The sequence below is a fragment of the Astyanax mexicanus genome, chromosome 3 (assembly GCF_023375975.1).
Source record: "Astyanax mexicanus isolate ESR-SI-001 chromosome 3, AstMex3_surface, whole genome shotgun sequence".
Classification (NCBI taxonomy): Eukaryota; Metazoa; Chordata; class Actinopteri; order Characiformes; family Acestrorhamphidae; genus Astyanax; species Astyanax mexicanus.
In genome coordinates, this window is record NC_064410.1 from 20483574 (window position 1) to 20555662 (window position 72089).

General features: G+C 36.9%; 1 protein-coding gene across 1 annotated transcript; it reads left to right on the top strand.

Moving 5' to 3' along the window:
• Positions 1-23457: 23457 nt before the first annotated feature.
• Positions 23458-28053, top strand: edn2 (endothelin 2). Its single transcript, XM_007233589.4, has 5 exons — positions 23458-23611; positions 24338-24494; positions 24858-24971; positions 25535-25618; positions 26360-28053. Exons 1-5 carry the CDS (start codon positions 23548-23550, stop codon positions 26448-26450), a joined length of 510 nt encoding a protein of 169 aa, XP_007233651.2. The 5' UTR covers positions 23458-23547; the 3' UTR covers positions 26451-28053.
• Positions 28054-72089: the final 44036 nt, after the last annotated feature.

Genomic DNA, 72089 nt, shown 5'->3' on the forward strand with positions numbered 1-72089 from the left:
TTCAAATTTAAATTTGAATCAATCTCCAGACCTGAACACCACTGAAAATCTCTGGAATGTAATGAACAGGAAGATAGATAATCACAAGCCATCAAATTCGCCAAATGTTTGCACCATGCATGCCATAAGGTTGCCCAAAAGCAGTATGAAAGACTGGTGGAGAGCATGGAAATCAGGGTTAAGTCCCTTAAAAATACCCTTTAAAATTTTAAGAAAATGTAATAAAAAGATTTAAAAACTTAAAGAGAATGAACCAAATTAACCAGGCAGCAGTGTAGACATGGGAAAATACATCAACAAAATATTTGGTACTGTATAATATGGATAAAGTGGGAAATTTACATGACTATACTGTGGACACAAAATGCATGCTATACTGAAATTGCCCTAATAGGTTAATGAATAATTAAATTAATTCAGTATAATGTAATAATTTAGGTTATTTTTAGAATCACACTAAGAGGTGTGCCGGGATGTTTACTCATATGACACAGCACCATATAATTTATAATACTGCAGAATAAAAAAATTAAATGCTTGTCCTTTTGATAAGTTATTCATCAACCAGACTTTATTATCTTAGTGTCTATAACAGGCAGTCTTCTTCTTACTGCTGAAATATGCTATCACCTGGCACCTTATTTTAGCTTAATATTGTACTCATAGTGTAATGATGAAGGTGAGGCAGGCTGAAATCAGTGTCTTTATTAATGCTAAACCAATCTTTACCCATCTTCACAGCAGGCAGATACAACACTGGCAAATCCATTATCACACATACACACAACAAAGCAAAGAACAGAACACAAGGAAGCCAAACATGGAACACAAAGAGGAACACAGCTCAGAATTCAGGTAAGGAACATGGAGACGTTGCCAACACACTGATCAAAACAAAGCTCTAACTTGAACCCGGTAGTTAAATGGTACACATGGCGCCGAGCGGTCCAGCGGTCTAAGGCGCTGCCACTATGAGCAGGAGGTCGCAGGTTCGAACCCCCGCTCATGCAGCTTTGCCATCAAGCTGCCGGCGTCAGAGGGAGCAAAAATTAGCCCTGCTCCCTCTGGGTGGGTAGATGGCGCTCTCTCCCCACATCACTCCTAGGGTAATGTCTGCAGCACAGGGCGTCTGTGAGCTGATGTAACGGAACCGAGCCGCTGTGCTTTCCTCCAAGCGCGCTGGCTGCTCGGCAATGCTGCATCAGCAGCAGCTCGAAAAGCTGCGGTGGCTGGCTTCACATGTATCGGAGGAAGCATGTGTTAGTCTTCGCACTCCCGGTGTGTTGTGGCATTACTAGTGATAGGGGGAGTCCTAATGAGTGGGTTGGGTAATTGGCCATGTAAATTGGGGAGAAAAATGGGAAAAATTAGAAATAAAATTATAATAATAAATGGTACACATGTTCCAGAATGTAGATGGAGATGGAAAATTAATGGTAAAGGGAATCGGTACTAGGGTATTGGATGAGGTTCCTACCATGAGGTAATGATAGGTAATGATTAATGGGCATAATTTGTCAAACATTCTTAGGTAGAACATTTATCTTAAAGGGGACAAATTAGACAAAACTCACTTTTTGCATGCTTTTGTTTTTCCACTTGGGTCTAAACTGCCTCTATAAACATTCCAAACACAAAAAAAATCCATCCTTCCGTTTTCTGTGAATCAGCTAAAAAAGCTTGGTGTCATAAAACCACAGAACCCACCAGTCAACCCCTACCAGAGCCCCACTCACTAGACCTGTTGAAGGTTTCCAACATTTCAGTCTGCTGGTTTTAACAACACCATGCATCGTCTGAAGGAGGGATCTGTACCTACTTTCTGTGGCATAAGTCAGCAGATAAGTGAGATGTAAGTACTTTTAAATAATGGGTTTTGTGCTTTTATTGCGGTTAAGCATGAACTAGCTAGTTAGTTTTTTCTATAGTGTGGTAGATACTCAGCATATACATGCCATGGCCAGCAACAGCTTATTTGCATAAAAGTGACAGAACCTTTAAAAGGCTCATTCTGAAAGAGACTGAAACTGGCAAGAATAAAGCTGATGAGGATAATTTTGTGCAAAGAACTTTATGAACATATTTTGTAGAGCCCATAGACCTATTCTAACCTGTGTAAAAAGAGGTACATTTGTTGTCTGCTACAACATAGAAGGCTGTTCCAAATTAAAGGTAATTAATACAGCTGAGAAATGCAGCTGACATTTGGAACTATTTTCAGGATGTGATACAAATGAGGTATGCTTCTCTGCTCCAGTTAATTCTCTGCTCACTTATAATGCAAAGGATGAGACGAAAATGGCAGAAAACAAAGCATCCTGTTCAATTTAGTTTTTTATTAATTTTTCAAAGACAAGAAATTGAACCTAGAATGCCTAATTTTTGACTGCTCCAACAGGCTACTAAGAAACAGTTCTATCAAGAACCCCCTTACCTCAAATGCAGCCTAGGCTTTGGAACACTGTTACTGTTCCAGCAACTGGCGTCCAGCTGAAGTCCAATTTTTATGAACACACACATATTTTTATAATTAAGCTTGTCTCAGATCAACTTTATTATTTATTACATAAAATATAAGACAAAGGGTTAGTCAGACAAAGCAAAGCCAATACCGGTAAACAGCAGCAACAAAGAGATAACATACCAGGGGTGATAAACAGCCCATATGTCAAACAGAGGGCTTGCAAAAATCAAGGTCGGTAATACAAAAGCAAGGTCAAAACGAGAGAGTCAATAGGAACACGCGTTGTATGAGGATAAACCGTCAATACTAAGCAATGCCTGAGAGCAAATGAGCCCCTTTCATAGGGCTAAACCATGTGGCTAGTACTCAGGTGATCTACTTCCTGAAAATGTCATGTGCTGTGTCATGTGATCGAGATTGGGCGTAATGTTGCTGTGTGGTGAATCCTGGGCAATGTATGAGTTTGGGAGAGGTAGTAGTGCTTTTAGCGCCAGGCGTGACAGCATATTAATGTTGTCTTTAACACCAAAACATTGGTGAGTAAATTTTTTATCTTAGCCTGTTCATATTTCTGCATTCTTGTATGTGTTAAAATCATGGTGACCAACCACAGCTGAGCATATATACATATAACAAGCAACACACTATCTATAAAAATGTGGAAGTTGAAGAAAAGATATGGCTAAAGTAGAACTAAAAGTTTGAAAGGCAGAATGACGATGAAATGTGAGTTCTTTACAGAAACGTATGTAGCCTGTTTTTAAGTTTGTCTAGGTACGTCCTAGTCTCTTGTTAATGTCAGACTTGGTGACAATTCATGTTAAAGAATCAGAGTTGCATAAAGTGACTTAATAATTCTAGTCTGTAGATATTTAGTGAGACAGTGTCTGAGGCTTATAATAAGACAATATTGAACCAAGTCTGCAAGAACTGCCAAATACAGACATTAGTTGGGTGACAGGTACATGCAGTTTTTGATAAAGAGGTCTGGAAAGGGTGAAACTAGTCTTGCAGGTCACACTTTACTCACTGTTAGATAATCTGGTACATTTGTTTCTTAATGTGGCAAAAAAAACACCAATTACAAACCACTGTTTTTTTAAGAATATGCCAATTATTCGTTCACTAATTTACTGCTCTGCAAAATTTTATCAAATTGCACAATTTAAAATACTTTAAAGGCAAAAAGTAATATTTGTGATTAATTTAGATTAATTTGTCACAAAGCAAGATTTTTTCACTGTTAATAATTCATTTTCTTACCTATTTATAAACACAAATGTAATATAAATTAATCTCCACCTTTCACAACATTTTCTTTTGTTGAGAAAAAAAAATACAAAATGTTACTAGTTTGGGCAAAGTGGAAAAACACTGTATTTAATGTCTTTAATTTTAAGGTTTAATGTTTAAGGTTTTTCCCAGCAACTGAAATAAAAAGTTAACCCTACCGTAAGCCCTGATGTTAGTGTGGAGGGCTTGCTGTAACAGGTGATGTGTAGTGTAGCACTGTAAAATTCCTGTGTGTAAATGAGGCAGAAATGTGCGATGGCTGCATATCATTCCATTATGATACCAATGGTGTCTGGTGACACTGTACAAAAGAATTAATTTACTTTCTTATCTTGTTTTATGCTGTATATGTGCTGGTATTACACTCCAACACTTATGAATTAATATTCATTCATTTAGTTTAATATTTTGCAAAGTTTATGGATGGCTCAATGTCGTTTTGGCATATTATAGGGATCTCCAAGCTCAGTGGATGGGTCTCTTCTTACCTCTCTTCTCAGTTGAATTTCCTTTGCAAATGTATCTATTTATCTTCTAGATGAACACTACACTGTTTATTAATAAATGTACTTTTTTTCCCCCATTTTCTCTCAATTTAGCAATTTAGCAAATTTAGCAATTTTCCCACCCATTCACCTGCTACTTAGCTGTATATCCCTCATGCTCTCTCAGGGCTCTGGCAGCTGATGGCAAGCTGCATCACTGGGATTTTAACCAGCGCTCATAGTGCCAGTGCTTTAACTTTTAACACTGTTATTCATATTGAAAATCATCGTCCGGTGAAAAACAAATATTCCCATATTTGTTGATTTCTTAATGAATGGAAAAATAGAAATTGTCTAATAAATATAAACTCTTTTTACATTGACTTCCATTGAAAGTCTCCTGTAAAGTTGTTGTTTTGGAGATACATGTTTTTCGTTGGATACACTCTTACGATATGATGTACGATATGAGTACTTTTTTGTACTCAAAGTTACACTTTTCAGTTTTCTTAAAGGTACAATATTGGTCTTTACAGGGTCAGATTTGTTCCCTCTGAGATACAAAGTTATTCCTAACATCAACAAGTACAAATTTGTACCATTTAATCAGCCAAAAGGTACATTCAGTACCTCAATATAAGGTAAAGCCCCAGCGACAAGCTTCACAATTCAAAATTAGCTTAAATTAGGCTAATTATTGTGTTAAATTGGATTTTTTTGAGAAAATTTGAATGAACTTAAAATTAAAAATATGTGTACCAAAAAAAAAATATTTGCGCTGAAGCTCAGAGATCAACTGAACAAAAAAACATGGTAACTTAACCAAGAGTAAATTAATAACCCTTATATTACAGTACAATCATGTTAATTATGGTCAGATTAATGTTATTTTTAAAGTTTATTTTTAACTTTAAATTAACCTTTAAACTGAACCCAATGTGAAAAAGGGAAAAACAGCGTTCACGGTAGTTCAGAAACACACGCCTAGACAAAATAAATCCAGCTCAGCCGACACTAGGAAAGACAAACAACAGATTTTTTAGCACCCAACAAAAGAGGTGTGTGAATGAGTAAAGATGAGCTTTGTTGAATTGGGAATTACCTCGGCACTCCCAGTGAGTCAGAATTCCCTCCATACTTTCTTTCCAGCTGAAAATTCTTTTGTGCCATCTGTTTACATTGAGAACGAATGGGTTGTATGAAGCCGAAACAGTGTTTAAACTACAGCTCTGAAATCATCAGCACTTATAAACATGCGAACCACTTCTGTAGCTGTGCTGCAGCTCAACAGTTCCTACAGTGCAAGATAAAAGTGAGTGTTTTTAGCTGACTGGTGAATTAGAAATATATTTATTGCACTATAAATGCATGCACTAGTGCGTCTAAAAATTTGATTGAAAAGTTAGTTTTCAAAGTAGCTCTGAAAATGAACTATTTTAAGCGTATATTTTTTTTAATGGTTAATGATTATGAAAACACAAAAATCAGTATCTCAGAAAATTAGAATATTATATAAGACCAATTGGTATGTTTGGCATTGTGGATAGTGTGGGCAGTGTGCCAAGTCCTGCTGGAAAATGAAATCTGTATCTCCATTACAAATTGCCAGCAGAGGGAGGCATGAAGTTTTGCAGATTGGGACTAATAAGCTTGTTTTTTTTTCCTGCATAATTTTGTTAAATGTTTGCAAGTCGGAGGCTTTTAGTGAAACCATGTGATATATGAGTTTTTTGGAAAGGACACGTGTGGGGATGTGGGGAGGAATACATGTGTGGGGTATGGTGTTTTGGGTAGGATACACAGTCTATAACAAAATACATGACAAAAGAACATTAAATTCTCACTTTATCAGATTTTTTGTAACATTTTATTAATAGAATTTCAATATTTTAATAAGGAAATAAGCAGAAATTGGAGAGAGATAGAGAGAGAGACAGAAAGACAGAGATACAGAATGAGAGAAAGCGAAATGAAGCGGAAAAGATAGGGAATAAATAGCTTGAGAGTGAAAGGGAAAGCAAAAAAACATGGAGAGAGAAATTCAATATACTGACTAGGAAATTAGCAGAAATTGGGGAGAAATAAAAAAGAGAGGAAGAGAGAGAGAGAAATACAGTCTTGAAGAGAGAAGAGGCAAACAAAGTAGTTTAGATACAGGTACAAAGGGAGAAATGCTGAGAGAGAGAATTAAGAGAGAGACAGAAATAAATATTCAGATAGATAGATAGATAGATAGATAGATAGATAGATAGATAGATAGATAGATAGATAAATGTGCAGCACTAGAGATAAAACATATACTGCTTTACAAATGAGCACAAAAAACTACCTAAAAACACATATATCACCAATTTCCAATCATCACTTTTCTTTTCAGGACACGTGAGAAATGAGACTTTTGAAAAAAACATCTGTATGTTATGCGGAGGATGTAGGGCAGAATACATGTAGGGTAGAATGCACGGATGACAAATTGACATTTTATTTTCTTTTTTATTGGCATTTTTTGAAAAATGTATTATTAATACAAATTGAAATTAAATAAACAAAATAGACACCCTAACAGCTGGTATATATTTCCTCAAGCACTCTCTGATATAGTAAAGAATAAATAGTGGATTTAGTGATGGAGAGCTTGTAAGGCACTGCTGCAGCAAAACAGACCCAAACTATACCAATTTTACCTCCATGCACCAAACATGTTTTATTCAGCTTTGGATTCACCTGTCCATTGGATTTTGTTCCAGAAAATCCCAATGAAATTGCTATTTTTAAGTAGTTTTGAGATATTTGTAAAATTTGTAAATCCCTTGCAAGTGTCATGTGGGCCAGACATGAGGTAGACACATGCAGATACTTAACATAAAACATAAAGTTTATTAAGCAAGTGATTTATCTTACATGAGTTACGGGGGCTGGGTATGGTTAACATAAAGAAGGCAGCATAAATAAACAACATACCAGAGTGAGCAGGCAAAAGAGTAGCCTATATACACAAATAAGAATCTGCAATGGTAACGGTGGGTCCATAAAAAGGAAAAAAGATCAAAAGAAATGCTTAGTAGTAGAGCTAGCAAGCTAGATTCAACACTCTGCTAGGAGCAAATAAAAGAGAGGGGTATTTATACTGACAGAGACCAGGTGTGGGCAATCAAAAGCTCGGAGAGCGTGAACGCCATAGCATCACGTGATCAGTAGAGTCCGGAAGGTCCTGTGTGAGTGCATGCTGGAAGTTTGAGTTTTTAATGTGAGAAACAGAATCCAGAGCAAGCAGAATGACAATGTCAGGACTGACAGCAAGACTGTTCTGCATCTAGAACATTTAAGATTAAAACAATTAAGATAAAAAAAGAGAAAAACAATTAAGATCATACCAAACTATAGCGCTGGGTCAATGATAACGAGGTAGTAGGTTCTTTACCTGTGCTTGGCAAGCTGCCACTGTTGGGCCCCTGAGCAAGGCCCTTAACCCTCCCTGCCTATTGCTCTAGGCACATGTGTTTACTATATATCACTGAATGTGCACCAAATATGTTCACTATGGCTATCTTGGGTTAATATTAGTTATATTACCACCTCTCAACTGTCACGCCCTTGCTCTGTTGCCCTGTGTTTCTCCGTTTCCCAGTGTATTCCCCAGTAATTTTTCGTCACATGTGCCTAGTTTGTAGCTCCGCCCCCTCGTTACCTGTTTCCCCAGGTGTGTGCTTTCTGTGTGTATATATTGTGTCTTCTTGTGTCTGTGTTTCTTCGTCAGTCTTTGCACCTTCCTCTGTTGTTTTGTCGTTCCACGTTTATCTTGTTTATAGCTTTAGTTTTTCTTGCTCCTTGTTATCTCTGTTAATTTCTTGTTTATTTTTCCTTGCCCAGTTTAGTTTTATTCTGTCCTTTTTTCAGTTCTGCGTTTGTTTCTTTTGAACATCTCTGAACATCTCTCAAATGTCTCTCTGTATAAATTTGCTTAAAAAAAAAACAACTGATTTAATGGAATGTCCTAATTTTTTCACATGACTGTACATTTACGACAAGCTATAATACATTATTCATTAAAAGCTAACGAAGGTGTTGTGTGACCTTGATCCCCAGGATCCAAGATGTCCTGATTTCACTGTAGGTACATTTTTTCCATCAGTGCTTTTGGGCGGATGTTATTTTTATTTATCTGATTTCCAGAGTGCGAAAGAGGGCAGGATGCACTCATTACCACAGCAATACAACCAAGCGCTGCCACAGCAACCACCACAAACAGGTGTTGCCTGATACTTTGAGTCAGACTTTATGCTTTGTGATTAAATTCTTTTTTTTGCTTGGGTGCAATAAACAAGAGGAAGTCAGGGGGGGTTATCATTCCTCCACTCATTGCGTCACGCTGTCCTCCGCAGATTAGCTCCCGCCGCCTGCTGTTTACATACTTCTTTACTACTCAGCCACAAAGAATGAACAGGAAAAGGAAAAGTGTCAACCTGAGGAGATACGCGAATACCGTATGTGTTTGCCTACATGTCCCATCATCTAGGCTAATCATGCCGCGTTACAATAGACGTCTAATGAATGAGCTCATATTGCATTCCAGCTGCAGTACACAACATGTGAACGTTGCATGTGGACCAATAGAAACGGTCCAAAACGAGAGAGAATTAATATAGTTAAAATAGCAATTTAGCATCATTCAGTCTTATTTGTACAAAATCTACTGGGGAAAAACTAGACAGAATTTATGTGAATTGAGTCTTATATGCTTATATGCAAAATAGCTAACATTTCTTAGTAAGATTTCTTAAAATAAACCATCAGAAAGTCTCAAAAGGAGTGAAATATGACTTAAATCAAGCAACAAATATTTTTGGGCTTAAATTTAGACACAAGAATTAGAATAATTTAAACCAGTGACTTGTGGTGGTCTTTGAGTTCACATCATTTAAAATAAGGAGACAATTCTAAGTAAGGTTGATCATCATTTCTAAAATAAGCAAAACATCTTATCAGAGAGAAAAAAAACAAGATTTACTACCTTGAAATTCGTTCATTTTCACTTTGTTATTTTGCAGTAGTGCTCCATTCTAGAGAAATAGTGTACAGGACATTTTACAATAGTTTAGAGATCACGTTATATTACATTACATTTGGCAGATGCTTTTGTCCACAGCGACTTACAATAATGATGTAAATAGAGTAATAGAAGTTTAATGTAAAAAAAAAAAATGACAGGGATAAAGGAGATGGATTTTGGTGATGCATGTGCAGGATGACATAAAGCAATAGTCAAAACAGCATACAAACTTAGGTCCAGGAGTGGTTTCGGATAATAGATAATGTCTGTATTTTTCTCTAGCTATTGTTACCCACCACTTCTCTATAATGAACCATTTCAGATAAATCCTCTCATTCATCATATCTCAGTCTCAATCCCAAAATAAACAGAAACTAAAGAGAAATGTGAATGCATTCAGATTACGCATCACAAAGCCATTTTTCTCCATACTTGGTAAACTTATGCGGTCGTCCCTCAGGCTTCATTAACCAGTTTGTCATCAAACGACATCGTTTTCCTGTTTTGCTCAGAAGACATTAACCCGACATCGAAACGTGTCAAAGTCCAGCACATTCCTGAGAGACATTCCTCAGAGCCATTCCACTGACCTGACACACAGAGAGAGAGAGAGAGAGAGAAGAGGAATAGTCTGAAATTTGAAAGACTGAGAACATACAGGGATGCAAAGAAAGAAATGTAAAAAAAGAAAATAATAGGATGTGATGTAAAAAGAGGTAGAGATAGAGAGAAAGAGACACAAAGAGAGACAGATAAAAGAGAGAGAGAGAGAGATACAAAGAGAGAAATTAGTTTATTTCAGGTCATGGTTAAGTATTTCTATTTTTCTGTTCATCAAGAAATTTTGGCACAGTGTAAGAGACAGTTTATCTGTTCAAATTACTTAGTAAACTAAAACAACTCGTTCCTGTGTTATCTGTGCAAATAACACATCAGAGATAGGTAGGTGTGTATGATTAGAACATTTATAATTGTTGTGCTATGACCCAATGGTCTTTTAAATTAGGTATCTGGAACTCAAGCCATAACTTGGTAAAAAAAAAAGGGGGAATTCAGTAAACAGTGTAAATTAGCTAATTAATAAATATTTATTCTGATTACACAAGCTAGTTAGCTATCTAAAAATGAACTAAAAATCAACAAAAATGGAGATACTTGTTTTTCGTTGGACAGCGAAGATAAGAGGAAGAGATGTAAAAAGAGATAAAGAGAGAGGGATACAAAAACATAAACATAAAAACAGATAATAAGAGGAAGGGATGTAAAAAGAGAGATAGAGAGAGAGAAGAAATTGGCAAAGAAGAAAGATACATAGAGAGAATGATACAGTCTGAGACAGAAGGACATGCTTACAGAAAGAGAGAGTGATAAAGACTAAAAGTCTATTTTTTATTCTTTATATAAGAGTATTTGTGTTGCATATCATGTTCAGTTAATGCTTATATGTATTAGCATATTTACACTTTATATCTTTGTTTAAATTTATACTATACTATTTTCTTATTTGCTTTAATGTCAGTGTTTAGTGGAGATATGTGTTTTTGGGAATATAAATGGAAATATAAATGCTCATACAATATCTTTGTTTCTACACCCATTATCCATTGTTTTTTTTTTTTTTTTTCCAATTTTTTCCCAATTTAGCTGGGACAATTGTCGCACACATTTAGCTGCTAATCACCTGTATATAGCACATCACTAGTGATGCCACAACACACCAGGCAAGCTGCCTAAACGGAATTCAAACACTCATGAACATACACTCTCCCATACTAGTGTCACTGCAGTGCTGAGAATGACTTACCACCCAAACAATAGCTTGTCTGTGGGGTCCTGACCATTAAAGAACAGGGTAAAAGATAATAAAAGACAATGAAGAGTGCAGGGAAATACAGTCTGTAATTATACAACTAAAAAAGTGATCAGTGGAGCTTTAATAATATTACTTTAATAATTAATGTTGGTCCAGTTAAAGCTACTCATCTTCACAAAGAAGAAAAAAGAGACGAAGACTGAGAAAAGGAATATAAGAGCGATAGAAATAAAAAAAAAGAGAGAGTGTGAGAGAGAGAAGTAAAGAGAGATAAAGAGACAGACAGAGAGATAAACAGAGAGACAGACAGGCAGAAACCAGCACAGGCAGTGTAATGTGGGAGTGCTGATGATTAACTGCTAATAGTTTCGGTAGCTTCGCCCGTGTCTGCCAATCATCGGCCTGATCACCCTCAGCTCTGAGCTCTTCTAAATCTTCTAAACTTCTAAATCTGCTCCCTGTGAGCAGAAGCTCTTTAACAGCAGGGTCCTTATCACGGGTCCATTCCACCCTATCATATCTACAGCCACTGCTTCTGCGCTCTACAGACAAATATTAGCTTAAGCTATTTTGCTTTGCCCCTTTTTTTTTAATGCTTTTCCTTTTAACAGGACGAATACTTTCAGAGGTGCCATTATTTAATGGGCCGTGACCATCGCTCTGGCATTTCCTGCCCCCTGCAAAGACTTACTGTTCCTCAGACTGTTTCTGTAATCACTTTCGTTTACAGAAAAAAAGAGAAAAATGCTGTTTTTGTGCTTCAGTGACTGTGATGGGGGTTTATGACATGTGTATGGCATGTGCGGCATCGGATTAGGAATTCTCACCCTAGATAACCTGACTATTTACATATTGATGCAATTATTCAATATAACTATAAACTCAATCTGCTTAGTCATTGTTTCTTCTGAAATCTGGGGTATTGAGAAGGATTCAAGTAATTAACCCTTGTGTGGTGTTCATGTTTTTGTTTCTTGTTTACTTTGTTACTTGTATTTAATTCAGCAAAATTAAGCAATTTTACATTAAAATGCTTTACACATGCTTGCTTCACCTAAATTACAAGCAATGTAAACAGCTTACATGGTTAATATTTGCCCTTTACCTTTCTTATGTTACATTTCTTTTTTTTAAGTAGTTTTTTAATAAAATGTAAAAGAAAATGAATTAAACTCAAGATATGAGTAGAAAATTTGTTTAGTTTCAAATTTACAAATGAAGCAATGTTTATTAGCCCTTGGCCAAACATACTGTATGTAATATAAATGTGTAGGGGGGAAAATGTGTTTTGATATAAGTTTTTCACAAAAAAATGAGCAAATGCCAATGAGTTTGAGTTAGAAAAAATATTTTTTTTAGTATCATTTGATGAAAAATCAAATGAACACCACACAAGGGTTAAGGATTCAAAGAGATTGTATTGTCATTTCACATCACAAAGAGCAATTGTAAAATAGATAAATATAAGATAATTAGACAGAATAAATCAATAAAATAAAATAAAATAGTACAATAATAATAAAATACATAAAATAAATACACAAATATAAGAAGTAGGGAAGTAGCAAAAGTGCAAATTGCTATAGCAGCATGGAGGATTATGAATAGATATCAGAAACGTGATAAAGTGTCTCAGTGTAAGTAAAGTGACAGTGTAGTTTAAAAGAGTTGCTATTGTCTCAAATGTCCAGGGAAGATTTTTTCACTTTTTCAGGATTTGATTGCATTCAGGAACAAGAGCTGGTAATACCTTACAATTAGGGTGCATCCATTAGCAGTTCTGAACACAGTAATAAACATTGTTAAATGGCTACATTTCCGAGCGCTGCATGTTAATCTACACAGATTCAACTCCTGAAAACTGTTTATTTGGGAGAGTAAGCTTTCTAGAAAAAAGGAAAACACTACGATCAGACCATGAAGTCTTTAGAAATAATCTTTACTGTTCACAAAAATGATTTTATTTTTAGAAAACTCCTGTTTAGCACTTGTAGTACAAATATATATGTATATTGTACATATGTATAATATGTATATTGGAAAACGAATGTAATTGTAGCCAGGTGGTGAATTGAGTATACACCTTTAAAATGTGTGTCTGTAACTTTAAGAAACACAGTCAGAAGTGTTGTCACCCTGAGAGAGGAAAGGGAGGAGCTAAGAGCATGGTAGAGAAGGAGGCTCAAGCTGCAGTGAATGGTGGTGCTCCATTTTAGGATCCATCCAGAGCCATCCTAATGAAATAAGAGGTAAAAATCAGGAAATACTGAATAATATAAGGTTTAGTTGGCCTATAACGGTAGTAGAGGCCTATATTGCCTTTCTAAACATGTATTTTGGATGAATCACAACCAGATGCGGGCAGATGGCATTGTTTCTGTGGGGTAGTGTGCTCTTCGTGTTCAAACCTTGTATTTTTCTGGGGTACAGAAGCTGTTTGTCCAAGTTCTCTTAAAGAAATGCTCAAATCTTGTTGAGTAAAGCTGAGTAAATCGAGGTGAGCTTAAAAACAAATATAAAAAGAGCTCTGTTAATGGTATTAATGTGGTATTAATGTTATTTATCTATTTTCTGTAATTAGTGCCACTACCAAATACTGTGCTGTGTTCTAAGTTAGGGTTTTACAGTGTATTAATTTTTATTTTTATTGTTTTAAATACAACTACATCAGAATAAAATACCCGGAAAAAACGTATTTTGTCATTTGGTGTGCGTCCTTTCCCCGGTGACATAATGAAACACCTTTGTATTGAGTCATCCTTTGAATTCATACATGTACTTAACCCCTGTGTTTTCTTGCGGGTTAAAAGTGACCCACTACCATGTTTATCTGTAGAAAAAATACTTTAAACTATCTTTTTCCAACTTGAAATTGTATGACTTTTCTCAAAGGCACCACATTATTAGAAAGAGTGATACTTTGTTTTTGTTTGTTTCCATGTGGGCTGTACACCACTAGGGTACAAAAATGGTTTTATGGGTCATTTTTAAACCAATAAATTATAAAAACATTTAAACACCAGAAAAAAGTATCCACAGATAAGGCCACAGATAAACTCTCTCTAATACACACACACACACACACTTTCATAATCAATGTCATTCGCATTGCACTTTGCTCTGTTAATTATTTATTTTTTTAATTATTTAATGACCATTAGCAACATCTACAGCACTGCTCTGTTTACAGATTTATCTTACCTTGTATAGTACGTTTTTTATAGCCTTATATATATTTTTTTCTATTCTTCTGTGTTTTAATTTATGTTTGAATATGTTTCTTATTGTATTGTGTTGTTGCTGCTGGATGCCTAAATTTCCTGCGGGATAAATAAAGTATCTATCTATCTATCTATCTACACACACACATACAAACTCTCTCTAATACACACAGCATCAAACATAAATCATAAGATTGACTAAGAAGAGCCAACAGTGTATTCAGCTGCCCATGTCCAGCTTATGCTAATGCTGCTTCAGCAGTGCTGGCTGGGTTAGCAGAAGGCTACAAGCCTATAATATGCACCTGTGAATAGCAAAAAAAATAGTAAGCACTTAGCACTATTAGCAGCTAATGCTAATACTGATGCAGAACTAAACTGAACTAAACTCCTGTTTAACACTGCGCTTCAGCGGAGTGGCTGACAGAAGTAATATCAATATATTTTGATAGTTATATTTTAATGGTTAAATGGCATGTATGCAGGCTACACAATCAATAAGCCTTTTTCCCAAAGGGTGATTCCCCAGGTCGTTCTCTAATGGAGGATTAACCGTGCATGTCAGTGCATTTCCAATCTGGCACAATGTGTCTTCCTCCACATCCAGCTGTTTTACATACAGCACATTATTCACTGTCCACTTCTTATCAGATCTGCCCTGATGAATACCGTTCATTACGTCTTGCCTACGAGGCCGGATACCGTCACTGCCTCCACTGATGGAGGAATCAGCTGATTTGCATTACTTCTGCGGAACTCAGCTGCAAGTGAACTGATTTCTACAGATACAGAATGGGTTAGGAAAACAGTGTGAATCCCCTAACTGTATCATGGAGAACACTGAACCATTCCAAGGAATAACGAAAGAGTAGTCTGTACCTTCTAGAAGAGGTGTTTCCTTCCTTAAAGAGCTTGAATTTACACCTTAAAAATGCATGTTTAAAATGAGTACTATAGCATTATTGTGATAACGTGATATCTACTATTGTATTATTGTAATAATATAATATCTACTATTGCAATCATATATATATTTTTTTAAGATTTTCAGTAAATAGCAGTTACATTACATTACATTACATTACATTTGGCAGACGCTTTTGTCCAAAGCGACTTACAATAGTCAAGTACAATGGAAAATAAGTTTAAAGGTAAAACATCTTTGGATAGGGATAAAAGGGGAATAATAGGATAGAGGAGTGAAGGAGAGGAAGAAGGAAATGAGGTTAGAAGTAGTTAGTGTGTTAGAGGTGTTAAGAGAGTAAGTGCTCTTTGAAGAGCTCTGTCTTCAGGAGTTTCTTAAAGATAGCGAGAGATTCTCCTGATCTGGTAGTGGAAGGTAGTTTGTTCCACCATTGGGGAACTCTGTATGAGAACAGTCTGGATTGCTTTGTGTGAATGTTTTTGCAAAGCGAGGCGACGTTCACTGGAGGAGCGCAGCGGGCGGGAGGTAGCGTAAGCCTTCAGGAGCGAGTGCAGGTAGGAAGGAGCCTGTTCTGTCATCACCTTGTAGGCGATAGTAAGAGCTTTGAACTGGTAGCCAATGGAGCTCAATGAGCAGCGGAGTGACATGTGCCCGTTTTGGCTGGCAGTTATCATGTCTTGCCTCAGATGCTCAACAGGTTTAGTTCTTTAGGACTTTGACAGGTCCATTCTAACACATGAATATTCTTTGATCAAAACCATTCCACTGTTGTTTAAGGTCATTGTCTTACTGGAAGGTAAATCTCTTCCCCAGTCTCAAATCTTTTGCTGCCTCCACGAGGTTTTCTTCCAGTATTGTCCTTTATTTAACTCCACCACCCCCCCACCAACTCTGACCAACTTCCTTGTCCCTGCTAAAGAAAAGGCTAAATACTTTTGCACATCACACTTTTTAGATTTTTGTTGGATAAAATTTGTAAAAACATGTATCATTTGTATCATACCTTCCAATTATTTGCATGTATGCATGTAAAGTGCATGTATGTCACACATCTGTTTATAATAGTATTATTCAAAAGTTATCCAACTCTAATATGTTTTACTTGATGCTGATTTGTTTGAGTACCATGTACAATGGAAGCATAATTCAGAGTGGGTGAATTAATATAGATGTCCTTGAATACATAGAAATGTTAAATAGTATAAATAGTGTAAATTCTTTCTAAGAATTAACTTGAATGGAATTGGTCTTTTTTAAATAATTGAAAAACTTAAATGCATTAGCTGTTTTTTAACATATTTTTTGACATATTATTTAAATTAATTTAACCTTTTCAGACCTGAATTATGTTTCAGTGATGGAAAAATATAAGAATGCTTTTTTTCTGCATGTAATGCACACACAAGAAGACGTTACCATCCTAATACAAAAACTTATAATAAAAAAAATGCAATTAACCAAAACTTTGTATTCCTAAACATAATAAAATATGTTTTAAATCTCAAAGAATTAGTAAAAATAATCTTTGTTACAAACCCTTATTTGTTTTGTAGTGCTGACTGAGGTTTTTTTTTTAGTGTCCAGTGCAGTGGGCGGGGCTAAGCTACAGTTTTATTGGCTGGTTTATAAATTAGTGTTCTGTGCAACGAAACATTTGAAAAAAGAGAACATGATGCCCATTGTAATTGATGCAGGATCTGAACATTTTTTAAGTTATATTATTTAGTTACATAATAAATGTCTATCATTTAAAACCTCAATACAACGCATTTAAATTTGTGATTGGAAGGCAACAAGATGTGAAAATTCTTCTCATCTTATGTTATTTCTTTTCCCTCTTCATTGTATAGCTTATACCTACCATGAATGGAATTATACTTTTCAAAATAATTTAATAATTGGCTGTTTTTTGCCATATTATGTAGAACTTTTACTTAAAAACAATACAAATGAATTTCATACAAATTAACATTTTTAAAGTTACATTATTTGTTACATAATAAATGGGTTGAAATGCCATATCTTACTGTTGTAGTAAGTTTACCATGTTATGGTAAATATATATGTTCCCAGTAGAGACCATCTAAACATTTGTACAGCTAAAACATTTCGTAAAGTATGTTCGTATTAGCTCTTGATAACTGAAGTGTAGCGTATCTCAAGTGTGAATATACTGGTTTATTTTTTTTTTTTTTCAAAAATGGAGGGATAATGGAGGTGATTTCCATAGCTTCTGCAGAAGTCTGGAACTGGAAGTGAACTCATATGTAGAGATATGTGTTAGAGAAACAGCGTTATTCCCCTAACTGCTTTATTTTAACACTATAACACTTTCACTTCAGTTTCACTGGCATAATTTCAATTAATATATCAGCACTTAACAGCAATTCATCTGACTGTCTATGTTTATGACTTAAGCAATGAAAGTATTTAGAAATGCATATTCTGTATAAACCTGACTGCCGACAATAAAGCATCATATAATTGGTGTTTCTGAGTTCACTGATAAGCTGCCCACATTGTGACTCCATCATATCTATATGGCATGGCACCAGCCTTTAAATATTTACACTATTGTAGTTGGCCCTGATTACAGGGATGTCTGTGATCACCTATATTTTTTATGGCATGCATAATAAAACATTTATGCTTCTACTCTGCCCTGGATTTACATAAATGTAAGTTACCAATGGTTGATAAGAGTAACATTAAGACTGCCCTACATTAAGACTTAAGTTGTTATAATGCTGTGTTTGTAGGGTTTGGACTGCCTGTCTTCTGAGCTATTCTTCTGTGGCCAAGATGGTTCATACTAAGTGCTGGTCCTATAGTAACTGGATGGGTCAACACACCTAAGTGAGCCTTCTATAAGCATGGTTCTTTAATTGGCCTTTAATTGAATAAATGTAGATTCACACATGGAAGTAGTTGAAAAAAAAAATATAGCTTTTTTGCAGCATTCGTGAGGCTATTTGACATCTATATTTCATGTCAAGTGACAAAAACATTTCTTTCATTTTTTTCACCAAAAACTAGGAGGGTGAAAACTAGCACATGCCTCCACTGATACTGTACATGCAAGATTAGACACCATCTCTTTTTTTAACTGCAGCTGATGCATTTTTCCAATTCACTCAGAGGAAAGCACAGCAACTCAGCTCTAATACATGAGCTAACAGACGCCTGATCAACATTAAAATACGAGTGATGTCAGAAAGTGCCATCCACCCAATCAAAAAGAGCAAGGCCCTTTGTGCTCTCTCTGACTCTGGCTGCTGATGGCAAGCAGCATGATCAAACCGGAGGATTCGAACTGACAATCATTTGATCATAGTAGTAGCACCTTAGACCAGAGCTGGACTAATATAGCCCTCTTACAAAAAAACATTTAATCATTTTAACATGTAAGTCAAAAGGATGAGCTGTCGTAATTAGTCCTGTCGTGATAATTGCTTTTAAACTTATTTTATCATACAATATATGGATATGACCTCAATAAATGTTGTTGACCTCAATATTTCTCATTGTGTATTTCTTAGAAAGGTGAACCAAATAATGTGAACGAGCCACTATGTTGATATTGTTGAACAATTTACATCCAGTGTCAGTCTCTGAATATTTTGGACAAGCTTTATTAACTAAAAAAGATGTACAAATGGAGGTCAAAACAAGCAGGTACATACCAGTAAATGGCACCCAGAGAGGATAAACACACCATACACGAGCAATGGCGTAACGGAAAGGCAAACACAGGCAAGGAATAACGCTTTGTTATGTGTGGGGGTGTGTGGAGTAAAGGTGTATATACACTGAGGTGAACAGGTGAAATCAATATTCAGGTGATGGACTTGCTGGTAGTGCCGTGCACAGTGCCATATGATCGCTTGAAGGAGTAATGTCAATGTAAGGTTAATTCTGGTTATCAGAGTTCGAATTGTTTTTTTTTTTTTGCAGTAATTTTTGGAACAATATATCATCCACACAAAAACAGTTATCGCAACATATTTGGTCAGAATGAAGGCAATAAATACATGCCAGGTATTACAACAAACATGCTTTATCTCTACTTTTTTCTTCTTTTCTTCCTGATTCACAGTAAAATCACTTTATATGGTCTCGGAAGTCCCCTATCTCATCGCTGCTGCTCGACTAGACATTGCCATAGACGTAGAATGTACCAACCCCGGTGACACTCTGTTTTTTTTTTGTTCCACACCAGGTAAGAGCTTAGACTCATCCTTGCCTAATGTCTAGACTCAATTCTCTCAGCAGTCTAGATCCAATCAGACAGACACCTCTACTTGTTTCTTTTGCACATACTGTACGTTTGTGCAGCTATAACCACCCATAATGCTGATTTAAAAATGTTCTCATAAATAATTATAAGTTAAATCACGAATATGAACTAAACATGATATCAGTAACTACAGAAATAATAAACATTGTATATGCTTTTGATACAGTACCAGTTTGAACATGCCTTCTCATTTAAAATGTTTATTTTTTTCATATTGTAAATCATCCAGACTATGATGGTGGTAACAAACCTCTGGGGTATCTGGGGTTTTCTTAACTTGCGGTTTCTGATGCTGGTAACTCTGATGAGCCTATCCTGTGCAATAGAGGTAACTCTTGCTTATCCTTTCCTGTGGTGATCCTGATGAAAGCCAGTTTCATCATAGCATTTTTGATGGTCCTTTTGACTGCACTTGAGGATACTTTCTTAAAATAAATTCTTGAAATGTTTTAGATAAACTGATTTTTTTTAAGTATTTTTTTTCTTTACTTAGTTGAGCAGTTCTTGCTGTAATATGGATTAGATGATTATTCAAACAGCTCTACCTCCTCACAGCACAACTGATGCTCTCAAACACATTAGAAACACAAGTCATTCAAGTAATTAACTCTTGAGAAGTTTACCACAGCTGTTAAATGAAAGCAAGTGGTGCTACTTTGAAGAATCTAAAATATAAAACCTTTTCTGGTTTGTTTAACACTTTTTTGTTTAATAAATAATTCCATATGTTCTTTAATGTAGTATTCATCTACAATGTAGAACATTTTAAAATAATGAAGAAACACTGAATTTAAGGTTTGTCCAAACTTTTGACTGGTGGATTATATATTCAGCAATAAAATATCTGTCTGTACATTTTTGTACCTTTTTTACACACACAACAAATTCATCTTATTATCTGCTTATTATTGGCCATAAGGAATAAATGTCCTCTGGAGAAGGGGCTAATTGAGAATAGTATAGGATCAAATGGAAAATTACATGGACACAGCAAGTACACAACTAACAACAAAGAAACTAAGATTGAAACCCACAATTCGGTCTTCTGGAGCCACGTAGCACACATACCCTCATCAAATTCTTTTGTTCTACTAACCAAAACAAACAGAGTTCTATGGATTGAAAGTAAGTAAAGGAAATGTGCATTTCCTATGGGATTTTTGAGTTATAGGAAATATGCCCTTTAACAAACTGATGACAGAAGAGAGGTTAATGGAGTATATGGCATTAGGTAATGGTTTCCAACTTGTGTGCTGCAGTCGCCAGTAGGCCAAAGGGGTGATGCTAAAAAGTCTGGGTTAAAATGTTTAAATCTTTGCAGTTTTACCCTGGATTTTTTCAACATAATATCGAAAGGCCATCTGTGATTATTAAAAATTTGATTCAATTAAATAGTCTGATGCTGTTTCAGTTTCTTCCACACTTTACAATAAGGATACATTAGTTATCATAGCTTACACCAGAATGTCTCAACTAATCATTAATGGACTAAGCAATAATACATGAGAGGTTCGTGCTATAACATGTAATATTGGCACTGCTGTGCTGATCTACGACTATAGCACAGCAGTGCCAATATTACACATTATAGCACGAACCTCTCATGTATTGTTGCTTAATCCATTAATGAGTGTATTATTTTGATTATACCACAGTTCTATTGTCACTGTTTATTAAAAGATTTCGAGTTAAAGAGGACAAGAAAAATACGATCTGTTTGGTTATAAAAACTCTGCGAGTCAAAACAGTTGTGGCTTGTATCGTTGCTAGGTTGCTAAGACCTGTATGTGGTGGAGTAATACATGAAGAGCTTCGGTTACAGTGCATTACCGGCTAATAATGGCACTCATAGAACGCCTCTCAGCCAATCACATTGCAGGTTCAGAAATAACTGTGGTATAATACCAGTTAAGACACTCATACTCATTGCTATCAGCATGAATGAGCAGGTTACTTTCCTCTGCTGAGAAACACAGAACTGCTGTGCCATTAAAATATTGATCTGCCAAAGTCAGACTGCACCTGGCTCTTAAAGGGAATGATAACTGACACACTGATTAGCTTATATCATTTTACCACCGACACACCCATGATTAATTAAGACAATTAATACATTCCTTTTGTGTGTTTTAAGCTTCACAAGAAGTACTTTTCCTGTTGTTACGATAACAAGGACACACTAACACACCCTAATTCAGGCTTCATGGTTGACAGCTTGCCTATAGGTCACTAAAATATGGTCATTAACACCATTTTTTATTAACTAGTGTCATCATTTATTATTATTATTTTTAAAACATTAGAAATTGTAATTCAGAAATTATTAATAATTAATAATGTCAATTAATAATTAACCATTTGACAATGTTTATTACTGTCATGTGACCCTTGTCATTAAGTGTTACTGACCTGATTCTAGTCTGATTATAGTCTACATTTAATGTTGTGCTGCAAACTTTTAGTGGTGAAGGACAATTGAGAATAAAATGGAGGAAATGAACTTTACTCTACACAGTGCAGCTCACTGCTCAAACTGTTAAACACTTAACAATATAATGCTTCACAGAAGCAGTGCCTTAGTAAAAGAGAGAGAGAGAGAGGGAGAAGCAGAAGAGCAGGTATGGGTAAAAGAGTGAGAGTTAGTTTTGAGATTTAATTCGAATTGTAAAATACATAAAAGTAATCTACTTTCTGATCTCAACGGTAGTGAGGCTTGGTTTACATTGCTAAATAAAACTGCTAATATGTCTCTAGGCTCTGTAAAAGAGAGAATTATGAGAGGAAGCTGGGGTTTAACTTGGTAAAATGATTAATTTGCGTGAAAACCTTTCCAGAGTAATTGCATGTGTTAACTGATGTGTAAACATCATAACAGAACTAATATACAGCTCTGGAGAAATTGGAGAAACCAATTCAGTTTCTCAATCAGTTTCTCTGATTTAGCTATTTATAGGTATATGTGTGAGTAAAATGAACGTTGTTGTTTTATTCTATAAACTACGGACAACATTTCTCCCAAATTCCAAATAAAAATATTGTCATTTAGAGCATTTATTTGCCAAAAATGAGAAATGGCCGAAAAGACAAAAAGATGCAGTTTTCATATTCATAAAGTTTTAAGAGTTCAGAAACCAATATTTGGTGGAAAACCCTATTTTTTAACAACAATTTTCATGCATCTTGGCATGTTCTCCTCCACCAGTCTTACACACTGCCTTTGGATAACTTTATGCCACTCCTGTTGCAAAAATTCAAGCAGTTCAGCTTGGTTTTAATTGTGTCATCATCCATCTTCCTCTTGATTATATTCTAGAGGTTTTCAACCTTTTTGAATCTGTTTATACGTTATGCTATAGTTTCTTCTTCCACTGTGGTGGAAGTTTGCAAGTTTGCTCCACTTATCACACCCAGTAGCCGTAGCCGTTGAGTGCAGGGACAGTCCTGGACGCTATCTGACCTCATTGTCGTACCGGGATTCGTGGCATTTACTCTGCACAGATAAAAACCGAACCTGGCCGCATGCAAAGTGCAGAGTCATTAAACAGTGACTACACTGGGCTTCCTGACGATGCCTGCATGCTAGACTCCCTTGCGTAGAATGAAAACAAAACAAAGGACAGTGGCAGTGACCTCTTCAAACGACTGGCGCGAGGAAAGTCCCTGTGGACCAATTCCTTTATTTTTTTTTTTTCCTTCTGCGTCCTTCCCTTTTTTTCCCTCTCTCCTATCCCTCGCTTTCCTGCCGAGAGGCATGCCCTGCTCACGACCCCCCCGAGAGCGCTGGAATGCGAGGAGGAGGCCGCTCGGCAGCTCATTGTGTAATGCAGACGTTGCTCCCGACGCCGGAAAAAGGTGATGAAGTCACAAAACAATTGGGGGGGAGTGGCGTGTGGCATTATAAATGGAAGGCCGGGAGGCTGAGGCTTCACACAAGCACCTGTCACAGCCTCTGGCAACAGCACTGGAGAACTCTCTGGAGTTGCTTGACTTAGAAGAACAATGGCTTTCTCACTGCAAACCAGCCTACTTATCTGTCTCACACTCTGCGTGTTAATCGAGGAAGGTAAGTCAGCTGTTTTTGAGGACGTTTTATGGATTTATTGTCAGGAAAATTGGTTTAAGAATCTTCCAAACCTTCATTTTTTTTAGTTAGGTTAGCTTGGTTAATAGGATTTCTTTGGGAATTAAAATACATCAATTACATATCTACTTCTATTTACTGTATGTTAATATCTTAATGCAAATTTAAAAATGTGCAAATTGATGATTTTTATGCTTTATTTATTGTACTGCTTATATTTTCACTTTCACTTCAATTTCATTGACCTAATATTAACAGCATTTAACAGCATTTGAAAGCATTTATCAGCATTTAATTTTCATTGATTGTCTGCTCTTAAACAATGAAAACAAAACAAATAAAAAAAACATGCAAACTCATACATAAAATACATAAAAAGTGCCATATAAGCAGTCTTTCTAAGTTCACTGATAAGCTGGCCGGTTGTTGACTCCATCGTATCTATATGGCATTGCACCAGCTCTTTATATTTACACTATTAAAGCTGAGCCTGATTGCGGAGATCCCTATCATCGTATAATTTGATTAAGGCATGCTTAAAAAAACATTTCGACTTCACCTTTGCCCTGGATTGACAGCACTTACAGTGTTTACACTTGCTGCAGTTACATATGCTTGCACAGCTATTTAATAGCCAGATAAGAACACACTGCCCTACATTAAGACTTATGTGACTTACTGTATGACTTACTATGTTGCTTTTTTTAGGGTTTGGACTGCCTGTTTCTCAGTCATCTGAAAAAAATGGGGGCTCGTCTTCTGTGGCCAAGAGGGTTCGCACCAAGCGCTGCTCTTGCAATAACTGGATGGATAAGGAGTGCATCTACTTTTGCCACTTGGATATTATCTGGGTCAACACGCCTAGGTGAGTCTAGAATTCTAAATATTTGAGACATTGTTCTGATTATAAATGATCAATTTGGCAGTGTTGGCTTTTTAATTAAATGAATGTAGATTCTTAGATAGCTTAGAAAGACTTTCTAGATATCTGTATATTTAATATCAACTGACATAAGCCTACATAAACATTTATTTATAAAGTATCTGACTCAAAAACTGAAATATAAAAACAACTGATAGCCATTAAAATAAGCCATTGCTTATTGTAGATGAGCTTTAAGGCCTCATAGACTCTTTATATCTCCTTATAACTCTTCAATAAGGTGTTACCTCCCAATAAACCTCCCAGATCTCTAATGTTTTTTTCTCCTGTTCTCTCCACTCACAGTAAGATCACCCCGTATGGTCTCGGAAGTCCCCTATCTCGTCGCCGGCGCTCGACCAAACGTTGCGAATGCGCCAACCCGAGTGACGCTACCTGTTCCAGTTTCTGCCACACCAGGTAAGCTTAGTCTCATCCTTGCCTAACGTCTAGACCCTCATACCCTCAGGATCCAGCAGTCGAGATCCAATCAGACAGATACCTCCGCTTGTTTCTCTTACACATACCAGCGCAATTCAACCGCAACAGGAGCAGATGAGGGCACTCTGTATAGGCTTATGGAGATGCACTGTGATAAAGCATAAAGCGAAGGCTTCCTTGACTAGAACCATCATCTACCGGCTGCTTTGCTAATGACTCACACACAGGCTCCTGAGTCAGAGGCCTATTTTTAGAAGGTTGCTGCTTTTTTATCTCTTTAGATGGTGTTAAGAATTGTCGTGTTTGTGGTTTGCTCGCTCTCTCAAGGCTGCCGAGGATCACCTCAACTTTGTGCTTAGCCTAAACGCTTTGCAATTGTTACAGTCAGGACAAAGAGGTTGAGATAAATGACAAAGAGGTCCACTTTAGCATGACCGTTTATTCATTCTCAATAATCCAGAACTAAATGCAATGTCTGTGTATTTTGGTTTGGCGAATGAGACTTGACTTGACTAACCTGGCTCTCGCCGATTTGCTTACAGCTCCATGGACTCAAGCATGTTGGTGGTGAGCCCACTAGATCATGACGTTAAGAAGACTGGAAAAGACCTGCTGAGTTATTTTAGGTAAGAAATATTATTATCTGTGCATTCTATTTGCTGTATTAGACTGTTTACTGTATTTCCAATAAGAAATAGTCCAAAGCGACTGGCTATAATCACATTAAAGTTAAAGTTATATCTACGCAGCACTATGTTGTCAAAAAGATGCAAAAAAATTGGCAGTGCCATTTGTTAAAATGTGTAATTATACATTTGTTTTAAATGAAAAGGAGGAAAAGGTGTGTTTTTAAGGTATATGAAAATACATTGATGCAAGGACTGGTTGAAAAAAAGATGAGTTTCACTTAAATCTCTTTAGTCACTTCAACTTTTTTTATCAACTACAGTAAAACATAGTTTCAACCAGCAGCACTGACGTTTTTTCCACGTCTTTTCAACCACTTAATCTAATAAAGATTCAGTTATTAATCCAAGAAAGGCAACTAAACAATTGTTTTTTTTACTTGTTTGGTAGCTGTTGACTTTACCCAGTTTTGTGGAGTGCCACAAGGCTCAATTTTAGGGTCTATGAAAGTGATGCAACTTGTTATAAACTTGTTATAATTGAAGTATAACCCTAAATCCAGAGTTTTATAGAGCTTACAGTCTTAAAAACATACAAAACAAACCTCCTTACGTTAACATTACATAAAAGTTAACCTCTCATTCTCTCTTGTAAAGCTACAGATCTTTGTCTTTATGAACACATGCAGTATTGTGATGCGACAGATGCTAACCTATGCTCTTGTGTTCTTTCCATTTTAGGCAAGTGGCCAAGTCTAATGTAATTGCAGCCGAGCATTCTTCTTCACCCAAGAAGAAACCTTTCAAGACCAACAAGTCTTGGATCAGCTAGAGGGAGATTCAGGGCAGCGACGTACACAAGGGAGCATCTGAACAAAAACCTCGGGAGGAGGAGGCGGTGTCTTGTCGTCTGACGAGGTGGATTCCCCCGGGATTATGACTAAGATTAAGGCTTCAGGCTTTGAAGAAACCTTTTCAACGATGTGATTCAAAGGAGGTCCTGGAAGAAGCCTTTCAGAAGAAGCCAGAAAAGCAGAAGAAACCAAGAATATAGGTTGAAATAATAAACCTATAGAGAGAATCAAGTTGAGGTCAAGGAACTGAAGCTCAATTAACTTTTTTTTAAGATACTGAATATATGGAATGTCTGAAGTCGAGGCATTGTAGGTTTGCCGTGGATTGTTGTTCTCAAGGGAGACTGTGGAACACCTGGAGGACACTGAGCACCTATGCAATGGTGGCCTTTTTTGTAAAGACCTTTTTAAAGGAATTACTACCGTAAAAGGACATGCAAAAGTCACTAGTTTAACATTATCAATTGCAAAAAAAAAAGTTTTTTGTTGCTGGTAGGAGTTTCCTGTCATATCAAGAGAAGTTAAAATGTAACAGTCTTATTTTTGCCGCTGATATTTTTTATTTTATTTTGTCTACTCTGTTACTGACTATGTTATTAACTATGTTTGCACTTACTATATTCTACTACTCAATTTAGCTGCAATAACTTAACGTACTTTCTCTGTATCAGAGCTTAAACGAGATCATCATTTCTTCTGGAAATGTGTAAAATAATCAGTCACCAAAACCCTATATTAGTTCAAACCGTTGCCAATCTATGATTACAGTGAGCAAAGGTTGCTGGGCTTGCTTATCTCTATGCTTGTCAGCGCCAATACCTTTTTTTATGGCTCATATTACCTGCTTTATGAAACAGACAGCGCTTTTTCAACTTTGAAAACATCCTGGACCTATGAGGAAGGTGGTCCCCCCCCCCCCATAACACCCCCCTCCCTCTCCCCTCACAAACACTAATTCTCTTTTCATGACTGTTCATTTTCCCTTTGTTTTCTTCCCTGGCCTCTTTGTGAAGGCGGAAGTATTTATTGCATAGTTACTGCGGCGTGTTTTGATTTTACCGAAGTGGCAGCGAGTTTCAATGCCTCGGGCCCTCGCCAAAAAAACTGGAGTAATTGTTTTTTCCTCCGATAGAAAAGGCCAGCAGCTAATGTCCTTGTAATTGCCCATTATGAGAGACAAACAGCGCATTTCTGTGGAATGTGTTCTAGTCAATGCCCTTTTTTTAAGTTGTTTTTTTTTTGTTTTTTTTTTAAACTTCATTTTATAACTTCTACTACTACATGTATCACATTAGCTCAAAAGCTTTTTTATTTTTTGCATTTTTTTCTTATGCTCTGCAGCTATTGTTTCAACTCATCTCTGCAAGGAAAAGGCCTTTTATGACCTCCGACTTGATCACAGATACTTGAATGTTTTATTTTATTTTTTTACATGTGAAAAAATGCCATTTATGTTGCATTTATTTATTTATTTAATTTATTGACCTCGCCTATTATTTATGTTTCACATCTTTTGTACCTCATCTACAAAGACAAATGTATTTTATCATAAATAAATTATTATTGTTAGTGAAACTTCAACACTTTTCTTGCTGTATTTGTTCTTTTTCCTTTATATGCTTAATATTGTAGGGTTTCATTATAGCACTATAGATTATATTATTGTACATTATTGATTATCTAGTCCCACAATAAAAGTCTGTCACTTTACTTGAAGCGCACAAAGACCTGTTATAATATATTATAAGGGACTTATATAACTAATTATATAAATTATATTCAAGGCAAGTATAGTTATTGAGGGGTTAAAATGTATTTAGAGCTTTATACAGGGTGTGTCATAATGCATAATTCTGCAAGCTAGGCTGAGCTTCTTGGAATTGACATATAACATGATATAAACAAAACTATTATTTAATTAGTTGTATTTATGATCACTATTCTCAATTAAGTGAAATCAAATGTATTTATAAAGCGTTTTTTACAACGAAGAATCAGACAAAACACTGAATGTACATAATACAGAACTCCAAGTGAGCGTGGAGGAAAAAGAAAAATTTCCTTAGAGCTGGAGGAGGAAGAAACCTTGGGAGGAACCAAGAATCACATATAAGAAGGGACCATCCTACCACTGGTCAAACAGCTTTTAATGAATATTAAGTCATTATGCATTCAGACAGGTCTAATATATCCATGTATATAGCAACATGAAAGCAGGTAGTGTAGTAAGTGGAGAGTGAACCGCTTGTATGAGGCAGATGAATAAACTGAAAGATGGGCAGCTGATCTGTGGTGTGTGTTTCCACAAACTTCCATAAGTCTGGCCGGACAGGGGACAGGAGAACCCGGGGGTCCAACATCCATCGGTATCGGGTCAGACAGGTGGGCAGTCAGTTACTCGGAGGAAGGTAGAGAGATGGAATTAGTTTTAACTGGATTTATGTAAAACAGAGAATATAAAACATTATCAGAGTGTGATTTTCTAATGACTCCGGCAGATCTAAATAAAACAGCCTAACTAAAGGGAGAGAGCCAGAAGGTAACATAGACACGGAGACACCCTGAAACACTGGCATCCACCCACTCCACCGTACACAAACCTTAGTGACCGTGTGCAGTGGGAGAACAACAGCACCAGCATCTCCGTTTACCACAATTCCCTCTGTCCATTAACCCCTGGATATGCAGCCTGATCTAAAGGGAAAAAAACATTAATTACCAAAAGCTAAACTAAACAAGTAAGTTTTCAGTCTAGACTTAAAGATTGAGACTGTGTCTGAGTCCCGAACATATTCGGGGAGATTATTCCAGATTTGGGGAGCTTTATAAGAGAAAGCTCTTCCTCCTGCAGAGCTTCTCTGAATTTTAGGAATTACTAAATAAACCAGCACCCTAAGATCTAGGTAATTCGCGGTGGTTCATAATAGGAGATGAGGTTTAGCAAATACTCAGGAGCGAGCCCATGTAGGGCTTTATATGTTAAAGCTCACCTTCCGCGAAAATCCGATTTTTCTTGTTTTTTGTGGAATACAGTAGGTCTCTCCGAGTTGAATGTGTACACCTGCACATTAAACTGTTTTGCAGCCCCCATTGTCTGCAGGAGCTAAGCAAAGAAATCCCCCCTCCCCCCCTCCGAAAAACGGGTGAATTTTGAATTATCTTTCTGCCTACGTAGGCAGAAACTCACAGACCAGCCCACCTTGGCTCGAGAAACTCCCAGAGGCGGAGCTGAAGCGACGCAACATCACCGCTCATCAGTTAGGAGGTGGGAGGCAGTGAGCGGCAGAGCGGTGGAGGGGCGTCGCAGTGCTCCTAGCCAATCAGAGGAGAGATATTTGCATGCTGTTTGCATGTATGAATATTCATGAGCAAAGCTGGAATCCGGTCATTTTGGACACACCCCTAAAACAGTCCATTAAAAAAGAGCTATACAGAGACACCTGAGCACTTTTTTTTTTACAAAAACGGCTCACATGTCATTCATTCATACTAGAGACCACAACTAGACATTTTAAAATGAAAGAAAAAACGACGGAAGGTGACCTTTAACAATTCTTAATGCATAATAAATTTGGCAATGAGAGTCTTGTGGAGATGACATTCATAGAAAGTGTTACCATTATATCTTATTTACACCTGTAAGCCCTTCTGTAACTAGGCTTTAAAACTAGGGCTGCAACTAATGATTATTTTGGTAGTCGACTAATCTGCTGATCATTTTTTCAAAGAGTCGATTAGTCAACGATTATTTCTGCCATGTCCTCCATCTCTAAAAACAACAGAAAAACAGCTAAACTTTACATTTAAAAGGCATTTAAATGTCCACATGTTGTTTAAACATGGAGAGTACTGATATTTAGTGAATAAATATGTAATCTGTTGTGTTTGGGCACTTTTGGAGACACAGACCAAGTTTCTTCTGTTTTAAGATTCTGTCCCCAGCACTTTGTGTAATGCGGTACTGTTACAAATATACGAATAGTTGACAATGAAATTTGTAGTCGACATTGTCGATTATATCGACTAATCGTTGCAGCCCTATTTAAGACCCACAGACACTTTATTTCATGACTTTTTTGCATTATACCTGAAGCACCAATACAGATTCTGACTGTATAAACAGAAAAGGTAAGCTGCTGTAATCAAGGAAAAACACTGCAGACTTTGCTGTTTTTAAAAATAGCTGGAAGCATGTGGATACTGCTGTATATTCTAAAGTACAGCAGAAAGTGTTTCCCGCTACCCGTTCCTTCTGCCCTGCCTGGGTCTCTGTGTACTAATCTGACTAAACTAAAACAGCATGTGGATGTGATGCTATAGTGTTAGCATTAGCTACTCTACATCCCTAGCTTTTTTTTAAAGCTGGGGCTTAAAAACGGCACTCTTTATTCTGTTGTTGTCTGACATGATGTCCCACTCCTGATACGTCCTGTCATTTAGCCAGTCAGTCAGTCTTGGATATTGGGTAGTTTTTTTTTATTAAATAAAGAGCCTGGTTTGGGTTCACAAATAAATTATGAAAAATCTATGTCGAGTTTTAAGTTTTTAGCTTTTAACTTTTTAAATTAAAGCAGATAACAGGCAATTCAGTTGTGAGAGGTATTTTTGATAAAAACATATTGTTCCCAAGTTGTATCTTCTATATATATTTTATTTCTTCTGATATGACACACTCATCCCTCCACGGAACTCTCCTCAAATTCATTTACAGTCCATGTTTTTTTGTGGGCCGGGTTAGCTGGGTGCCCAGCACCCCTAAACCTCTGAACCTAGTATCCCCCTGGGGATACACAAAGTAGCACACATTTGATTGTATATAGTCAGAAAACCCCAGCTAAGAAAGGCAAAAACTGATATTAGCTCCCAAATATGGCAGCCACAGCTACAACACAGCACAACAATGTCATGACTTAAAACCTAGAAAACAGCAGTTATAGAACAGTACAAATGAAACATACATGAAGGATACATAACATAAGATCAACAAGTAAGTTCTCAGCACTCCCAGAAAGCAGCTCCTAAAGTCGAGTTTCGGTGCAGTGTTAAATGGAACCTGATTGGCTGTGTGTTCCAAAGGCAGAAAGGCTTAAATTCTGCCTTGTCATCTGTCGCCTGTTGTTATTTGAGCTGTAAAAAGCAAACAACTGACTAGTGTTAGACATGACAGGACTGAATCCACTGTAAAGCTGGAGTGACACCATCAACTAAACATTCAGACAGGTCTAGGTAGAGCCTAAAACAACATATATATGAATATACAATACAGTGGTGTGAAAAAGTGTTTGCCCCCCCCTTTTTTTAGCATTTTTGTCACTCTTAAGTGTTTCAAATCATCAAATAAATTTAAATATTACTCAAAGACAGCACAAATAAACACAAAATGCAGTTTTGAAATAAAGGTTTTTATTATTAAGGGAGAAAACAAATAAAAAAAACCTACCTGGTCCTACCTGGTCCTGTGTGAAAAAGTGTTTCACACATCCCAGGATTGTCCGGCCGACCAAAATGACCTCAAGAGTAAAGGGATGACTCATCCAAGAGGTCACAAAAGACCCCTTAACAACATCCAAAGAACTGCAGGCCTCACCTACCTCAGCTGAGGTCAGAGTTCATGACTCCACCATAATTAAGATACTTGGCTTGGCAGAGTGCCAAGATGAAAGCCACTGCTAAGCAAAATGAACAAATAAGGCTAGACTCAGTTTTGCCAGAGAACATCTTGATGATCCTCAAGATTTTTACGAAAATATTCTGTGGACTGACCAGACAAAATTAGATTTTTTTTTGGAATGTTTACATTAAAAAATCCTGAAGGAGAATAATCTCAAGCTGAAAGGAACTTGGGCTCTGCAGCAGGACAATGACCCAGAATATTTTATTCTAAAATGTCAGTGCTATTATATAATAAAGAGCAACTCAGACTCAAGTGCTATTTTACCCTTGTGTGGTGTTCATATTTTTGTTACTCGTTTACTTTGTTACTTGTATTTAATTCAGCAAAATTAAGCAATTTTACATTAAAATGCTTTACACATGCTTGCTTCACCTACATTACAAGCAATATAAACAGCTTACATGGTTAATATTTGCCCTTTACCTTTCTTATGTTACATTTCTTTCAAAAAGTGCTACTCTTTTTTTATTAGTTTTTTAATAAAATGTAAAAGAAAAAGAATTAAACTCAAGATACGAGTAGAAAATGTGTTTAGTTTCAAATTTACAAATGAAGCAATGTTTATTATCCTTTGGCCAAACATACTGTATGTAGGGGGGGTGGGGGGGTGTACAGTGTGTGTTTATGGAAAATGTGTTTTGATATATGTTTTTCACAAAAAATGAGCCAATGCCAATGAGTTTGAGTTAGAAAAAAAATTTTTTTAGTATCATTTGATGAAAAATGAAAACGGGTCCCACAGACTCGAACACCACACAAGGGTTAACTCAATAAATTATGATGGTGTGCCCTCTAGATCAAGAAAACTTAATTGTATGTCTTAATAAGTTCCCATCTGATTTTTAAAACAGAACATGGTGCCAATTATGAAGTGCTTTTTATGCAGTAGGATGTGGTTCTATATAGGATTCTCCTACAGATAAGAAAACACGATCTAGTGCCCAGTTAGGTGCCTGTCTAATTATGCAGGACCCCACTTTATTTTTCCCCAGGCCTTCGAAACAGCCACTGCTCCATCCGGTACTTTATAGATGAGTTGTAAAGTTGTGATGAATATCTAATAATAAATACAGTCCATTCCTTCCAACAATGCTCCAAAAATCCATTAGAAAGTCATCATCCTTGTGCAGAAGAGACAGTTACTCCAACAAGAGCAAGATAAACTCATTTTAATACCCTTAATTCTGGATTAAACCATGAATGAGCAGATACTGTATTGCAATATTATTGTCTATATAGTGACAAAATGGCATTAAAAAATGGAAAAAGAAAAAAAGCCACTGGGGATTATTTATATTTCTCGTTTCATATATAAATTCAAGGCATATGCACCTTGTTTCTTTTTTAACATCCCCAAGACAACCAGTTACGTGTGTGCCCTTTACCTGTGGAATGTGCTGGAACCAGAAATCAAATTACTTTACAGCGCTCATGACGTATAGACTGTGCAATAGGCTGTAACATATTCATATCAGATAACAGAGAACATCTGCACAGGTAGAATTAGGAATTGCTACATGAAAGAACAGTGTATAAACACTTTCATGACATCCCATGGGAGGCAAAGGCCAGACTGAGATGCATTGTAGGTCATCATGTACCTTCCCCTAACATCTGCCCCCTAACACCATGTGGGTTCTGGTTCTGGCGTGAGCGAGCTCCTTCTGCCTCTTTTTGGCGGGCGAATAGCTGACGAGAGTAAGAAATAAAAACAGGATGCTTTTTTCACATTCCCTTCACATTCCTGCACAGCCTCAGTGAACACACGGGAAGGCGGGAAACACTGGAAACAAGTGGGCAAACACTGGAAAAACACAGGGCCGTCTCCGCTGCTGCAGGGGAAGTGATATGGAGAGGATGGAAACTGATTAAGGCTCGCTTAATCACTGCGGCTGTCAGAACACTGTTAGCTTTCTTATATTCTCTGTTGTTTTGTTCCCCCTGTTCTTTGATCTGTTTGTTCTGAGTGCTGGAGTGGATGCACTCAGGCCTGCAGGTGAGCGTGCACTTGTTTTTGTCGCTGTTTGTTTGGAATGTGTACAGCAGAGAGAGAGAGAGAGAGAGAGTGTGTGAGTCAGAGTGAGAGGTTACTTGTATGGGTGTGTTTACACTATGTTCCCCATCAATAAGAAAAAAAATGATGCAATAAATGTTATTTAGATTGACATGGACAGGGTGTCCCTGCTGCCTGCGCTCCACAACATCACCACTATCTCAAAAACCTAACATACAGCTCTGAAAAAAAATAAAAGACCTCTTAAAAATTATGAGTTTTTTTATTTTACCAAATTGAAAACCTCTGGAATATAATAAAAAGGAAGATGAATGATCAAAAGCCACCAAACCAAGCTAAACTGCTTTAATTTTTGCTTAAAGTGATCCAAAAGCAGTGTGTAAGACTGGTGGAGGAGAACATGCCAAGATGCATTAAACTGTGATTACAAAAACAGGGTTATTCCAACAAATACTGATTTCTGAACTTTAAATTGTATGAATATGAACTTTTTTCTCTGCATTATTTGAGATCTGAATATATATTTTTTGTTATTTCAGCCATTTCTCATTGTCTCCAAATAAAGGAGAACACAAAGCACTTTATATTTAGGCAAAAAAGTTCACCTTTGGTCTCATCTGACCACAGCTCATCTTCTTCCAGATGTTTGCTGTACAAACAGCACTTCTTATGTCTTTCTTTCAACAGTGAATTGCTTCTTGCCACTCTTCCATAAAGGCCAGATTTGTGGAGTGCACGACTTATAGTTCTCCTGTCGACAGATTCTTCCACCTGATTTGTGGATTTCTGCAGCTCCTCCAGAGTGACCATGGGCCTCTTGACTGATTCTCTGACTAGTGCTCTCCTAGCTCGATCTGTCAGTTTGGGTGGACCATGGCCATGTCTTGGTAGGTTTGCAGGTGTAGAATACTTTTTCTATTTTTGGATGATGCATTGAACTGTTGCTTCTTGGGATGCTTAAAGCTTGGGATATGTTTTTATAACCTAACCCTGCTTTAAACTTCTCCACAACTTTATCTGGTGTGGTGAATTCCTTGGTCTTCATGATGCTGTTTGTTCACTAGTGTTCTCTAACAAACAACTGAGGTCTTCACAGAACAGGTATTTATATTTATACTGAGACTAAATGACACACAGCTGGACTCTGTTACTGTAACTTATTCAGTGACACACTTTTCAGATTTATATTGTATTAAAAAAAACTGAAAACAATGTATCCTTTTCATAGGGCGGCACGGTGGCGCAGTGGGTAGCACGTCCGCTTACAGCAAGATGGCCTGTGTTCGATTCCCGGCTGGGGTGACCTGGGTGGAGTTTAAACGTTCTCCCAGTGTCTGCGTGGGTTTACTTCAGGTGCTCCGGTTTCCTCCCACAGTCCAAAGACAGGCTAATTGGATGTCGGATAAAAATTGCCCCCTCAGGTGTGAGTGTGTGAGTGAATGTGTCTGTGGGTCTGTCTGTGTTTCTCTGCCCTACGATGGATTGGCGGCCTGTCCAGGGTGTATCCTGCGTTCCGCCCGATGCCGGCTGGGATAGGCTCCAGCCCCTATGCGATCCTTAACGGATAAAGCGGTTGATGATGAATGAGTGAGTGAGTGAGTATCATTTTCATTTCACTTCACAATTATGTGCTATTTTGTGTTTGTGGTTGTAAGGTGACAAAATGTGAAAAAGTTCGAGGGGTATGAATACTTTTGCAAGCCACTGTAAGCGCCAGTTACTTACAGTCTGTAGCGACAATCACCACAATAGCTATTTCAGTATAATAAAAAATAAAATAAATCAAAAAAATACATAGAAAATGCTTTTGCTTTTGGTTTACCTCACCTTAGATGGCAGATAAAAAAAATAGTTGTGGTTTTTAATCTGACACGTGTCTGCCTCAACAGATCATCATTTCCTTTTACTAAAAAAAATTAAATAAACCTGTTTACCCAAAACACACAGATGATGTATTACAGGTGCTTTCCATTTCCATTGCCCCAGCATCAGCCTATTAGATTTTGCTGCAAGTGTCCTGTAGTGTTTTGAAAAAGAAAGATATTAAAATAATCACTTATGGTAACTGCCTGCATGCTAGAGATGTGTCATACAGACATTAGGCTAGCATTGCTTTATTATGCAGGAATAGTGTGCTGTTGTTTTCGTCTGATCCAGTCTACACCAGTCTGCAGGCTCAGTAACTGGGTAGGCAGATTACAGTAGGAACCCGTATCAGAACATTCCTTCTCTTCCTGGTTTTGTTTGCAGGGAACTGCAAGAGGAATGCTGGCTATGTGTGTATGTGTGTGTCAGTGTGTGTGTGGCAGCCAAGGGCTGGATCTTAACCTCAGTGACTCTGACTGGTTATCTTCTCTCTAAGATCTTCTTAGATTTCTTTTCATTGTTCAAGTCTCATATCCCTGTTAAAAAAAAAAAAAAAGGTCTGTTAAATTATGGCAAAAAATCTCAAGTTGGAGGATGTCTCATCTTGGAGGATCCTGGAGGAGGTTTTCCATCAAACAGAGTACTGCGTTCATTAAATCTACTAAATGCACATATATTTTACACAGACAGGCCAAAAAAGTAATTTAATTTCTGATGTTCTGTGAGCATTTAGCACCTAACCAATCACAGTGCTATGTTTGTATAGAGAACACATCATAGAAGGCATTACAACCCACAGTAATGATCACAGCAGTAATGATTGTGACCGCTGGCATCTGGCTGCAGTTGTCCATGTGAATGAACACTTAAGCGACCCTGGCAAGCATTAATACAGGAGGCCCCACACACATATTTTGCAGGTCAGTTCAGAATTCCTTAGCTTTGATGGGACCAGTGATGTCTAATCTGACCAGTTTTTCCAACGAATAATCTTATGTGTTACTATTTCAAGTAATCATATTAAAGTTACCTATCCGAGTCACTGTGCATTAATTTTTTGTCATTTTCCTTAGTAAAAAGATATTGTGAAGCGTTAAAACGATGGACGAGGAAGACTTTTACAGTCGTCGGTTTATTGCTGGAAATTACAGTGGTTGCCCTTGGCCGCAGCCACGGCAAAGTTACAACAGGCTGGTGAGCTAACAAGCTAACAGGCTAAAGCTGGCACTTGGGTTGAACAGACACACACACACCCACGCACTCAGAAATTTGAAGAAACGTTTCGAGTTGCAGAGGCACAATTACAGAACCATTCCCAAAGATAGAACCAAGCTTCCAGTCAGAGTTAGAAAGTTAGAAACTAAGTTAATTTTTACTTATTAAAAGGGTAAATAGTCATCATATTAACTATGCCATAACTGGGAGGGACAAGGCAAAAATCATGCCATTGGTGTGGAGCAGTGGACATCACCACCGTCTGCCAGTGAGCTACCATGTGGAAACTGTGGTTCAGTTCCAGGTCTGGGTGACTATACTATGCTACACCAATAAGAGTCCTTGGGCAAGACTCCTAACACTACATTGGCCTTATTTCTGTAACAGGAATAACCTTGTAAGTCGCTCTGGATAAGAGCATCAGCTTAATACCATAAATGTCAATGTAAACGGTATTGGCCTCATGGTCTCATAACATATTGGCATGTTAGTGTTTTCAATAGCACAAGTATTGATTACAGTATACAAAATGTATACAAAAAATGTGATAATGTTATTGATTTATTAAAGCAAAAATCCTGTAAATGTACAGATTTACAAAGCTCAGCAAAAAGTAAAATTACGATCACTTGATATCATCTGCTAACAAAGACTGAACTTAGACTGTGGTTTAGCTCAGGGTTTCTCAGCCTGTGGTCTGTAAACCACTAGTGGGCTATGAGGTACCCTCTAGTCATCTGCTGGCCCATCCTCAAGGGCAGGCAGTAGTCTGTAGTGGGTCGGTAATGGCTTAAATGTTTGTTTTTAATGGTTTCTAATTAACGGTTTCCAATTCTTTCAGTTTCTAAGGTATTTTTAGTAGTAATGCTACTGCAGTACTTTTGAGAGAAGCAAAGAAACACACTTTGAAACTTTTGAAATTTCACCTGTTACCAATTTGGCAGGTAAACCACGAACCTGGCAACACTGGCTGAGAACTCAATTAGCTGCAACTTAATAATTAGCTGCAGCAACTGGGTGACAGTGGGTGAAACAACACCTCCACTTCCAGCAGCATTACCTTCATCAAAAAAAATGTGACAGATTTGTATATTATGTTAAGGTGAATGTAGTAAGCTGATGGTATGTGTATTTTTATGTATTTATTATGGTCAGTACTGCTTGATCCTCACAGAGTACACTTATCATTGTCCTTTTAACACTGTTTTTGTTGAAGTTATAGATAAAAACAGGCACTCGTGCTTTTCTGTTTGTTTAACATTTTTACATATTTTCTGTAATTGAACTAAAATTGATCATATTGATCTTTAAAACTCAGCTGCTCAGACCCAATTCTCAAAAATGAAAAAAAACATAAATAGTTTAGTTTGTCTATCATTGTGGGTCATTATGCTTTCTAGTTTGAGTTGGAAAAGGTTGAGAATCCCTGGTTTAAAACACACCGTGACTTACTTTTATCTACAGTCATCATCAAAGAAAAGGTTGCAAAAATAGTTGCACCCAGAAGGAAGTGTTGGATGGCATGCTATTCGGAAGGAAGCTATAAATGATACCAGGAAGAAAAAGTGATCATAAATTTAGACTGATATGGGTAACTCCTTGTCGTATAACAGCATGGTGTTGTAGAGGTTCCTGATGGTGTCCTGCAACACTGCATTCCATTCAGCTTGAATATTCAGGCAGTTCCTGCAGATGTTTGATCAGGGATAGGACTGATGATGTGGCCGACAGTCTGGCATGACTACCCACCAAGTTTTATTCCTGTCGTTTTATTCCTTATGGGTGCATCCATGTTTTTGTTGAGTATATAAGTGCATTGAAAGTCAGTTTAATGTTTTCTAATGTATAAATTGAAGAGTTTCACATGTATTGTACAGTCAAGAAGCTCAATACAGATACCAGTCATCCTTTCACTTGATGCTTCCACTAAAAGAACCATTTTCAAAAGCTGTTAAACATTAAGCTTGTCCAGGCAAAGCATCATTTAGAAGCGCTTCTGTTAAAGACTGTACAGAGGCCTACTGTAAAGACACTGAAGCATGTTTGAACTCGAGACATATTTGGGAACCAGATTGAGATCTTCATCTCAGTTCCTTGTGTGTTGCCGCACACGTACGACCGATCAAGCGATACATGCATTCTTAGACCACTATGTGACCGAAGCAACAGAATAAACAACTATCAGCTCATTCTGTAAACAGTCACAGCATTTCATTTTCACTGACTCGGATCCCAATCTTAATTTTCATTCAGACCTGGATAAGATGCCCATCTCCTGCCATCCCTGCACATGTTGCAAGCTGCAGAAAGGTAATTGTCGCTGCAGAGGTATCTGCCAGGGAGGAATTGCTAGAGTGTGTGAATGTAGGCTGGCACGTCTGCACTGACCTGCAGAGTAGCTGAAGAAAATCGCAAAGCTCTGACCCAAACCATCTGCTGCATAGACAAGAACACCTCAGTGATTTTGCAAATGTAGTTGTACGCAATCTGCATGTAGTGGATTACGTTTATCGGAAGATTTTCCCATCTTTATGATGCGCACAACTTCAGAACGAGTTTACACCAGAAAATCTCCATCTAGACAGCACTGGTATGCTTTAAGAGTTAAAGAGTTTAAATAGGCATATTTACAATAGATGTTTGAGGTGTAAAAAGTCAAAAGGACATTTTACAACATTGTCACACATGGAAATTAGTTTCATATGTTACTTGCATTGTATACATTTGATCTGGTTACATGCAGTTTAGTGAATGCACTTAAGCACTATTGTCTGTTGTTCTTTTGTCATCACCTATCATAGACTGCACCTTTCTACATTTAACTAAGTAAATGATGTGGGGCTGATGCTACAGTTGATCAGGTCTAGGTTCAGCAACAGTATGTGCTGAAAGAATGAGGTCAGCTGACTACCTGAATATACTGAATGAAGACCAGGTTATTCCATCACTGGATTTTTTCTTCCCTAATGGCAGGGGCATATTCCAAGATGACAGTGCTAGGATTCATGAGGCTGGAATTGTGAAAGAGTGAGATCTTCATTTTCACACATGGATTGTTCACCACAGAGCAGAGTCCAGACGTTAACACCTTTGAGAATCTTTGGGATGTGCTGGATGGAGAAGGCTTTGTGCAGTGGTCAGACTCTACCATCATCAATGCTGCTGCAAGATCTTGGTAAAAAATATTAAAGCAACACTGGATTGAAATAAATCTTGTGACATTGCAGAAGCTTATTGAAACAATGCCACAGTGAATGCATGCAGTAATTGAAGCTAAAGGTTTTAAATGTGTGACCTTTTTTTTTGGCCAGGCAGTGTGTATTTAACATTGATTGGTTTCTAAAAGGCATTTATTGGACAGCAGCATGTTTTTAATAATAAAAAAAAAAAACTTTTCAAGTTGCCTTTCCAGGAGTTGTGTCAACTTCGGCCTACCTGCCAGAATCTGACTCCCTTTACATTTTGCACAGGTTTCTTTTTATTTCTGTTTTGAAAAAGTGCTAATCTACGGTTACAGTAGATACAGTAGTCATGGGCATAATCTGTTGCATCCATACTGCAGGTGTCCTTCCAATAAAATCCACGTTTTCGTATTCTTTTGTGAAAAACAATAGGTCTCTCTGATTTGTATATACATGCTGCACATGAAACGGTTCCTCACCTTTCATTGTTTGCAGAAAGACATGTCAGGCAATCAGACAGGAGCTAACAGTGCTAGGAACTGCATGGCAGTTCGTTCCTGTGTTACTTGTGCAAATAACACATCAGTGTTATATGTTTTGCACAGTAATTCAGAGCTAAGGAACAAATGGTTAGAATTTGTCTATGGAACACCACCAGCAAAGTAAAACTAAGATAGGTAGGTGTGTATGTTTAGAACAGTTCTGTTTACACTACTTAAAAGTAAAAATTCGCCCACAACTAGATATTTTAAAATGAATGAAAAATGATGGAATAAGACCTTTAAACTAAATAACATTATGTAATTTGTCCAAAAGCCCATTTCACACTGCAAGCAAACTAGACCGTAGTTGAGTTCAGTTGATGGTGTTGTTTTGGTTTAGACCAAACTGAAAAATGAAGGTAGATGTGAAATCCTATATACTTTGTTAGTATTTTTAGGAACTACTAGGAATCATAGTACTTTCTTGGATAGTAGGGTTTATATAGCATCATTACCATTCTCACAGACAATGATTGAAGTAGGGGTGGGAATCACAAGGCATCTTGCAATACGATATTATCACGATACATTGCCCTCGATACCGAAGATATCACAATACTCTAATTCTGTGATACTTGATATATAGCGCAAGACAATTCTGTACAATGATTCACTGCATCTGTGTTACTAAAGAGGATAAGATACTATAGTCCTAAATAAGCAAAAACCCAGAAATTTGGGTTTATTGTCAGTGTCAGTTTCACAGAATTTGGTAATCAATATTCTTCACCACATGGTTAAACTATTCATTTGATGGGCGCCACCATGTGGAGTAATGAAAGCAGTAACGTAGTAACCAAGTCAAATTAAGGGGGGTTTAGAGTTTTTTTTATTTTATTTCAATAAAATATCAATATTTGTACATATCAATATTTTGTCTCATTCCTTATTTGGAGAGGGCAGAAAAGGACATCAGCAGCTTGTGAGACGTGCAGCTACGCAATTAAACCGACCGCATACCAATGACCACTGATCAATTTTGAGCTCTGATTTGTTTGAACAATAAAATTCTAGAACAGATAACTGAAAATAACTGACCACTCAACCAGCCTTAAGTCTGGACTGTGAGCCAACATACACAATCTCCCGAAAAAAGTTCAACACTAGACACAATGGCACAGCAGGGAGTGAAGTCAGTTCACTGTGATGACTTTAGAGGTAATTACTGGCAGTGCAGGGCCTGATCGTGAACGATGGGTGTGTGAGATTATGTTTGGAACGTTCTTGGAATGCTTTAAAAGATTTTTAGTTCACAGTCACGAAAGAGCACGGGCAGAGCCTGTGGCATGACATGTGCACTGATTCACCTTTAGAGTCTGCAGCTATAACTCTTCAGATAGCAAGATGATGTTGATGTCATTCATTTTTATTAGAATAATAATTTTTTGTTGAGGTTGGAATTTTGATATCTGTATTATGTTGGATTAATGGTGAAATAAAGGTAAAAGTTATGGGATCCTAATGTTGGAAGCAGTGGACAGGGTTGCCAGGTCCAGCTAAAATATATATTTAGCCCAAAGTCTGTCTAAACCTCTCCATTCAAACGCTTAAACTAGCCCAGCCATTTTAAAGTTGTCAAAAAAATATAATGTAAAGAGGAGATACCTAGATGTTCATAGAACATAAGTTTTGGAAATGTTACTTATAACGTTTCCATAACTTTAGTTTTGGTAATTAACTTTTGGTAATTACCTTCAAAGTCATCACAGTAAACTGATATTTGGAAATGTTACTTATAATGTTTGCATAATTTTTTTTTATGTTTTTGTAATTAGCTTTTGGTTTCTATAATGTATAAAATAACATTTTTAAAACATTGCTAAACGTTCTAATAACATTCTCTGTTACCTGCATTAATGGCGAAGGAAGTACAATAACTACTTTTAAATGTACTACATTCACAACCTCTATTAAGCTTACTTTTTTATTTTAAAGTCTAAATTATATTTTATATATTATATATTATTTATAAGGGCATAATTGATATATGTAATTAAATATACACATATATAGTAATTGCTATATTGTCTGGTAAGTATACAAAGTTTTTTGTGTGTTTTTTTATTATTTTTTTTGGGTTGTTACATCCACATTCGTTTTTATTACATTTATTTTAAAAAAATGTGATATCCAAAACAACTGCCCAAAACTTCTCTGTTTCCTCTCTATTTCTCTCTCTCTCTCTCTCTCTCTCTCTCTCTCTCTCTCTCCCTCTAAGCTATAGCTATAGAGAACTATATATATATCCTGCCTCTCCACAGGTCATACATTTTTTAACAAGACAGTACATTTTAATTTTTAACGTTTTGCAATGAAGGCTCACAAGTAGCCCACAGAACTCACCACGATGTTTGAAATTTTCCCCCGAAAAAAACTCATTTGGCAGGAAAAAACATAAACCTGGCAACTCTGTCACTGCTGCTGAATATACAGTAAGTTATAGTTAAGGAAATTATGTGACAGGGACCATGCTAGCTCATGCTGTCAGTTTTGACAGTCTGCTGCTGACAGTCTGAGGTAAATATAAAATGTATTTCATAACACTGTGCTAAAAATCTTTGTAATCACTGCCAGCAATATATTTCATACATTGAAGTAAATATTCATTATTATGAAAGATAAACTAAGTTACTTTTAAGTGGCAAAACTTAAAACTGTGACTAAAAGTACTAGCTAGCACTCGCTAACTTGCTAACTAAATGTTTTTAGCATTAGCACTGGGACCTAGCTTAGCTAACATTGTATAGTAATTAATGTTAGTAATGTATTTAGTTAGTTAGTGTTTGTTCCAGATTTGAATGTTTAACAGAATTTTAAGCCCTGCACTTCTTCAATTTGCTAAGCTTTTAGTTTTAAAAAGGAGAAGAGTACAGAGAGTCCAAAAGTTTGGACACACCTTCTTATTCAGTGTTTTTCTTTATGTCCTTATTTATTTATTTTCTACATTGTTAATTAATATTAAAGGCATGAAAACAATTAAGAGATATAGAATTATGTAGTAAACAGTAAAAAAAGTGTTCCTCTACATTTCCCTGATCTAAACCTGATTAACTGAGATGGGTGATTTGGGATGAGCTGGAGTTTCACAGCATGAGGGAAAAGCAGCAACTATTTTTCAGCACCTCCAGAAACTCCTTCCTTCAAGACGCTTAGAAAACTTTTCCAGGTGAATCTTCCTCATGAAGACACTGAGATTAAAATACCAAGTGTTTGCAGGTCTGTCCTCAAAGATAAACGTAGAAACCCATTTAGAAGTATCTGAAGTAAAAAAGATATTCTGGTTTGTTTAATTATTTTTTTTGAGTGCATCTTTTGTATGAATCTTCTGTTTAGCAATAGCAGTTAGCTGCTAATGCTAATGCTGCACCATGCCTGAAAGGAATCTGAAAATCTAAGCTTACTGTAAATACACGGAAGTGCTTTACTCACCCAAACAAACAGTTTTCAGGAAAGAAATCTGTGTAGAAATAACATTCAGCATTTTGTTAGAAAGTTTTTTTTTTAAATAATTACAGTTTTGTTTACCTAACTTAGCTTTACTTAACTTAGTTAACCTACCCCACCACCACCACCTAGCGGCAAGACCTGGTGAATTAGAAGGAAAACATGGCGACACCCTTGTTCCTTACTAGTGTTGCATAATGCACCATATATTCTGGTGCACCTTTATTAGTGTGTGGTAATTTTAGTGCAGATTTTAAGGTTTAGCTTATTGATTTCCCTAGCTGAGCTAAGCGAGACATCCTATCAATACATAATGCCACTGCATTTAGCCTTTCGAGACTTGCTGGCATGTGTCCTAAATGCGTGCACACACACACACACACACACACACACACACAAGTGGGGTGGGCAGGAGTGCTTTGTTTGTGTTGTGTCTGGAAGGCCAGGGCAGCCGTGGACCGGGCACAGGGCAGGAAGCAGATACATTCCGCTGCTCCAGATGTTTGCTGCAGACAGGAGACAGGAGGGTCCACGTCATCTCAGGACTGACCCGATGTGTTTATATTTGCATTAATGAGCTACATGAGTGAAGGCAATTTGACCCAGACACTTACATTACAACCTTATTTGGTCAAAAGTGATTAATAATAAATAGTTTAGTTTAAATAATACATGTATGGACAAAATGTATTGGGACACCAATTTAATTGCATTCAATGACACTAGAATTACTGAGTTCACGATACTGGATGATCACCACCTCACCTAACCCAAATTCCCCAACTCATCCCAAATGTTCTGGATGTAGCTCCATTGTTCCCGAGAACACAGTTAGATCCATGGCTACATAGCTCAATACTGAGGGCTTTTTTAGTCCCCTTACCATGCTTAACAAGCTGTATGTGTTCATGCATTTACTCATCTGTGTCAGCAATGAATGCAGCATCTTAAAAAAGCTGAATGCATTTATACAGCTCTGGAAACATTATAAGTTTCTTTAGTTTTACCAAATTAAAAACCTCTGGAATATAATCAAGAGGAAGATGGATGATCACAAACCATCAAAGCAAGCTGAACTGCTTACATTTTTGCAGCAGGAGTGGAATAAAGTTAGCCAAAAGCAGTGTGTAAGACTGGTGGAGGAGAACATGCCAAGATGCATAAAAACCGTGATTAAATCCAGGGTTATTCCACCAAATATTAATTTCTGAACTCTTTCTGAAGTGTTTGAGGTCTAAAAGCTCTGCCTCGTTTTTGGTATTTCAGCCATTTCTCATTTTCTGCAAATAAATGCTCCAAATGACAATATTTTCATTTGGAATTCTGGAACTTCCATGACCAGGTATGTAAAACCAACCTAGAAATGCAGACTGCTTCTACAAACATTAGTGAAAGCATGGGTGGCTCTCGGAATCTCAGCATGGTACCTTGATACGATGCAGCACCTGTGTAACAAGTATAGTCATGAATTTTCCTCACTACTAAGTATTCCACAGTCAACTGTCAGTGATATTATAACAAGGTATAAACAATTGGGATCAACATCAACCCAGCCATTCCAGTTTGGTGGAAGGGGGATTATGGCAAGGGGTCGTTTTTCAGGAGTTGGGATCAACCCCTTAGTTCCAGTGAAAGAAACTCTTAATGTACAATGGATCATGAATGGGATGTCAATCAAGTTTATATGCATGGAAAGGCAGATGAGCGAATACTTCTTATAAAGTGTATGTATGCATGTATTTACAGTATCCGTCAAAAGTTTGGACACAGTTTCTCATTCAAAGTTTTTCTTTATTTCTTCATTAATTTATTTTCTACATTGTAGATTAATAGCAAATAATAAACATTTAAGAGACACATATGGAATTATGTAGTATACAAAAAACATCCACAATCCCCTGATCTAAACCCAACTGAGATGTGTGATTTGGGATGAACTGGAACTTCACAGCATGAAGGAAAAGCAGCAACTATTGTTCAGCACCTCCAGTAACTCATGAAGACACTGAGAGAATGCCAAGAGTGTGCAGATCTGTCCTCAAAATTAAATGTGGTACTTAGATGAATCTAGAGTAATAAACATATTCTGGTTTGTTTATCATGTTTAGCTTGTAGAATAATTCTGCATCTGTTCCTGTATAGCTTTAATATTGCTACTGTTCAATAAAAAAACACTTATCTCCAAAACAGCAACTTTACAGGAGAGAGAAAAAACCTTGTAAACTTTCAATGGAAGTCAATGTAAAAACAGTTTATTTTTAGGTCGTTTTAAAGAGTTTCTATTGGTCTGTTCATCAAGAAATTTTGGCACAGTGTAAGGGACAGTTTGTCTGTTCAAATGATGTGGTAAACTAAAAATTGACAAAAATGGAGATAAGTGTTTTCCATTGAACAGAGACGATACAGAGTTCTATATTAAATTTCAAATGTAAAATAATCAGAAAAATAAACACATTGAATAAGTAGAGGCATGTCCAAACCTTTGACTGGTACTGTATGTATGTATGTATGTATGTATATATAGATGCATTCAACTATTTTAAGTTGATATTTTTGCTTCTTTATTTGTGGAATAAACAATCAAGGCTAAGAATTCAACAGAACTAGAACCAGAATTAAACACTCACCCTAGACTTTTCCATAAACACACACACAGATTTTTACCCTGCTTAAACACAGACCACAATTAAGGGCGATTTATACTTCTGTGTCAAATCTAATGTAACATTACATGTTGTGTGATGCCGACAGCAGCAGCTGTGATCCACCTTCCTGGTTTTAATTGCAGAGTGAACCAGACATAAAAATCCAGTATAAATCTGCAGTATGATCTGCATAGGGCACTCGCACAGGCTACGCTGTGGAATGCATTGGTCTCAATGCAGAAGTATATCCCATCCATTAAGGTAATTAGAACTAGCAGAGCTGCTGTGGTGTGGCCTACAGGTTGTGGGATCAGAAGGTAACAGGTTTGAGCCCCTGGATTGCTGTAAAAATGCGTAAATTTGTGAATTTGTACTAAATTACAAACCGCAAAACAGGAAACGTAGACAAAGCCTAAATACTCAATAGTCAATATTTGTAATTATTTTGCACCATTGCATAATTTAAATAGCCTAAATGAATGTATGTCTTGCCTTACAAGAAAAAAAAAAAGTCATTGTTTAGAATAAATTACACAGAAACTGCTTTTATTGGCTATTTTCAGGGAATCCACCAATGTTTCCACCACACCATTGCTTCAATAGAAGTAAATCAATAGTTTCACTGGATCCATTAAATAAATGTTACACAAATTGCATGACTTCTGCACTACTTTCATTATAAAGGACACTGTTCTCGCCAATTGAGTAGCTATTTAAACAGCAGCCGTGTGGGGAGTAGACTTGTTGACTTTTTTTAAGTATACCCTAAGGAATGCCAGCAAACACCTTGTTGTGGCTTTCACTTAGAGAGAATAGCATTCCACAGATAGTTCAAACCCTTTTCATGTACCTGCCAGTGCACAGACATGCAAATCAACTGGTGTCCTGACAGTACTGGAGCTTCTGTTTAGGCTTCCTTGGACCAGGAAAAATTTCACACCTGAAATGTGTTTAAATGAAACCAGCCAGAAGCTGAAAGTAGCCCAAAACAGTACGTCCAAACACGAATATTTGACATTTTTGGCTTAAGCCAGCCACAACTATCAGCATTCCATGCAGGATTCACAAGCTGAGTCATTTTAATTTTCTCTTGCCTGCAATCATAATATAGTGTAAATGATTTCTTTACTGTAAAAACATTAGATAATTTGTTCGGAAAAGCATAAACTTGGCAACCCTGCGTCCATGTATTGTAGCCCACCACACCTTAGTTCACATAAGTTCTTGTATGTAATACATCATAAATGCATTTCCAACTTTCCATAGTGGACTTCCCTGAAGCCTTTCCTTAAAAAAAAAAAAATTGCTGTCAGTTGATTAATGTGTGATTAAAACATTTTTGTTCCAGGATCAGGTAGCACAAGTTTCTAAAATGGGCACCAATCTGCATGCTGATCTACAGATGGCATCCTTCATGTATCTCACGTAGCACTGGGGTTTCCACGTCTGGCACAGTTTACTAGAAAAGATTAACTGAATAATGAAGTGAAACAATTTCCTTTATTAGAATAAGGGTCACTTACAATGTTCTTTTAAAATCTTAACTGCCTGAAATAGTGGCAACACACGGTCATAATCTATGCTGTGCAGTCATGATCACATTTTTAATTATTTTTACTTATTTTTTTAATCTTATTAGTATCCCTAAATTGCCCTTGTCCCCACTTTGCAGGCTTGAGATGCAGTAATGGATATACAATGACCTTTTTACATTTTGTTAACTTACAACCACAAACTTAAATGTGTTTTATTGAGATTTTAAATCATAAATTGGTCATTAGTGTTCTGATCTTCATCTAAGTCACAACAATAGACAAACAATTATATGTTTGCATGGTTTTATTCAACACAACATGTTAACATTCACAGTGAGGGAGGAAAAGTATGTAGGCTAATGACTTTTCTAAGAGCTAATTGGAGCCTGAATGTGATGAGATTGGATGTGTTGCTTAAAGCTGCCCACACCACACCAGTTTTGAGTTTCATGTTTTTAAGAAGCACTGCTTGATGTGAATCATGCCTCGCACAAAAAAGCTCTCAGAAAACCTATGTTCAAAAATTGTTGACTTGCATGAAGCTGAAACGGGTTACAAAAGTATCTCTTAAAACCTTGATGTTCATGTGTCCACGGTAAGACAGACGGTCTACAAATAGAGAAAGTTCAGCACTGTTGCTACTCTCCCTAGGCGTGGTCGTCCTGTAAAGATGACTGCAAGAGCACAGCGCAGAATGATCAATGAGGTGAGGAAGAATCCTAGAGTGTCAGCTGAAGACTTACAGAAATCTCTGGCACATGATAACATTTCTGTTGACAAATCTACAATAAGAAAAACATTAAACAAGAATGGAGTTCATGGGAGGACTTCACAGAGGAAGCTACTGCTGTCAAAAGAAAACATTGCTTTGAAACATTTGAAAAGTTTACAAAAAAGCACCTGAATGTTCCACAGCAGTACTGGCTACATATATTGTGGATAGATGAAACCAAAATTTAGTTTTTTGGTAGGAAAACACAACGCTGTGTGTTGAGAAAAAAGGCACAGCACACCATCATCAAAACCTCATCCCAACTGGTGGAGGGACATCATGGTTTGGGGCTGCTTTGCTGCCTCAGGGCCTGGATGGATTATCATCATCAACTGAAAAATTTATTCCCAAGTTGACCAAGACATTTTCCAGGAAAAACTTCCATCTGACCACCAACTGAAGCTCAACAGAGAATAGGTGATGCAACAGGACAACGACCCAAAACATAGAAGTAAATCAACAACCGAACGACTTCAACAGAAGAAAATACACCTTCCGGAGAGTCCTGCCCTCAACACAATTGATGCTGTGGCCTGACCTTAAGAGAGCGATTCACACCAGATATCCCAAGAATATTGCTAAACTGAAACAGTTAAGTGAAGAGGAACGATCCAAAATTTCTCCTTACTGTTGTGCACTTTTGATCTGCAACAACAGGAAACTACATTTTGGTTGAGGTTTTTGCTGCCAAAGGAGGGTCAACCAGTTATTAAATCCAAAGGTTCACATACTTTTTCCACCCTTACTGTGAATCTTAACATGTTGTGTTCAATAAAACCATGTAAATCTATCATTCTTTTTGTGTGGTATAAGTTTAAGCAGACTGTGTTTGTCTGTTGTTGTGACTTAGATGAAGATCAGAACACATTTATTGACCAATTTTTGCAGAAATCCAAGTAATCTGAAAAGTATGATGTGCAAAAGTATTTTGGGTTTGTCTCTACCAACTTTGCGCATCTAGAGACTGAGATTTTTGCCCATTCTTCTTTGTAAAACAGCTCCAGCTCAGCCAGGTTGATGGAGAGCAGCTGTAAACAGTGATTTTAATGTCTTGTCACAGAAGCTCAATGGGCTTTAGCACTTTTAGCAACTCATAAATATTCTTTGATCTAAACCATTCTACTGATCTGGCTGTATGTTTAGGGTCATTGTCTTGCTGGAAGGCTAAATCTCCTTCCCAGTCTCAAGTCTTTTGCATATATAGCTTGTATATCCCATATGACAATTTACTATACCAATCACCCCTAATTTATTTAAGCAAAAAATACACTCCCACAATCAATTTTTTTATATCTACTTGGTCATCTGTACTTGACATCATTACAACATCTCCATTATCATCCTCACCAGAGCCCTCACTGCAGGTGAGAACACACTACGTGGTCAGGAGCACCTTTTCCGACAAGATGATGTCAACAAACCGGAGGGTGAACCCTCCGAATCTTTCATCTCTTTCTCACCACACTGCCACAGGTCGGGATGACACTGATAGTGTCGTAGGTGAGAGCATGGTGGTAGGACGTCCTGTCTGTTTTCTCAGAACCACCTGAGCATAGGCCGTGATGCATCTCTTATCATTTTTACCTCATAGAAAGTGAAGAAATGAGATTAAAAGAAGATTAGGAGAGGAGAATCCTTTTACATTTTTGTCAATTTGTCAACACTTCAGTGCACAACAAATATAAATGGTCATGTTTGTCATCTAAGCGCATGACTTTTTTTATGTTTTAATTCATATCACCATCTCATTCCATCTAAACCTCAGAGTTTCCAGCCATTCTCTGTTGTACCCAAGCAGCCAGTTACACCTGCTAAAGATAATGTGGTGGCACCAGGATTTCTCAGGGAGCTCTCAGTGTGCTTCAACAGCCTGCCCTTTTCTCTCCGTCACAGTTACAAAATTAAACACTATATAAACTATATTTTTCATACACTGCCTGGCCAAAAAAAAGAAGTTGCTATTCACTGTGGAATTGTTTCAATAAGATTCTGCCATGTTAAAAGATTTATTTCAATCCAGTGTTGTATTAATGTTTTACCAAGTTCTTGCAGAAGCATTGATGATGGTAGAGTCTGACCACTGCACAAAGCCTTCTCCATCCAGCACATCCCAAAGATTCTCAATGAGGTTAAGGTCTGGTCCATGTGTGAAAATGATGATCTCATGCTCTCTGAATCACTCTTTCACAATTCCAGCCCCATGAATCCTGATATTCTCATCTTGGAATATGCTCGTGCCATCAGGGAAGAGAAAATCCAATGATGGAATAACCTGGTCTGTATTCAGTATATTCAGGTAGTCAGCTGACCTCATTCTTTCAGCACATACTGTTGCTGAACCTAGACCTGACCAACTGCAGCACCAACTCCACATCATTTACTTACTTAAATCCAGGTGGAGACTTTTTTGTCCAGTCAGTGTATAAGATTCAATTACTGTGAAATTATGAAGGAGATACCCAATTCTACCTCACCAAAAATAACAATGTGTTATGGGATGGTTTTAAGTTAATTGTAAAGAAATGATTCGGGAAATAAATCATTTCCACATTTTCTAATTACTACAGATTAAATCATTATCCAAGACATGTGTGTAACTTTGCTTCTTTAGGTTAGTCCTGGATCCATGCATGTAATATTGCGTACTAGAACTAGAACTAATAGTCAATAGTAATAGTAAAATGACATCAGGGAATTAGTTTTTTTTTTTAGCTTACAGACTGCAATGTAGAAATCCAGCAAAAATTTTAAGTTTATTTTCATCATAAACCCTGTCTAAATAAATACATAAATAGATAAATAAATACAGTAAATATATTTCACTTAAAACAGAAGTTTAATAAATAAAGTCTGGGTTATTATAGTCATGACAATGTTGTTTTTAGATACCAAACCCCTTTAATAAACAAAGGTGACAAACAAGCATATCAAGTACATTGCTAATTCTTTGATTCCCCAAATAAATGTTTACTGGATCGTTATTTAGAGCCTTTTTATATGGTTTAAAAACACTGCATAATGCTGTAATAGTTATCAAAAGGTCAAAATATATTTTCTTGCATGTACCTTTTTGCAGTTATAAACTGTATTTTTTTAATCAACAGACATTTCTTGCTTTACTGTGTTGACATTTTCCACTAAAAGCTGCCTTTTTTGTGTAACATCACAAGACACACAGTACAACACAAAAAAACACATAAAAACAGGAAACATAATGTGAAGCGTATTGGAGAAAACTGTGTTTTTCCTCTTTCAGTCTTTTCTGTTTAATGTTTTTTGACATTAAGCCAACATAAACCTTCAGGAACCTTTGTTAATAAATCATTTAGAAACGGTATTTGTTTAATGTATAAAACACAATACTCTTGCTTTTTAGTTCCAAAGGTTACATTCCATCAGACATTTGAACTTTCATAGCCTCCAAATCAGGACTTGTCCTGTGTAAGCCAGTGCCCCCATTGAATAGACCCAAATTCCACAGTGGCTCGAAACTATTGTTCCACTTTCCTGTGTGACTCTGTGACATTCTCCAGACTTTTCAGATCTTCTAAATTTGGAGCTGTTTTCCACCGTTCGGATAGAAATCCCTGGTCAAAAACAACTCTTTATCATTTTCCATTATGTGACCAAGGATGCGAAGCACCTATCTTGTGAGTGGGTGAAAAGACAAAATAAGGACAAACTGCTGGTCTGTCAGTGTGGTGTAACGCAGGGGGATAATGTGGGCAGTCAGTAGAAATGAAGTCTAGGAAAACTTGGAGTGGAGTGCAGATGGCTCATGATGTCATGACCCTATGAGTTGTCATGATCTGTTCCAAAAAGAAACCTGTCCTATCTTTAGAACTGGTATCATCCTCGCTAAATCAAGAGCAGCGGTTCTCTTGGCACGCTGTATTTTCCCTATTCTGACACAACCAGATAGTTAGTTCTGTAGCTGAATCAGGTGATTAGAAGCAGAGTAAACTTTAACATTTTAATTTAGGCATATGAGCCAAACATGGATTTCTAGGCTGCTGGACTATACAGCTCTGGAAAAAAAATTGAACTGAAAAGCTCTGGAATATAATAAAGAGGAAGATGGATGATCACAAGCTGTCAAACCAAACTGAACTGCTTGAATTTTTGCACCAGGAGTGGCATAAAGTTGTTCAAAAGCAGTGTGTAAGACTGGTGGAGGAGAACATGTCAACATGTATGAAAACTGATTAAAAACCAACCGGAGTTATTCCACCAAATATTGATTTCTGAAATCTTAGAACTTTATAATATGAACTTGTTTTCTTTGCATTATTTGAGGTCTGAAAGCTCTGCATTTTTTGTTATTTCAGCCATTTCTCATTTTCTGCAAAAAAAGGCTCTAAATGACTTTGACTTGGAATTTGTTAGAAATGTCCGTAGTTTATAGAACAAAACCACAATGTTCATTTTACTCAAACATATACCTATAAATAGCAAAATCAGAGAAACTGATCCAGAAACTATTTTTTTCCAGAGCTGTTTTGGCCACGAAGCTGTACAACCCCAAAAAAGAAAACAATGGTGAAAAAGTTTAATGTTTCACTAGTGATGCCCCAACACCTGGAGGGTGAATACTAGCACATGCCTCCTCTGATACCTGTGAAGTCAGCCACCACCTCTTTTTGAACTGCGGCTGATGCAGCATTGCCGAGTAGCATCACAGCACACTCGGAGGAAAGCGCAGTGACTCGGTTCTGATACATCAGCTCACAGACGCAGCCTTGTGCTGAATGACATTCCCCTTGGGAGTGATGAGGTGAAAGAACGCCATCTACTGTACCCACCCAGACAGAGCAAGGCCAATCGTGCTCCCTATCCAGGACTCCAGTAGCCAATGACAAGCTGCATGACTGGGATTCAAACCAGCAATCTCCTGATCATAGTGGCAAAGCTTAGCCTGCTGGACCACTCAATTCAATTATTTTATGATATTATTTATTATTGAGAGAGGTATGTGAAGAGTCCTTCCTATTCTACTTTTATAATCGACATATTCAGTAATGTTTTAATAAAAATAATAGTTTTTTCAGGCATTTGTTGACAAATTGGAGATACTTTGCACATTTTGCACGTTTGTCCCTTTCGAGGATACTGTTTTTCTTCTACCAAATCATGATTTTAATGACATTGACACTGTCAAATTATCAATTTCTCATTTTTGTTGAAATATTTTGGAGGCCTAAAAAGCAAAAATGGATGTATATTAACAAAAAAATCAAATAAAAGTTAAAGAAAATGTAAGAAAGGTAGATTTTTCCCCATATTTTTCTCATTTGGAGTTCGTACACTACATACTAGTACTGAAAAGTACTATTTAGTATAATACTAAATAGGCAAACGATTAAACTGGCCATCCCCACCAGCACAAAGTGACAGTAAACCATCTGTAATTAGCGCCTCTTTCAGTAAATCAGCCCTCTATGTGCAATGCTGACAAATGTCTCTAGCTGACGGACAGTTGCGCCAACTGGTTGGTGACTAGCGTTTCTGAGATGACGTGAACTTGGAGGCCAACAAATTTGAGGGAAAAATAAAGCCCTCTAATTCACACTATACAATCTTCTTCAAGCATTTAATTGGTTCCCATTCATACACATGACACACCATGGTGGCTACTTCTAAATGAGTCACTGTAAAACAATCCTAATATGGCTTAATTGCACTGCTGCTGAGGCTATTGTGAGGCTGTGAGACACGGGCGCTGTTCTGAACGTGTGTATGCGTCATGCGTTCAGCTGCTGGAATGCTTTATTCACCTGTCTAGCAGTGGTAGGGTCTTCCCTGACTTGCTTGCTGGCGTATGTCATGCCCCTCAGATCTGTGTGTGCTGTGCGATGATGCAGAGAGGGTCAGGACCTCTACATTGCTGTATTTGGGAATGCGTGGGCCACCGTGGTGCACTGTTACAAACCATGAAGCTGCATCAGACTGCATGTCTCTGTGACATCATGCCATAGAAATGTCCTTACCTTCAAATATGTCAATGTCCTTTTGAGGTCAAGAAAGACAGATTATATGGTCTAATTTAAACTTTCTTGACTTCAGAAGGACTTTTATATATTGGCATTGTGTATAACAATAAAATAAAGTCAATATGAGCTTACTGAAGCCTAATTAGGGCTCTGTTATGAATTGATTTACATGATTGTAGTGTTTAGTATAATTTCAATAAGGCCTTCCCAGAAATAGAATGAGAAAAATAACCAGTTGGATCATGAATATAAAATAACTATGCTGTTTTTTTTTTAAGATGGCATATAGAAATATGAAATACAGTAATAGGGTACTATATGTACGCTGGTGTAGTAACAATTTGGTACATGGAAGTGACACATAGTAAACCTCAAACCATACTGTCCACTCATTTAAATGAAAAGCATGCACATGGAACGCACAAACTGGTCAGAATTTCCTATTCGGAAAGTCAGGAGAGCCCAAGATGCTGGCCCACAATGTTTTGGAGATGTTTCTATGCTGTTTGGATGCACAAAACCAAAACCATAATATGTTGTTTTTGACTGGTATCACCTGCAATGCTAACCCGAAACAACGTTTAAAATAATAGCAAATTTAACTGCATAAATGAAATGACATCATTACCAGCTCAGAGGTAAATGGAATGCAGCCATTATTATGTGTTTTTATCAGTATTCATACTAAATCACTGTGAGTGTGTGTCCTCTGAGTGTGCTCACTGGTGTGTGTGTGTGTGTGTGTGATCAACACAGAATATAAAAAAGGGTAAAATTCAGTCACATTACTAAAAATCACAATGTGTGTTTTATAATAACTTCATGTATTATGTTTTATATCTATCTATATATTCTATCTATTCTATTTTATCTTCTGCATATTTTTAAACATTATTAGTTGTATAGATTCTATAAAGAAATGTAAAGTTTATGATGCTCAGAATGTTCACACAATGTTCATTTACATGGCTATATGTCTTTGGACACACTTTCTTATTCAGTGTTTTTCTTTATTTATTTATTTAATTCATTTTCAAACCTTGTAGATTAATATTAAAGACATAAAAAAACAATTAAGGGACACGTATGGAATTGGAACAGTAAAAAAAAAAAGTGTTTGCCCTTTACAATACCCTGAGATGGTGATTTGGGATGAGCTGGAGCTTCACAGTATGAAGGAAGAACAACTACTATTGTTCAGCACCTCCAGGAACTCCTTCAAGATGCTGAGAAAACTATTCCAGGTGACTCTCCCTCTCATGAAGACACTGAGATTAAAATACCAAGAGTGTGCAAATATGTCTTCAAAGATAAATGAGGTACTTAGAAGATTTAAAAGTATAAACCATATTCTGGTTTGTTGAACACTTTTTGTTTGCTAAATAATTCTGCATGTTTTCAGTATGACATTTACAATGTATAAAATTATAAAAGAAAGAAAGCACATTGGATGAGAAGAGATGTGACCAAACTTTTGACTGATACTGTATTTTGCTGCAGTAGAATATTCTTAAAACTACTAAAATAACAAAAATATTTTTTTTGTTTTTTCAAATAACCAAAAATATAATTATTTAAAAAATATTGTGATATTATGTTAAGGGCATTTTGCCCACCCCTACTACCTACAGTATAATATATATTTACGCCATTTGCTGGGTATTTGAATGCAGGCAGTGCAATACACCTGCGTGCCTCTCAAAGGCCTTTATGCTGCTCTTTGTTTCTCTCATATTGTTTACTATATAGTCTACACTCTCATTATCAACCTGCACTAGACTCCGCATCTCTTTATCTCAGAGCTCTATCACAGCCTGCGACTTCACCGTGATCCAGGGGACAGCCCTGCGGTCACGTCTCTGCTGCTCCACCGCAGGCCTGCCCGGCGCAATCTGCATTAATCACATTTATCTGTGTTCACTGTCATTGTTTTAAATGCCACCCAGATAGAGCGAGCAGAGGGTAGCCCACATGCAGCTATTTTTAATCTTCCACGTAAGGAAGGACTTCAGCAGGGCCGTGTTTGTGTGGCTTGTGTGGCCTGTCCCTCACAATAAATGACGATCCTGTGGCGGATTAAATTCTGCTCTGTCGAGCTGCTTCACGAGATAATGAGGGGGACAGACGTAAAATACAAAGAGGACAACAAAGATATCGCAACACAACAAATATTTTCATATTGTCAGCAAGCATCCATTTATATTTAATGTCCTATCACTACACTGTTTCCTATTGCACACTCATTCTATAAATAATAACCTACAGCATATCAGTCAGTGTGTGTGAAATGCAGATAAATTATGTTAGTCTTAAACAGGTAGGTACTTCAGGCAATTGCCTAATTCATTTAAAATTATGGTGATTTGTCTAACTATTTATGCACTCCTTAAACAAGGGCTTATATAGAGATGGCACAACAAAATTGCATCCGTTCTGGACACACTGTAAAAAATTGCGCATACTGCCATTTAATTTAATAAACAATAATTAAGTAGTTTAATCTTTAGGGTAGCACAACTTGACAGAACACCAGATCTCTTAGCTTACCATGTGGATGAATCTGTGATGTTTTTGAATTTAAAATTCAAATATTAAGGCACAAAAAATAGCACCCTTAATTTTTGGCCACACTGTAAAAGATCGCATATACTGTAATTTAATTTAAAATATTTAAGTAATTTAATCTTCAAAGCATCAGTGTAATTAAGTAATTGAATTATAATTCTAGGTTACTCACATGTTTAAAGATCGCAAAATCGCTGGTTCGAGTCCCGGTCATGCAGCTTGTCACCTGCTGCCGGAGCTCTGAGAGTGCATAAATAATAACTATGCTCATATATTACAAAATATTGAGATAGCACAAAAACACATTTCTGGACACTGTAAAAAAAATAGCATATACTGTCATTTATTTTAATAAATAATAATTAAGTAATTTAATCATTACTGTAATTAAATCATTTAATTATACTTTTGGGTTGCTCACATGTTTAAAGTCACATAATTAAATAGGCTAAACCCTGTCACTATTATTGTAAAATCGCTGGTTCGATTCCCGGTCATGCTGCTTGCCATCAGCTGCCAGAGACATGATAAAGCACAATTGCCCTCGCTCTCTCTGGGTGGGTAGATGGCGCTCTCTCCCCACATCACTTCAAAGGGTGATGTCACTCAGCAGAAGCGTCTGTGAGCTGATGTATCGGAACCGAGTCGCTGCGCTTTCCTCCGAGCATTAGCATTAGCACAGGCGACTAACCTCTAGCGCTTAACGGCTAATGACACCCAACAGCACTACACTGAGGAACCCTGAGTGCTCTGACAAACAAGGGCAATATTAGCTAGCAGTTCGTCCCATGTAGCTTGTTTTAACACAGTAAATGCGCAAGCAACAGGCTGATAATTCTCACCTCTGAATGGCCAAATGACTAGCATGCTTAGCGCGTAACGTTAATACTGCTCCAGCAGTACTAGCCGGGGTAAGCAGCAGACTACAGGCTGATAATACTCACCTCTGAATGGCCAAATGGCTAGCGTTCTTAGCGGGTAATCCTAATACTGCTCCAGCAATGATAGCCGGGGTAAGAGCAGACTACAGGCTGATAATACCCACCTCTAAATGGCCGAATGGATAGCATGCTTAGTGGGTAATGCTAATACTGCTGGGCAGTGTTGGGAAGGTTACTTTTAAAATGTAATCCCTTACAGATTACTGATTACATCACTCAAAATGTAATTTGTAACGTAATCAGTTACGTTACTTCAAGTGAGTAACGTAATCTGATTACTTTGGATTACTTTAAATATTGTCATTTTTTAAGCCTGAATGAATGTAGCAACCACATATTGCATATTATTCTTTTATTTTTCTTTCCAGTTAACAAATAGATAAACAAATTAACTAGCCTTTTCAATCACTCTCTAAAAATACTTATGAAACCATTTCATCAAACAATTTTATGAAACACTTCTATAAATTGATAAAACCATTTAAAACCAAACAATGTAACAACAACTGTAAGCTATCTATTTGCAGGTTTGCCACCAGTGTTAATTTTGACAACAAATTTTGATTTAGTCTTAGTCATAGTCTTGTGACGAAAATAGTATTTAGTTTTAGTCACAATTTAGTAATTTAGTCAACTTAGTTTTAGTCGACTTAATGTCATAAGAATATAGTCTACTAAAATTACAGTAAATTTAGTCGACTAAAATGTAAAGGGTGTAAATGTAAATGATTTTTCATCAGTTCCCTTGAATTATTAACTATACACGTATACGAAATGAAACGTTTAATAACCACTTGAGTAATATTGTTAATGTTTGAAAGTGAAATATATTTATATATGATTTAATGTATATTATTATTATTGTAGGTGTGTGACTATACATATGTTACATTTAAAATTTTGCTCTAGAAATCAGGTCATAAAACATCTGAATAGTTAAATTAAAGTTTAAACAGAGCTGTAGATGCAAAAACAACTTTTAAAGGATCTAGTTTTATCTCCAGCACACCTACTGGAGCTACAGTCTATAAACGAGATCAAAACACACCTTCACACACTGTCCTGTAGAGATGCTCTCAGGATGTACTGAGAGACTTCATGAGTTAAAGTGAGAAACTTATGAGAAAGTGCTGTAAGGAACTTTACACAGACTTTTAGGTTCATAGATTCACTTATTTTATTGTTTTATTTTGGATATATTATTGAGTTCCTTTCTGACCTGTTCCTGCTTTAACACTAGCTATATCTTTCCCAGTGTGAGACTAAGCAGATGATCTGATCTTAATGAGTGAGTTCTGTATCAGTTCTGTGTTTTCGTGCACTGCCGAGTTAAACACACCATCAGCTCATGAAATAACATCAGCATTAAAATGCGGATCTCTGCATGGAGATCTGTGTGACTCTGGTCTGCAGAAGCTGAAAGATTAGTGGTGTTTTTACCGGAGATGGAGTCTCTGTTTACACATTATCTTGTTTTTCGCGACGTCAAAGGAGAAATATATCGCCTCTCCCCTCTCTCTCTTCCTGCTGAACACTGTCGAGTTAACTTCCAGTCGAGCTCCGTAACGACAGGTTAATTCCCGGGTTTGTAACTGAGCGCGCGGCGCCTCCGCTAAAGTAGCAGTGATTGGATCTCTTCCTAACTGGTCCCTACCTTTCACAGAACTAAATCAGTCTGATTGGATTTCGTCCCTGCCAAACATTTTCGTCTCGTTTTTATTCGTTGACCAAAATGTCAGTTAATTTCGTCTCGTCGTGTGTGCGGAGCCGCTGTCTGCCCCTCCTCCCTGTATGTGTGTGTGTGCAGCGAGACGGGAGGAGGGGCAGACAGTTCCCCGTCATATCAGAGCGATTTCACACCAAAATGTTATTTGCGTTTTGTCAGTATTGGATTGGAAGAGCAAAAATAGGAAAGTACCGCAATGTAACCCTTTTATTTTAGCAGAGTAACTGTAATCTGATTACCATTTATTGAAGCAGTAACTGTAACGGATTACAGTTACTCATAATTTGTAATCTGATTACGTAACGCCGTTACATGTAATCCGTTACTTCCCAACACTGCTGCTGGGGAACTAAACTAATACTCCTGTATTTCAGTGGAGTGTCTTTACTGCTCCATACAACCTGACTGGTAGAATTTATACATGAGGCACACTGACGATATTTAGGAAAATTAAGAGATTTTAAGTGCACCTTATAGTCAGAAAAATACGGTACATTGTCCATATAAACAGAAATGGGCCACATGCATATCCTACAAATCAGTGCAGCGTTCTTTAGCTTCCATGACACAATATTCCTATATTACTTCCTGTCCCGTGATTTTTGGCATTCCAGTGAATGACAAACAAGCAGCGAAAGGCCGATAGTTTCCACGCGAGAGAATTGAAGTCTCTGTGTCTGTGAGACGACTGTAAACACTGATTCTTTTGTGTGTGCTATCATTCTGATCTGATTCTCTTGATGCAGTAACGGCAGGTGATTTCCGCAGCGCATAAGATCCTATTGTTCGGAATTACTCATGGCCATTTCTCCGCTAATGGCTTATCTGTGTTCATCTGCAGCCACAGTGGCATCACATATATAAACTAGCTTTGTTATGCTTGTGTTAGTCCCATTGTTCCAGTTCTATCTCGAAGACACGCTTCACAGGCCTATCAGGGCCCCTCTCTGCCCTAAATGTAACTGTCATTGTTCTGTTCATTTTTTCCTCCCTGTGTCGTAAACCCACCCCTTATCAGAGAGGGTGGGCGAATGATTCCTCCAGCGTGGGGTCAGCGTGTCGTCATAAACAAACAAAGTGCTCAGCGAAGGTTATCTTCCCTCATTTAAATGTGGTTCCTCTATTGTTCTTTCCTCAGTGAGCTGCCATGGAATGTGTCCATTGCCCACTAATTATATACTGTAGCATGAACGTATTTACATGATGAGTCAGGATTACTCAATTAGGTTAATGATGTTGGGAGTTGGGAGAGCTGTGTACAATCAGCTTCACGTCACTCAGAATAGAATAGTCCTCAGTTCAGAATGACAGACTGATGTAAATATGCAGGTTAGATTTAGCTTGAGTGACAATAATTTAAACAGAGGTGGGGAAAAAAAGTGAAAAAATGTAATTAAGTCAAAGTACCTTTACTTTGCTAAAATTCTACTTAAGTAAAAGTAAAAGTACCCATCTAAAAATCTACTCGAGTAAAAGTAAAGAAGTATTCAATTTAAAATGTACTTTGAGTAAAAGTTACATATTTATTTGATGTAAAAAAGTACAACAAATCATAAATTAAATCCTTTTTAATGAACTATTATTCCACATAATAATTTGGACCTTTCAGGCAGTATTTGTTCAGACCACCCCATAAAACTTTTTTTTAAGAACAAGTGGCATAGGTTTCTATGATCCATTTTTTTCTTTACTGTCAAAAAGTTATGGTCACATATGTGACTATAGACTGTATTTTTATAGTTTTACAGTTCATTATTATTTTTTAACTTACCATTGCTATGCTTTAACTTCTTTTTAGATGTTTTTTTTTTAACATTTAAGCAGATTGTTTAATGATAAAAATATTTACCACCACATGCTTTCGCAGGTTTGATGTGGAAGTTTTGAAAGCTGACAGCTCTGTCCGGCGGGGCACATTTTGTATTGCATGAGGACGTTATTGCCTCGTTATTCCACATGCGAGCATCCGTGCGCTGCACCAATTTTTTTTTTTAATTCAGACAATTTTTTTTTTCCAGCATTTTATTTTTTACTCAGTAACAGGGAGTTTTCAGATGTAGTGAAGTAAATTACTTGTGTCAAAAAGTACTTAAATTACCTATTTTACCTATAAAGTAAAATTACCTATTTTAAAAACTACTTAAAAAATTACAAATTACTCATAAAATCTACTCAATTGCAGTAATGTGAGTAAATGTAATTCATTACTTTCTACCTCTGAATTTAACTAATCCAGACTATAACACATATTGGAACATGTACTAAAAAACTCATTTTATTTTATTTGCATTTTATTTAATTTCATTCAAAGTCTGTGTGTCCTTTTTACATGAAGAAGATCTACAGCTCTGAAAAAAAATAAGAGACCACTTCAGTTTCTGGATCAGTTTCTCTGATTTTGCTATGTATAGGTATATGTTTGAGTAAAATTAACATTGTTGTTTTATTCTACAAACTACGGATAACATTTCTCCCAAATTCCAAATAAAAATATTGTTATTTAGAGCATTTATTTGCAGAAAATGAGAAATGGCTGAAATAACAAAAAAGATGCAGAGCTTTCAGGCCTCAAATAATGCAAAGAAAACAATTTGGCATCTTTTCCTCCACCAGTCTTACACACTGCTTTTGGATAACTTTATGCCTGCACTCCTGGTGCAAAAATTCAAGCAGTTCAGTTTGGTTTGATGGCTTGTGATCATCCATCTTGCTCTTTATTATATATTTTTTCCAGAGCTGTACACATGTATACAGCCTGTTAACTTAAGAGAACTACCACCTCAATTGGGTACATGAAATCCTATTACATTTGCTGCTTTGGCAATTACCCTATCACACCATTTCCACCTGGTTGCCTTAACCTTCTTATTATTGGCATTATATCTGGATTATAGCTGGGTGGAAGGCCAAGCCATTTAAAAGTGTAAACACGCCCAAGATATATTTAAACCAGATACAAATCTAATCACTCAAATCACTTCAGGAGGTGGTGTGAGACACATTTATTGTCAACACAAAGCAGTGTCAACACTTCCATCTCTCCAAGACACAGTCAACGGTCTAAACTCACAATCAGTCTAAACTCAGACTGAGCAGTGAAACATGATTCTAAATTCTGAGGATCCTGACATTTAAAAGTTCTTCTATTATTAAAAAACAATGTTTATAAACAAATAAGTACAAAATTAATTTAATGGAAATGCATGAATTCCAGCTGTTGCTTAAAATATGTCTCAAATATTATTCATACATTTTCACAGAATTAATGTCAGAACTCTCAGAATTCTACCAGTGAAGTGTGGAGGTACTTTGAGCTTGTTCATGGTGTAAAAATAGTGATTTACACTAAAAATAGTGTAAGTCTACTGGGAGCATCAGCTAATAGTGCTGCATTTTGGAATGCTGCGTGTGAATTGAGGTGGGCTATCTGACAAATGTTCATACTCATTATCATGTTTCTTTACACCCTAAATCCATTTCTCACTGGATTTCTCGTTTAACAACCAGAGTTATTTTGGCCAAAAAGAGTTATAAGTGAGCTCTTGGAGGGCATATTTTATCCATTCACTAGGCAGGCTAAGCACTGCCACTACGTTCAGGAGATCACCGGTTCGAATCCTGTTCATGTAGCTTGCCATCGGCTACCAGGAGCCCTGAGAGAGCCCAATTGGCCTTGCTCTCTCTGGGTAGGTAGATGTCGCTCTCTCCCCACATTTCTTGAAAGGGTGATGTCGGCAGCACAGGGCATCTGTGAGCTGATGTATCAGAACCGAGTCGCTGCGCTTTCCTCCGAATGCGCTGTGAAGCTACTTAGCAATGTTACATCAACAGCAGCTTGAAAAGGGGCGGAGTCTGACTTCACATATATCAGAGGAGGCATGTGTTAGTCTTCACTCTCCTGGTGTGTTGGGGCATCACTAGTGATAGGGGGAGTCCTAATGAGTGTATTGCAAATCTGACTCGGTCATGCAGATTTCTCCTGTACAACATCCGAAGAATTCGACCGTTTCTGTCTCAGGATGCCACTCAGGTGCTTGTGCAGTCTCTTGTCATCTCAAGACTTGACTACTGCAACTCTCTACTGGCTGGTCTTCCACTGCGAGCCACCAAACCACTACAGTTAATTCAGAACGCGGCAGCACGACTCGTCTTCAATCTTCCGAAGTTCAGTCATGTGACTCCTTTGCTGCGTTCCCTCCACTGGCTTCCTGTTGCCGCCCGCATCCGATTCAAAACCCTGACGCTGGCCTACAAGGCAAAAAACGGACCAGCACCTTCATACCTGATGGTGATGGTCAAAGCCAGATCTGCACCAAGAGCTCTTAGAGCTTCCAGTACGGCTCGGCTCGAACCTCCATCACTCAAAACACACAGAAAACAGACATCCAGACTCTTCTCTGTGCTGGCACCAAGGTGATGGAATGAACTTCCACTGGATGTCAGAACAGCAGAGTCACTCACGGTCTTCAAAAGTCGACTGAAGACACATCTTTTCAAAGAGTTCCTAAACTAATAACAATAAAAAAAAAAAAAAAAAAAAAAAAAAAAAGGTTCCTAGGGTTCTTAACATGATTAAGCTCTATGTATCTCTTGATCCTAGTCTACAAACTAGCTTTGGATATCTTAAGTAACTTTGAAGCACTGTTGTAAGTCGCTCTGGATAAGGGCGTCTGCTAAATACCATAAATGTAAATGTAAATGTAAATGAGTGGTTTGGGTAATTAGCCATGTAAATTTGCGAGAAAAAAAAAAACAGGGAACATTACAAGCAGAGGCACTGATGTCTCTCTTTTTTTAGCCTTAAAGCTTGTAATTAAAATGTATTGAATAAGCATATTAATCAAGTTAACTCACAGATTCTTTCTACTGCATAATTACATGAATAAACTGTTATTTCTTCTGTGCAACATTTCAATTTGTATTATTTCAAGATAAAAAAAAAATAAACAAAGTTTAGTTTCGTCTGGATGTGAAAGGAACGGAAATTGGTAGTCTCATAATGTTCCGAGTAAACCTTGATTGTTCGTAGTTAGAGGAATTCTGTTTGTTTACTCTAAACACTGTTCCCTGATAAGACTGGTATGCATCTGCTACACAACAGCACTACATCATTCACAACAAGAATGACTGAATGTTCTCTGGCCGAGGAACCAGTACTTGTGCTGTGTGTGACTCTGAAGCTCAGCCAGCATTTAGAACCAGTGGAAAGGTCACCGGGGATAACTAGGGTGTGGTTGGTGTGTTGTAATGGGAGGGTCAGTTACATGACATAATATTTTTTGAGTCCAAGGCCATCAAATTCCTATTTTGTTGTATGCTAAAGACAGGACAAATATTCTACAATATCTGCTCTGTGTTATTGCATTCTAACTGTTCATTTTAAATCTAATTAATTTAAACAGTTAGATTAAAATGTCAAGAGGTGCTCCCAAATCATGTATGCAGTAATAAAGAATTAAAAATTGAAGTTTCAAATTTGATTATATTTTATGTATGCAATCTTAACAAATAAAAATAGTAATATCATATTGCTTTCAATAGGCCAGCTTTTGAAATATTTTTCTGTGCTTTTTTTTGTAAATATGAATTTGCTCAGGTGTATTGCAAAACAACTGAAAGGTGTTGCATCGTAAAACGGTTAAAGTTATGATTACGCTAGTTCAGTTTTACATTAAACCGACGTAACTATAAACAACTAGACATTGTTAAAAGAAATGTATATATATATATATATATATATATATATATATATATATATATATATATATATATATATATATATATATATATATATTAGGGGTGTCACGATCTCGATATTTTATCGAAATCGATCGAAATGAGGTCATGGTCTCGAGTATCGAAGTCAAAACGAGAATCGACGATCCCTCCCGCGCGCGCTACGCAAATGGCGCAGCGCGCTACGCAAATGGGGCAGCACCAACACAGCGCATCCTATTCATGTAAATAGAGAGAGCCCGCCCTCAGTTCTGCTGTGTGAGAGGCAGAGAACAGCTGCCTTTCAGCCACGGAGGAGAAACTGAAAACGGACTTATAGAATTAAAGAAAGGGCTCTCAAGTTTTGAGTGTCGGCGGGAGTGTGATCACTGTTTTTTTATCTGTGCGACGGGGGAGGGGGGGGGGGGTGCGCGCAGGTTTTATATCTGTATCTGACGGAGGGGTGGGTGCGCGCAGGTGAGAGCGTGTGAACTCGCTGAAATGCGTGTGTCAGTGTGACTTGAGAACACTGACTATAGATCACAGTGAGGTGGATTAAAAATCTTAAACTTATAATTGACTACACCTGTTGCTTTCCATTGAATTAAAAAAACAACTTTCTCTCAGATAAAGTTAATAATATATCTTTCTTAAAGAAAAAAACTTGTAATTCTCAGGGACCGAGTCTTATTTTTCATGTTTAACTGTTATAGTAGGATAGAATTCAGTTTGTTAAGGCTTTAATTGTTCCTATTTTTTTATTTTTTTTATTTTATTTTGCACGTTGCAGTTTTAATAGTGCACACTGTTGCTACCAAAAAAGTCACTAGATGGCATTACCATATATATATTAATAAATAATAATAATAATAATAATAATAATAATAATAATAAATAATATATTATTTAAATTTTATGAGGCATAAAATAATAAAATGTAAATATATAATAAAAAAGAAAATCGAGAATTGAATCGAATCGTGACCCTCAAATCGGAAATAAAATCGAATCGAGGATTTAGAGAATCGTGACACCCCTAATATATATATATATATATATATATATATATATTATTTATTTTTTAGGCACTTGTGGGAATTTCTGTAAAGAAAAAGCTTCTTATCTGGGCAGTAAGTGTTTGTTAGCTCAGTAAAACACTAGCATTATAATAATACAAACAGCAATTTAAAAAAAACACTATTTTTCTTAAAACATCTCCTAATCTCTCCTCATCTGAGTTTAATAGAGTTATTTCTAGTTCTCATCATATCAACAACTGGTTTGGTAAATTGGTAAATTTGTTAAATCAGGTGAGCTGCTGACGGAACTGAACATATACACTTGCTGGCTGAGGGAATCTGGAACTACACTTTGTTCTTCAGCTTGGCTCATGGGAAATGTTTATTTGCATCTGTTGAAATCAGGTAAAAACACTCATATTGCTGAGAAAATTGGATTAGTGTAATTTTCTTTGGTGCCCAAAACCTTTGCACAGTACTGTATATAAGTATGTATTTTTTTTACAGTTTGCTTGTTTGTTTGTTGTAAGTTGTCTTAACTTAACTACATGTTAATATAAAATACAGTAATTTTACTAGAAGTTATTTCGGATTTCTACTGGTCAGTTCATCATGACATTTTTTACAGTATTATGCCAAAATTATATAATCGTCAGGTTTACTTCATCTTAAAAAAAAAAAACTCTGAAAAATGGAGACTCAAGGTTTTTGCATGCATGCATATAAACAGTGCCATGAAAAGAATTGGCTCCCTTATAGATTTATTTTGTCTTTGCATTTTTGACATACTGATATTTTTTCAAATTATCAAACAAACTTCATTATTAGACAAATATAACCCGAGTATTTAAAAATAAAAAGCTCTTTATAAATGATGATTTCATTTATTAATAAAAAAAAACTATCCAAACCAATCTAGCTCTTTGTGGAAAGCTGAGTTCAATTTTACTAACCACAACCAGGCCTGATTATTGCTATACTTAGAATCAAGAAATCACTTGAACAGAACCTTTCTGACAACATGAAGCAGATCTCAAAGATTTCAAAAAGCAATACATTATGCCCCAATCTGAAGAATTTTAAAACAAAAACAAAGTCATTGATCACCTTTCAGTCTGAAAAAGGTTCAAAAATTAATTTCTAAAGTTTTGGGACTCCAGTTTAGAGGTCTGCACTCCTGCGGGAGTCCCGCGGGACCCGTCAGAAAATGTTGCAGCGCGGGACAGAACTGAATTGTTATTGGCGGGAGCGGGAGTTTAATCAATCCAACCGATGTGGGAGCAGGACCACATTAACATGTAGTCCCGCTCCCGCAAATTAATAAATAGTTAAGAAAATTATAATAATCACAGCATCTCCAGCAGGCACGTGCAGAGGGGGGGTGGAGGTTGCTTGAGCACCTGCCCGTTTGGGGCTTTCTCACCTGAATTATTCCGTGTTAGTTTTACATGTGGTGTAAAACTAACACATAACTTCAGAAAAAAACACTGAACATAAAACATGGTGGTGGTAGTGTGATGATCTGGAGCTGCTTTGCTGCTTCAGGGTCTGGACGACTTGATGTAATAGATGGAAGCAGGAATTCTGCTGTTCACCAGACAATCCTGAAGGAGAAAATCTGTCCATCTGCTCATGACCTCAAGCTCAGGTGCATTTGGGTTCTGGTAAGTCTGATGAACTTATCTTGTGCAACAGAGGTAACTATTGGTCTTGCTTTCCTGGGGCGGTCCTGATGAGAGCCAGTTTCATCATAACGTTTGACGGTATTTGCGACTGCACTTAAGGATACTTCAAAGTTCTTAAAATCTTTCAGATTGGCTGACCTTCACTTCTTACGTTAAATAAACTCAGAATAAATTCATCTAAGCAATAAATATAAATATAAGTAAAGTATATGGGTCATCTGTTCTGCAAAATAAACTAGAGCATCTTCTGGTAATGTTTTCTTTTGAAAATAGATTATGTATTACATGACAGTCAGTGACCTCATGACCTCAGTATAAAACGTGATGTAAATTCCTTCCTGCCAAGAGCATCATTTGATGTTAGGAAACAGTTATGTAAGCTTATAATAATACATGCTTATGTAGTCTTATTCCTCTTATCAGCTTGTGAAGACACTCATGTAAGAATGAGTTGGTATTTTTGAGATATTGCATAACCTGACCTGCTTTGCTGTATAGATAGAGAGGAGATACTATTTGGATCTGACTGATAAGGGGAATATAAAGACTTTTCAATAACTCTGACCTACTAAACGCAACCCCTTTCTCTGATAAAATCAGTTAGACTTACAGAAAAGAGCCAAATGGTGATGTGTTGTTTTAGTTTTGAAACATAATGAGTGATTATGTTTCAGCTGGCAAGTTATTTAGCCCTAACTGATGCAGTGAGTAGCTTCTCATCTGTTAAACAACCATGAAGGAAGGAATGTGGTGGGAAAAATCTGAATGAATGATCGTGATCGGTGATCACTTAAACGTTTGGTTAAATCAAATCATAGAAAAACAACATTATAACTCAGGGCTATGTTTAATAGTGAAAGTACGAGCATTTCCACATGCAAAAGCTGTGCAGCGGTGCAGCCTTACGAAAACCCATTATCAGTGAGGCTAACCAGGAAAAACTGTTTCAATTTCCTAGGGAGCATAAAGACTGGGTTCTGGAGCAATGGAAGGAGGCCATGTGAAGGTCTGATGAGCACAGATTTACCCTGTTCCAGAGTGATGGAGCATCAGGGTAAGAAGAGATGCAGCTATAGTGATGCACCCATCATCATAGGTGCATCATCATGTCTACTGTACAATCCTATTGGGGGCAGTGCTTTGATCTGGCATTGCTGCTCTTGGTCAGGTCTAGGTAGGAATGGCCAGATTATTTACATCTACTTTTTACATTTTCAGACAATTATCTGAACTTTTTACTCCTATTCCTTTTCAGCTTGTTTTCATTCCAGCTTCTCATTGTTCAAAAAACCCTATCCAGATAAATCTCTTCATCCAGATATAGTGAATTTGTTTGTGGCTGGATGAGAAATATAAACATATAACTTATGTTGTGTCATTGACAGTAGACATAACGGTGAGGTTATATTTGTGTTTAGTGCCATGCTGAATAAATCCTGTGCTCTATCCTGTGGACTATTCTACAGTCAGCCATATTTTTGTTTTCTGATTTGTTGGCTAGCATCAGATCAACACACTGTTTTAGTTCACAGTCACACCAGGACAGAGCAGAAGAATGGGTTAATCCTGTCCTTAAAACAGCAGAATGTCCCGCATTTCACTTTCTGCTGTATTCCAGGACTATCTCAGACATTTCATTAATATGCAACTTATTTTTTTATTTTTTAATTTGAACAATGCTTCTAATTTATTCTTGGACAATACTTTAGGAGTCTATAGTCACAGTTTTTATGGCCAAAAATTAAAAACTTCAGCTAAAATGAAAAAAAAAAAGCCCTGCACTCATGAAATAAATGTCTATGGATTGTTTTACAGGCTGGTTTTACAAGTGTTCACATGTTTAAGCATGTAATGTTTGGGACGATGGATTGTACAGTGCTCTTTGGGATGCCTTAAGTTTGGGAATATGTTTTTATAACCTAACTCTGCTTTAAACGTCTCTATAACTCTATCTCTGACCTGTCTGATTTTGACTGAATTTGCCTGGATTTTATTGAGGGGATTCAGAGTAAAGGGGGCTGAATACATTTGCACATTACACTTTTCAGATTTTTATTTGATTAAAAAAATGAAAACAATGCATAATTTTTATTTCACTTCACAATTATGTGCTACTTTTTTTATCTTACATTACTTTCACTTGTATACTTTAAGTAGTTTTTAAACCAGTACTTTTACACTTTTACTTCTACAGAAGTATTTTAAACCCTAGTATGTATATTTCTACTTCTTTTATGAGTAATGCATATCAATACTTATGAAACCTTTCTTTCTGAATCAGTCGTATCAGTGCAGCTGCTATTGATTAACTGACATAAGTATTGATGACAGAACTAATGTCTAAGAAAGCAAAGTTGATTTACTGGTGATGGAGTGACAGAGGGGCTTAGAGACACAGATAAGATTAATCCTTATATCTAAGGGCAAAACAAATCATGGAATATATGTCTATTAAATAGAAGAATACTGACCCCATTTATACGGGGTCATATTTTTTTCACACTTTTTTCAGGGCATATAATGTGGCATAATGAAGTATAGGAAAATTCAACATGGCTATCTTTTTTTTTTTTCCTTAAAGGAAGTTCATTTGCCTCCCAGAATGACATTTTGACTGAGTATTTATAAAGTCAAATGCTAGAGGGAGAACATGGTGAGAATGGACTCTATTGTGAACTTGTTAATGGCTGTCAGAAGAAGGTTTATTTTTAGCTCCGTCTTTATGGTCTGTCGGCTTTCTTTTCCTTGATTTGTTCGTTGATTTAAAAACAGAAAGTAGGGGTCTCTATTTCGTCTGTACTCGTTTATTTCTAAATGTTTCTAAAAGAGGAGACGTGGGTTCTGGAATCAGATAGACGAGGGTGTGGGGAACTGTGTTTTAAAACGAAATCAGACCACAATACCTGCAGTTAAAACGCATTTTAATGCTTCAGAGAGCTTACTGACAGGTTCTTTCAGAGGAGCTAATTAAAAGTGATTATGCTCTGGTTTCTTTTCAGTTTATTGTTTGTAATAGATTTTGAGAATCTTTTGTCAACAATAGGCCTACTTACTCCATTATGATATCTTTATAAACCTTTAGGGCCA

What these genes read in the sequence shown, in the direction of transcription:
- edn2 (XM_007233589.4), top strand. Translation starts at nt 23,548, where the DNA reads ATGGCTTTCTCACTGCAAACCAGCCTACTTATCTGTCTCACACTCTGC. An exon ending in CTGCGTGTTAATCGAGGAAG is followed by an intron (nt 23,612 to 24,337) that starts GTAAGTCAGCTG and finishes TGCTTTTTTTAG; the next exon opens with GGTTTGGACTGCCTGTTTCT. An exon ending in ATCTGGGTCAACACGCCTAG is followed by an intron (nt 24,495 to 24,857) that starts GTGAGTCTAGAA and finishes CTCCACTCACAG; the next exon opens with TAAGATCACCCCGTATGGTC.